The sequence below is a fragment of the Oncorhynchus masou genome, chromosome 33, assembly GCF_036934945.1.
Source record: "Oncorhynchus masou masou isolate Uvic2021 chromosome 33, UVic_Omas_1.1, whole genome shotgun sequence".
In the NCBI taxonomy this organism is placed as follows: Eukaryota; Metazoa; Chordata; class Actinopteri; order Salmoniformes; family Salmonidae; genus Oncorhynchus; species Oncorhynchus masou.
Genome location: NC_088244.1, coordinates 11,370,057 through 11,441,394, shown reverse-complemented (window position 1 = coordinate 11,441,394; position 71,338 = coordinate 11,370,057). Strand labels below are relative to the sequence as shown.

At 43.7% G+C, this 71,338-nt stretch overlaps 4 protein-coding genes and 1 non-coding gene across 9 annotated transcripts; 3 read left to right on the top strand and 2 right to left on the bottom strand.

Annotated features, from left to right (window-relative positions):
• The first annotated feature begins 892 nt into the window (after window positions 1–892).
• On the top strand, window positions 893–12,131 carry srpk3 (SRSF protein kinase 3). 3 transcript variants are annotated; one of them, XM_064956440.1, is made up of 16 exons: window positions 893–967; window positions 1,678–1,786; window positions 2,463–2,959; window positions 3,225–3,333; window positions 3,532–3,619; window positions 3,896–3,983; window positions 4,597–4,703; window positions 4,945–5,110; window positions 5,799–5,824; window positions 7,518–7,716; window positions 7,848–8,135; window positions 8,280–8,377; window positions 8,527–8,634; window positions 8,783–8,852; window positions 11,031–11,123; window positions 11,705–12,131. In XM_064956440.1, the coding sequence occupies exons 1-16, from the start codon at window positions 952–954 to the stop codon at window positions 11,887–11,889; spliced, it is 2,247 nt and encodes a 748-aa protein (XP_064812512.1). In that variant the 5' UTR covers window positions 893–951; the 3' UTR covers window positions 11,890–12,131. The 3 variants fall into 3 exon arrangements, with proteins under 3 accessions (XP_064812512.1, XP_064812511.1, XP_064812513.1); XM_064956439.1 differs by having other exon boundaries at window positions 1,675–1,786; XM_064956441.1 differs by lacking the exon at window positions 1,678–1,786.
• Window positions 12,132–12,336: 205 nt separating this feature from the next.
• On the bottom strand, window positions 12,337–14,271 carry tsr2 (TSR2 ribosome maturation factor). Its single transcript, XM_064956442.1, has 5 exons — window positions 14,173–14,271; window positions 13,796–13,886; window positions 13,500–13,591; window positions 13,205–13,360; window positions 12,337–13,091 (listed from the first exon to the last, which is right to left on the bottom strand). The coding sequence occupies exons 1-5, from the start codon at window positions 14,248–14,250 to the stop codon at window positions 12,969–12,971; spliced, it is 540 nt and encodes a 179-aa protein (XP_064812514.1). The 5' UTR covers window positions 14,251–14,271; the 3' UTR covers window positions 12,337–12,968.
• A 6,202-nt stretch (window positions 14,272–20,473) lies between these two features.
• cdk16 (cyclin dependent kinase 16) lies at window positions 20,474–53,741 on the bottom strand. 3 transcript variants are annotated; one of them, XM_064956436.1, is made up of 18 exons: window positions 53,573–53,741; window positions 53,287–53,434; window positions 48,217–48,439; window positions 44,229–44,405; window positions 41,918–42,051; window positions 41,660–41,785; window positions 40,284–40,340; window positions 39,973–40,087; window positions 39,627–39,721; window positions 39,395–39,457; window positions 37,402–37,525; window positions 37,015–37,135; window positions 36,802–36,899; window positions 36,522–36,627; window positions 36,379–36,421; window positions 36,148–36,238; window positions 35,962–36,039; window positions 20,474–27,095 (listed from the first exon to the last, which is right to left on the bottom strand). In XM_064956436.1, the coding sequence occupies exons 3-18, from the start codon at window positions 48,335–48,337 to the stop codon at window positions 27,058–27,060; spliced, it is 1,587 nt and encodes a 528-aa protein (XP_064812508.1). In that variant the 5' UTR covers window positions 48,338–48,439; window positions 53,287–53,434; window positions 53,573–53,741; the 3' UTR covers window positions 20,474–27,057. The 3 variants fall into 3 exon arrangements, with proteins under 3 accessions (XP_064812508.1, XP_064812510.1, XP_064812509.1); XM_064956438.1 differs by lacking the exon at window positions 53,573–53,741 and adding an exon at window positions 35,810–35,848 and having other exon boundaries at window positions 53,287–53,542; XM_064956437.1 differs by lacking the exons at window positions 44,229–44,405; window positions 53,573–53,741 and having other exon boundaries at window positions 53,287–53,542.
• trnaa-ugc (transfer RNA alanine (anticodon UGC)) lies at window positions 45,898–45,973 on the top strand. The gene has a single exon. It is a non-coding gene; the product is annotated as a tRNA-Ala (tRNA).
• Window positions 53,742–59,467: 5,726 nt separating the features above from the next.
• On the top strand, window positions 59,468–69,366 carry comta (catechol-O-methyltransferase a). The gene is made up of 6 exons (XM_064956435.1): window positions 59,468–59,871; window positions 65,382–65,553; window positions 65,760–65,877; window positions 66,286–66,479; window positions 66,644–66,775; window positions 66,887–69,366. The coding sequence occupies exons 2-6, from the start codon at window positions 65,383–65,385 to the stop codon at window positions 67,064–67,066; spliced, it is 795 nt and encodes a 264-aa protein (XP_064812507.1). The 5' UTR covers window positions 59,468–59,871; window position 65,382; the 3' UTR covers window positions 67,067–69,366.
• Window positions 69,367–71,338: the final 1,972 nt, after the last annotated feature.

Sequence of the window (71,338 nt, the reverse complement as noted above, 5' to 3'; positions counted from 1 at the left end):
ATTTCCCCCAAATGTATCACATTCAACGTTCTTATGCTAAACCTCTGTCCAGCCAAACATCACCATTACTCAGTACAATCCTACATCGAAAAACAAACAACGTTGGGCCAAGCTATTATTTCAGCATAACCATGATAAACAAGCCATGAGTTGGCACAAGCAACCAGGAAGCCTCAATCTATTGGTAACTATACTGGTCTTCCACACCACAGCCCATCCACTTGGTTTGGTATAGCCAAAGCTGAGGGGTAGGGCTGGGGAAATGTAACCACCATCATTGCATATTAAATTCATTGATGGAGCTATGAATGCAAGGATTTACAGTCACTATACTATACATTGCTTTGTTACCAACAAAAACAATGGAATAGGCCACAGATGTTATACTAAATCTCATTTTGGATTATTTATATTTAAATTATATTCTTCAATAACATTCTTTCAGTTAAGAACAAATTATTATTTACAATGAAGGCCTACAACGGCCAAACATGGCCCAATTACAGCCAGGTTGTGATTTTAAATTGAACCTTTATTTAACTAGGTACGTCAGTTAAGAACAAATTCGTGTTTGCATTAACGGCCTACCAAGGAACAGTGGGTTAACTGCTTGTTCAGGGACAACATGTTTTTAATTTGATCCAGCAACCTTTCGGTTACTGGACCAACGCTCAAACCACTCGGCTACCTGCTGCACTGTGATACAGCCTGGATGGTAGATACATGCCAGGTTAATCGAAATGACAATTGACCAGGGTAGATTTTACAGATTATGTTTAATTAAATGACTTGCCATACTCATATCCCCCTGGCCAGTGACCACTGTTCCATGGCCCTACCACCGCTCAGCTGACCCCACCACTGTTCCCAAAGCTCTTGTGCTCATAACTACAGCGCAGGCGCGAACCTAAATGCAGCCTGCCAGTAGTGTGCGCGGTGACAGCTGCACTGATGATATCGATGAACGGTGAGAGTTTTAAAACATGACAAATATTATGTTTGTATCTACCGTTTAACACAATGTAAATGATAAAGATGGTCGCATGACTACTAATTTATCTCATCGTTGAGTTAGAATTGATTTGTATGTTTCTGTCATTGTATAATAAAAAAAAGCCTAGCTAACGTTAGCCAGCCAGCTGTCTGGCGCACGCAAGCTAACCAGCTAGCACAGGCACTCCTTGCTAGCTAAACTAGCCAGCTAACGAGCTAGCTAATATGTTAAAAATATTTCCAGTGGCAATGTGTTTTCTTTCCAATATTTGTCCGTCTTGTTACTAAGTTTTACACGTCAACGATATGTATTCAGATTTCACACAAAAATAAATCCGCAGCTGGCAAGTAACGTTAGTCCAATTTGCAAATGGAAATGTAATATTTCCAGTTAGCGCTAGCTGATTGCTCCTTGCAACTCTGGATCCCTTGGACGTACCTAAGTCACCCCATTGAAGTTGACATTTTAAAAATGGTGAAATCAAGGGTTTAGGTTAGGGTTATGTAAGGGTTGTGGCAGGGGGTTACGGTTAGGGACGTCCCAAGGATCCGTTTTTGCACTAACCCTAGCGGATTGTCCATGCGATTGAGTACTGCAGATACTACAAGGCAGCTCTATGATAGCCGTAACGTTAGCCTTGTGGATATATGGTAGTTAATGATATATTCCCTGATCGCCAGCAGTGTCCAGCGGTAATAACAACCCGCATAGCACCCACAGTAAGAAGCATAAGAAGAAAGGAAAGAAACATCGAAAAGGATCCGGTGACAACCTCCCCAGTTTGGATATTGGGTGAGCAACGTTGGCTACTCTAACGTTATTCCCATTCCCTGCCTATGCGTCGGCTACCAGCATGTATCAGTTCTTGCAGCTGGTTCTGTCTAGCTAGTAGTTATGTCTGTGCTATAAATACATGGGGGCGGTGGAGCGACTCACCTCTCCAGATAAGCACATTGACTCATGCCTCCCCCTTTCCTGCTCTGAGCCTATTTCAGTTTAACCCTGGCAAACCTTAACAATACCCATTTCACTGCTGTTACAAATACGTGTGGGGACCGTGCAAATGTAGATATGAGGGGTGCACTACTTGGACAATCATTATCCCTTGGTAATTGCATAATCCCCCCAATGAATTTTGGAGACAGGCCACAGTCAGCACTCCACTTTAATTTAATGTGACGCACGTCTCACTCATAATAAAACACAAACCCCTCATTGCCTGTGTTGAAGCGCACGCATGCTTCTGTTTACAAGAGAATCACAGTATTTACATTGCTGAATGTCAAGTCAGTCTTTTAGATGACTAATTAAATATAACTGATGTAATTAGTCTATTTTTTTTCAGATAAAGGGATATTTTGCTGGTTGTTATTGTTTAGGCAAAGGCATCGTCACCACCTTCCTAAAGGCAAACAGAAACCATATTGAGATGGTTGTTTCATCAGGCTGTTCTGTGTTTTTGTTTCAGGTCCCAGATTCCCACTGCAGATGAGTTGTGTCGCATCCTCACAATACACAGGCCTGCAACTCCACCAAAAACCTCTCCCACCCCTCTCCTCAACCTGTCCCAGAGGCCCCCGGACCTCCAACCCCCGGACCTCCAACCCCCTGCCCTCCAACCCCCTGCCCTACTCAACATCTCCCAGAGCCCTCCCCATCTCTTGCGTCCTTCCGCTTTAACCACCAGGCCACTTCCTATACCACTAACTCCCTCCTCTGACACTCCGTCCACCCCCGTACTGTCCACCCCCGTACTGTCCACCCCTGTACTGTCCTCTCCCATAGCACCCTCACTAGGGATCCCTCCAATTCTGTTCTCTACTCCACCTAAACCACTGACCTCCTCATCTCAGACCACCTCTCCGCAGGCTCTCAGCCCACCCCCACCTGACTTCACCCCTCCACCAACAGAGCTGCTCGGATCAGATGATGAGGAGCAGGAGGACCCATCAGATTACTGCAAAGGTAGGCTGTATAATTGTCTAATGGATCGATGCAATAGTGTGGCAGATTAGGAAAGTGAGGGTCAAGGTCATTCTATTTGAAAAATCAGCACGGAGTGGAATTACTTGTGTTGGTGGTTATGTAATGAATGTAGTCGCCACATGGATTTTGTAATAATACTTATGATATTGTAGATGCAGTATGTCAACCTGACAATATAATTTATCAACGAGGATGATGCAATAATGCTAATAAGCCTGTGCGAGTTAACGTCTGTATATTTCAGGTGGGTACTACCCAGTGAAGATTGGAGACTTGTTCAATGGCCGATATCACGTAGTCAGAAAGCTTGGTTGGGGTCACTTCTCTACTGTATGGCTATGCTGGGACCTGCAGTAAGTGACTGATTTTCGAGTGCATCTGTTAAACTATACCAGTAATACACAAACGAGAAGCCTAATGATATTTATCCTGTTTTAATGTTTTTCATTCCTATCTTGTTTAATTCAGTGCTGAATGGTTAAGTTTTCATTATTGGCTATGTTTTGTTTTTCCTCTCCAGTTTGAGTCATGACATGATTGTTTGTGTGTAGGAGGAAGCGCTTTGTGGCACTGAAAGTGGTGAAGAGTGCTCTGCATTACACAGAGACGGCGCTGGATGAGATTAAACTGCTCAGATGTGTGAGTGCATTCCTATTTATTTCACCCTCAGACAGACAGCACAGACATCATTCATTAATGGCTACAAGCCCAAGGGCATCCTCCAAAGCAAATGGCATAGTTGTTTGTTGAAATTGATTGATGTCATAATCATTGTACTGTGTAGATGGCTCAGCTCGCCCAACACTCCGGGGAGTCGTAGTCTAGTACATTCTAACAAACATCTCTGGCATATACGGATAGATCACACTGTTTCTGAATTGAAGTAACTTTTCTGCGCTTATTTTGTGGCTTAAGGTGCGAGACAGTGACCCTACAGACCCCAAACGTGAGACCATTGTACAGCTTATTGATGACTTTAAGATATCCGGGGTCAATGGCGTGCGTATCCTTTCTGCTGCTTACCGGCTGCAACTGGGTTTGGTGGACCCTGTAATCGACTGGGTTTGGTGGACCTTGCACATCTTGTTCCTCTCCTCCTACTTGCCTGTACTACTATTTTCCCTGTTTTCCTTCACCCATTTGACAGAAGATGTGGTATGTTACCAGTAAAAAATAATATAAGGCATGTTTATATGACCCCCTTTCAAACAGCCCCTAATTTACTTCTTATTTTGCAGGTAGACCCCTTTTATACTAATCCGTAGGGAACTGGCCAATTGGGAGGGGCGGGGGGGAGTTTAAACCATGGGGGCTGTTTGCAGTTCAAATTAAGGAGGTGTTAAACAATGGAAGTGTTGAATTTATGAATTTACCTGCAAAAAAGCAGAACCATTCACACGGACACTATCTGTGTTTTGGTCACAGGGTCTGTGAAAATGCAGGAATCATGACTCGGTCATTAGGTGGCTTTTAATTTGTCCATGTTTTTTTACACACTACTGTCGGATATATAAAAATGCAGGCATGGTAAATGAATATGATTTTGGTCTGTGTATTAAAGGGATCTTTCATGTGTAAGTTTGAGTGAATCCGCTTCTCCTTAACTGGTGTGTCAGATGTGTGTATGGTGCTGGAGGTTCTGGGTCACCAGCTGCTGAAGTGGATCATCAAGTCCAACTATATGGGCCTTCCTCTAGTCTGTGTGAAGAGCATTCTCCGACAGGTACAGTGGTATACCACAGCACATTCTCCTGTGTTTTATAGCATATCAAGCCAGTTTCACAGGTGCAGCGTTAAGAAAATAGCCAGTTAACCCGGAAAATATGATCTACATAGTAGATATTATCATTGATAGCAGTTATGTTAATAATCCTGTAGTCAGTAACGCTTTACTAGAAACCCGGCCAGTTCCAAGTATCCATTTCAACCACCCGTATACATACTCCATGTCTTGCCCTCCACAGGTTCTGCAGGGCCTGGACTACCTGCACACCAAATGTAAGATCATCCACACCGACATCAAGCCGGAGAACATCCTGCTGGATGTAGATGAGGTGTACGTCAGACGGCTGGCTGCAGAGGCCACTGTGTGGCAGCAGTCAGGAGCCCCTCCTCCCTCGGGCTCCTCAGGTGAGCTGGTTGGTTCATTATGATGATAAACATCTAGACTTTCAACTTAAACGTACGTTTTGTTATTAGTCAAACTTGTTCTGAGGGGGGTTGTAGCATAGGGTCATCTTGTGAGTGCTTCATGTGTGTCTGTATGTGTGCTGTAATTGTTAAAATTTTAATTGGACTTGACAAATTACTGACTTCACAGTAATGTGAACGTTATACTGTACACCAGGGGTGTGGATGATCATTTTACTGGTTAAAACCAAATAGAAACTGTAGAAATGATAATGGGTCTACATATAGTCTCTCCATAATGCACAGAGGAATTTTGATGGCAAGGAAATTTAGAAAATGCCAGTGTGGTCTTCTGGACCTCGCTGAAAACACTGTTTGAAACCCCTGCTGTACACATACAGACAACTATCTATATTCACTTTGACTCCATCAAAAGCCTTTGCTCTCAAATGTAGCCAAAACTGTCGATGTAAATCTGTGGTGATTTGTTACTTGCATGTTTAGATGTTTCCTATGCGTCTGTCTCTTCTCTCTTTCGCATACTTTCTGCTATCAAATCTGCTCATCGTCATTTCTTCTGTCTCTATTTGGTTTCTAACTTTGTCCTGTTTTTCTTGTGTGTTTGTTTTTGTGGTCATTACGGTTTACTGTCCCTCCCTTCCTTTTTTACCTCGTTTTCTGATGGCAGTTAGCACCGCCCCAAGGGAGAACCAGGTATGTTCAGACTGAAGTCCTGCCTGCCTGCCACAGAAGGGATAGTCTTGCAAAAAAAAAACAACACTTTTGGTGAACAGTGCTTTAACATTGATCATAACTCACCTCAGCTTTTGTGTGATGTGATCATGTTGCCTAACGATGATTTTCTGGCGTTGTGATTGTTGGTGTGTGTGTGTGTGTGTCTTTAGTGGTTCGTCTCCTACTCAGGTAGTGTATCATCTGTCTCTGCATGTCAAAACAGTAGTTGGCTTTCTAAACGACATGTAAAAAATCAAGGAGAGGGAATGGGGTCTTGGTGACTGAATCGTCACAGTCAGACACTTCACAGTAATACCTTATCACCGGACAATGCTTTGCCCCATGGCTGACTTGTGGGTTCTATGTAAGCATCGTTTCAGCCTCCTGTTGCTGTTCAACAAAGAACATAATCATTTACCCAGTTTCTTTATTGGGTTTGTAGGGTTTTCACACCAATTGTTTTGATGTGAGGAAGTGTCAGCACTTTGAATTGATACAGTTTTAGCCGATAGGCTCTCTTTACAGCTGCCCTCCTGTCATATGGATCTAATTTGAGTACTTTTTTAAAATTGGTATTTGAAATAGGAAATGTTCATCACGGCAGGTGAAAACAACCTATCCCGTTTCTCTGTAATATACCTCCAGTACCAAGAAGGCTTCTTCTAGCCCACTGTATGCAGTTCTTAGAATGTTTGTTTTGAACAATGCAAACAGGCCTCATGAATGATCACATAATTGGCATTTGGTACTTAAAGAGCACCATACTTTAATGTATTACTGTAGCGTAGACAGCATTTCATACCAAATCCATTAACAAGTAGACTACAGTATATGCAGTGGTATAAACAACCTCCAGGACTTTTGCACTGGAGCGTGTGCTGTTGCGGGCCATGGCTGGGGGAAGTTTAAAGCCGTAGCACTGTGATTCAGTTGGAAAACAGAATGCCATCTGATCCCTTGTGGTACAGTTGGCCCTTCCTCAAATTCCAGGCGTGGCTCACGTTAGCTGCCTCAGCAGGTCACCGCAAAGCTAGCTAACCCACTGAGCCAAAGCCTGTTCAGACAGCCGTGGGCGCGTGAGTTCACCAGGTCAGCTTTGAGGGATACTGTCAAATGGGATGGACTTTCTGTAAGAGACCTACTGGAGAACTGTCAACGGTAACATGCTGGAGCTCAGAATAGCGTGGTCATCTAGCTAGCAGGATATAGAGAGGTTGCGGTGGGATCATGTTTAGTCTGCTTCCTAAGTGCCCACAAGTTTTACTGTTTGTTGTAGGGCAGTGATTCTGCCATGGAAATGAGGATTAGAATCAAAAGTAATCATGTGAAATGTAATTGAGCCCCATTGTAGGTAGATACAGTTATTAACGCCATCTGAACTCCATAATATTACTACAACGTATTAAAGCTCACCTGTCTGAGGAAGACTTGTTGTGTGAGAGAGACTGAAGATGGGCTAACACTGAATATTTCTCAGTTTGCTACTTCCTTTCTGCACACTCTGCTATTTTTCTGCTGGGCATGTACTCTCTGTGTTGGACCCTCTGGTCCTGTGCCCTGGAGTCATCCATGTCAGGGAGCATCACATGGTCAGTCAGGCTGGCATCATGATTGGGAAAGCTCCAGACATCCTGGCCTAACGCTGTATCCATGTGTCCATCTGTGTGTCTAGAATGGCAAGGTGACCAAGAACAAGAAGAAGAAGCTGAAGAGGAAGGCCAAGCGGCAGCAGCGTCTGCTGGAGGAGAGACTGGTGGACCTTCAGAAGATGGAGGATCTGGACGGGACTTCTCCACCAGACCCTTCCAACCCTCTACGCACCCCCTGCGGACAGGACGACAACGCTGGGGACCCAGAGAGGAACTCCAACGGTGAGTGGTTCACCTCTACTAGTGACACTGCAATGCCAATCCTTTCATAACTGTGATTTGGTAGCAGCTGTATTTCCTGGTTGAGTTTCTGTATTAAGTCCATATGTTGTTGATACCATTTCTTCTGCCAGACTCCTCTGTGGTGAAGGGGAATGAAAACGGGAACTGCTACACCCACGTCTCGTCCACGGCTAACACCAAGGCCAACCCGGAGTCTGGCTCGTTGTGGATCGAGGAGGGTTGGAACGGCCACAACCCCATGCGTTTCTGCAGCCCTGGCTCTGGGATGTCGGCTGGCTCTGGGATGTCAGGGATGTCGGCTGGCTCCATACTGTCAGCCACGTCTGAGTCAGCACTGTCTACCCTGTCAGGCTACTCCACCGGGAGAGACAGCCAACGCTCCGGACTGTCCCCCAGCAGTCAGTATCTCACTCGGCATCTCTCGTCTGTGATCCTGTCTGTCACTTCTGTTGCCCTGTGTATATCTGGCTTTACTGTACTCTGTATTTAGATGGTGAGGTTGTTGTGATTATGAGCTCAATTGTATGTCTGTGTCACTCTAGTGTTCAGCGCAGCAGATTTCCTGGTCAATCCCCTGGAACCACAGAATGCTGACAAAATACGCATCAAGATAGCAGACCTGGGCAATGCCTGTTGGGTGGTAAGTGACTGTTTTCAGCGGGAAGACCAAGCTCTGTATGTTCGGTTCTCATGATAACCTGGACTTGGAGCTGTTCTCTTGTGATGTGTGGAGATGGTACAGAACAGCATGGTGTTAATCAGCCCCCCCCTCCCCCTCTACTTCCCCAGCACAAACACTTCACAGAAGACATCCAGACACGTCAGTACCGTGCCCTGGAGGTGTTGATAGGGGCAGAATATGGCACTCCAGCAGACATCTGGAGCGTAGCCTGCATGGTAAGCTAGGAAACCGTGACAGGACCACTCAAACCACCACCACCTTCACATCATCCTATGTATGTGTCCTGTTTCGTCTCAGATCTCCCACTGTAACGTTGCCCTTCTGTGGATTGTATTTTTGATCAACGTGACACTTTTGTTGCAGGCGTTTGAGTTGGCTACAGGGGACTACCTGTTCGAGCCCCACTCAGGAGAGGACTACACTAGAGATGAAGGTCTGTACCAGGGGTATTCAAATAATAATAAAAGGGTGGATCCGCTTTAAAATTGCAGATTGTTGCTTCCATCAATGTAATTGTCTACATCATTTCCAATACCCCATGTATTTTTTTAAAGTTTGGGGTCACTAAATGTCCTTTTTTATTTTTAAGAAAAAATATTTTTGTCCATTTCAAAATAACATCAAATTGAACAGAAATACAATGTAGATGTTAATTTTTTAATGTTTTATTTTTTATTTATTTCACCTTTATTTAACCAGGTAGGCTAATTGAGAACAAGTTCTCATTTGCAACTGTGACCTGGCCAAGATAAAGCATAGCAGTGTGAAGACAGTTACACATGGAGTAAACAATTAACAAGTCAATAACACAGTAGAAAAAGTCTATATACATTGTGTGCAAAAGGCATGAGGAGGTAGGCGAATAATTACAATTTTGCAGATTAACACTGGAGTGATAAATGATCAGATGGTCATGTATAGGTAGAGATATTGGTGTGCAAAAGAGCAGAAAAGTAAATAAATAAAAACAGTATGGGGATGAGGTAGGTCAAATTGGGTGGGCTATTTACCGATGGACTATGTACAGCTGCAGCGATCGGTTAGCTACTCAGATAGCAGATGTTTGAAGTTGGTGAGGGAGATAAGTCTCCAACTTCAGCGATTTTTTTACAATTCGTTCCAGTCACAGGCAGCAGAGAACTGGAACGAAAGGCGGCCAAATGAGGTGTTGGCAATAGGGGTGATCAGTGAGATACACCTGCTGGAACGCGTGCTACGGGTGGGTGTTGCCATCGTGACCAGTGAACTGAGATAAGGCGGAGCTTTACCTAGCATGGACTTGTAGATGACCTGGAGCCAGTGGGTCTGGCGACGAATATGTAGCGAGGGCCAGTCGACTAGAGCGTACAGGTCGCAGTGGTGGGTGGTATAAGGTGCTTTAGTGACAAAACGGATGGCACTGTGTTGGTAATGGTTTTGTCTGTTGTAAATGGCGGATTTTTTAAATGGAATATCTACATTTATCAGCAACCATCACTCGTGTTCCAATGGCACGTTATGTTAGCTAATCCAAGTTTATCATTTTTAAAAGGCTAATTGATCATTAGAAAACCCTTTTGCATTTATTAGCACAGCTGAAAACTGTTCTGATTAAAGAAGCAATAAAACAGGCCTTTAGACGAGTTGAGTATCTGAAACTCTTCAGCCTATTCGTGTACTGAATTAAGGCTATTCTAGAAATGGCCAAGAAACTGTTTCTAACCAGAATAGAAAGAGGAATGGGAGGCCCCGGTGCACAACTGAGCAAGAGGACCAGTACATTAGTTTCTAGTTTGAGAAACAGACGTCTCACATGTCCTCAACTGACAGCTTCATTAAATAGTACCCTCAAAACACCAGTCTCAACATCAACAGTGAAGAGGCGACTCCGGGATGCTGGCCTTCTAGGCAGACTTAGTCTGTCCAGTGTCTGTTCTTTCGTCCATCTTTTTTCTTTTTATTGGCCAGTCTGAGAGATGACTTTCTTTGCAACTCTGCCTAGAAGGCCAGCATCCAGGAGTCGCCTCTTCACTGTTGACGTTGAGACTGGTGTTTTGATGGTACTATTTAATTAAACTTTCTGATGTTATTTTAATGGACAAAGGGACTTTTTTTCTTTCGAAACAAGAATTTCTAAGTGAGCATCTCTATCTCTGATAACTAGTTGCACCCACCTGGTGTCCCAGGTCTAAATCAATCCCTGATTTTAGACGGGAACAATGCAGTGGAACTGGCTTCGAGGTCCACAGTTGAGTTTGAGGGATCTGTACTCTCCTTGTATCGTCTAGGCCTGTGGTTCTCAAACCTCTTAACCGGGGATGCCAGCCATTCCAGGTATTTGATCTATTCCAGGGCTAGCACACCTGATTCCAATAGGCAACTTATCAAAAAGCCTTTACTAGGTGAATCAGGTGAGCTTGTTCAGGACTACAACAAAATTGTGAAATACCTGATCTGGAGGTCCACGAGGAGAGGTTTTGTATGTTTCATGCTTGTATGTAAATACGCTGTTCAAGCTGGACAATTTCTGATTCCACACAGAAGAGGAAGCCATTCATTTGTAAATGGTTACATAGTGAGTTATTTTAATGAGAATTTAACAGGGACGTAATGCTCTCTTTTGTTCTCTCAGATCACATTGCACACATCATTGAGTTAATGGGAGCCATTCCGCCCCCTTTTGCTCTGTCTGGGAGATATTCACGAGAATACTTTGACAGGCGAGGTAAGTCTGACAGTAAAATAGGTGCAAAAAAAAGTCAAATGTATCCGTAATGGTTTTGTACTGTATGTTAAAGCTATGTCACAGAATAGTCTGTGGTTCAAGAGAAAAATGCCTCGTTGAGCAATGTGTCAACAAGAAATATCAGACTGATTTAGATGTGAATTGTAGCACTGTAACATGTCCTGTCTCGTATTACTCATCTGCTTAGAATAAGCCACAATATATTTTCCTTCAGTGTTCCTAGAACAGATGTCGACAGAAATATCCTCAATGACTAGCACAAGCTGACATACCTGTATGGTGCCTAATAGGATGTATTATTTAACTCGGCAAGTTACAGGCTGTTAAAGAATTTTTATTTTATTTACAATGAAGTTAAACCCTAACCCAATTGTGCGCCACCCTATGAGACTCCCAATCACATCTGGCTGTGATACAGCCTGGTCTGTATTGACACCTCCAGCACTGAGATGCAGTGCCTTAGAGTGCTACGTCACTCGGCAGCCCCCAAAATGATGATCTGAGAGACTGTCCCTATTTTTGTGGCTCACTGGAACAATGTATTGTTTTCCCTCCTGAAGGTGAGCTGAGGCACATAGCCAACCTGAAGCCATGGGGTCTGTTTGAGGTGCTGTTGGAGAAGTATGAGTGGCCACTGGAGCAGGCGGCCCAGTTCAGTGACTTCCTCCTCACCATGCTGGACGTCACACCAGAAAAGAGAGCCACTGCCGCTCAGTGTTTGCAGCACCCCTGGCTCAACTTGTAGACTACTGTCCACCATCACCACAACACAACTACCATGCGTCTAACCTTTACTGTATACCACTGAGTCCATACTGTACCACTAAGTCAGTGTGGTTATTCTCAGCCTAGATGGAGATCTTTTCTAAAGTTAATATAAACTGACGTTACCATTACTCTGAGCACATAAGTAGCAGTAACTTAAATCTACAGATTCTTTGTATTTATTAAAGCAGCATTACAGGTTCTATAAATGGTTGGGATGAATATATCTGTAGTTTGTTTTAAAATGGATGATCTACTTCTCATTGTGCTGAGTCACATTTGTTAAAATAGTGCCTTGATATGCCAGGTGTACAAAAAGTCTACAAAAAAAATCCTTCACTTTGTTTTATACATGTCGCCAAACTGTATGTGGAATGCTTATTTTGTGAACATAAAATGTGTTTAAACATGACAAAGAAAGACCAGATATCTTACAACCTGTATTCAGAATAAATCTTTAAACCAGATTCATTGTACTGTATGCCACTGTCATGCAGCGGTGAATTAAATAAATTCACCATTCTTAAGTTGGCTGTTTTAAGTTTTATATTTAGCACTGCTGACTACTGTAAATAGACATGTTGGAGCAGGTAGACCTCTTATCAATTTGATATGAAAATAGAACATGGATCAGTGCAAATGAACATTTCTATCCCTTACTCAGTAATACATACTATTGGAAAGGGGATACCTAGTCAGTTGTTCAACTGATATCTTCCGCATTTAACCCAACCCCTCAGAAGGGTGGGGGCCTGCCTTGGCATTGTAGGTGAGTGATGTATATATACACACACTATAGATGGTTATTTAATTGCTACTGAACTGGATTTCCATGTACCAAAAACAATGAAATTCCTTTGAACAGTGACAGTTCCTCAGATGCCCTGATACCTGCATAAATGTGAACTCGAGGTATAGGTTACGTGTCCAGGTTTTCATCAGAACATATGTCCATCCTCCCAATATGACAGAACCATCGGAGAGACACGTATAAAACAAAACGGCGACAGTGTTAGGAGGCAGTAAAATCCCAATTCACTCAGCACTTCCACAGTAATGTCACTTCCTGCGCACCACTGTCGTCCAACCATCGTTTTCCTCTTGAGACTGGGGTTGATCTGTCTGTTTGGGTGCCGAACTACGCGGGGGGTTTGTTGACATTGCTGCTTCACACTCCATGAACTAGATTACAATGACAAGATTTACAATGCCACAATCACAACCTTTTCAGAATTGACATGACTGACTAGCATTCAAATAGTCAATTTGACATCTTATACCAATAAAATCCGTACCTCTGTTTCATCACCATTACACTCTTCAGCAGCGTTTGGTTGAGGTGTGACCTTGGCTCGTTCTGCACTCTTGTTAAGTTTGACTATCTGATCTTTGACCTCTGCAAGCTTTCCTTGTTGACACTGTGTAAAGATCTGGCTAACCTTCTGTGCCACCTGATCAATAAAGAAAGCATTGATTTAGAGACATTTTGACATTATGAATGTGCTTAGTTGAAAATGAAACAGACCTTCAAGTTGCCCCAATATTGTGTGTTGACATTCTAAATGTCTGAATTGAGAACTGAATGTGCACCTGAGGTAAACTGCCATCATCCACCACTGTATCAAACTCATTGTTCATAAGGTCTGCTATGTAGTCCTCCACTTCATCTGGCTGCAGGTTTGCTGTAAAATAAGTTTCAATTAGATTGAACTGAAAGTCTGCCTGGGACTGTTCAGCATGTCAACAAGTAACCTGAACAGAGCAGACACGGGTGCTTCATACTAGCAGTTGTGTGGTAACGCAAAGAGGAAGATGCGACGTTTATAATAATATAACAGATATTTGGGTAACGTTAGACTATGTATGGAAATCATGGGTCAGGTTACCGTTGTCATGAAAATATTGTTGGACCACATCCACCATCCAATCTGCCTTCTGTTGGCCGTACACGCCTCCAAATCCATTATCAACTGCGATCTGCAAAACAACGTTTGTACACTATTTGTTACACACGTAACTACAAACATCGGTATACTGCTTAATTAGATCTCTAGGAAGCTGACATGCTTATAACGTTGTCGCTATAGAGCTAGCTAACCAAACAGCACAGTCCAACAACTACAGCTAGCTAACGCAGTGACATTTAGTAGCCAGCTATCAGCACGGCCCATGAATGTCCTTATTGCTATCTACGACGGAATAATTACACCATTAAAGCCTGTGCTCGAATATACAGTGTTTGATATATGAAATATTCACCTACCTGTAAAACAGGCCAAGTTTCCAGGACTGCTCTCACTGCTTCAGTGAAAAGTTCACGTGCAGTCTTCTGCGTTTCCATTTTGAAAATAATCAGGCATTACATGACGAGTGACCAGTGAGTGATTCGAATTTGCTCAAGCAAGGTAACGAAGTTGATCCCAGATGTCATCGACCATCATTCCCCACCATCAGAATAGATGAGGCAAATTTGGTTTTGGGACAAATGATGCATATAAACCCTGGACAAAATTATATATATTTACATAGTTTTTTGTTGTAGTGGGGAAAATAACATTCATCATCTCAAAATAGTATATTTTAAGGTTAAAGGTTTGTATATATTTTTTTGCTCACATAAAAATATAATTTAAATGTATGAATTAAGAGACCTGTAATATAATAAACCTGGACAAAAAAAGCTTGTAGAGATTAATAAATGCATTTCTATATAACTTCCAAAATATGTTTTACAATAGAGCCAAGATGGAGGCACGGTGGCTTCAACACAGCGCCCTCTGTCAGTCATCTAGTGTATACTGTATATAAATTGAGCAAAAATATAAACGCAACCTGCAACAATTTCAAAGATTTTACTGAGTTACAGTTCATATAAAGCTACAGTTCGTAATACATTAATTAGGTCCTAATATATGGATTTCACATGACTGGGAATACAAATATGCATCTATTGGTCACAAATCCCCCCCTCCCCCCAGTCAGTATCTGGTGTGCAGCATAACACATCTCCTTCACATACAGCTGACCAGACTGTTGATTGTGGCCTGTGGAATGTTGTCCCTCTCCTCTTCAATGACCATGTGGAGTTGCTGGATATTGACGGGAACTGGAACACTCTGTCATACTCGTCGATCCAGATCATCCCAAACACGCTCAATGAGTGACATGTCTGCTGATTATAAAAAACAAAAGTCTGCTGAGTATGTATGCAGGTCATTGGATAACTGGGCCATTTTCAGCTTCTATGAAATGTGTACAGAGTGCACATTGGCATTATCATGCTGAAACATGAGGTGATGGATTCAAATTGCCATCGATAAAATGCAATTGTTTTTGTTGTCCGTAGCTTAATGCCTGCCCATACCATAACCCCACCGTCACCATAGTGGCATCAGTTTTTTGGTATGTTTGGTATTTTATTAGGATCCCCATTAGCTGTTGCAAAAGCAGCAGCTACTCTTCCTGGGGTCCACACAAAACATGAAACATAATACAGAATGACATAATACAGAACATCAATAGACAAGAACAGGTCAAGGACAGAACTACATGCATTTTTAAAAAGGCACATGTAGCCTACATATCAATGCATACACACAAACTATCTAGGTCAAATAGTTGACTTCAGCAAACCGCTTGCCCACACAACACCATACACACTGTCTGCCATCTGCCCAATACAGTAGAAACCGTGATTCATCCGTGAAGAGCACACTTCGCCGACGTGCCAGTGGCCATCGAAGGTGAGCATGTGCCCATTTGCCCACTGCAGTCAGGTCAAGACCCTGGTGAGGATGACGAACACGCAGATGAGCTTCACTGAGACGGTTTCTGACAAAATGATTTGGTTGTGCAATACCATAGTTTCATCAGCTGTCCGGGTGGTTGGCCTCAGACGATAACGCAGTTGAAGAAGCCGGATGTGGAGGTCCTGGGCTGGCGTGGTTACACGTGGTCTGCGGTTGAGAGGCCTGTTGGACTTACTGCCAAATTCTCTAAAATGAAGTTGGAGGTGGCTTATGTTAGACAAATTAACATTACATTCTCTGGCAACAGCTCTGGTGGACATTCCTGCAGTCAGTATGCCAATTGCACACTCCCTCAAAACTTGAGTCACCTGTAGCATTGTGTTGTCTGACAAAAACTGCACATTTTAGAGTGGCCTTTTATTGTCCCCCGCACATTTGTGTAATGATCATGCTGTTTAATCAGCTTCTTAATTTGTCACACCTGTCAGGTGGATTAATTTGTCAAAGGAGAAATGCTCACAAACAGGGATGTAAACAAATTTGTGCACAAAATTTGGGAGAAATATATATTTTTTTTTCTTTACATGTTGCGTTTATATTTTTGTTCACTATAAATCATTGATTTGGACATATTATTATAAGATACAATCTCTTCATCTTGAATATATCAACTGTATCTGTAAAATGGTTTTATTGTATCTAAAAAGAAGTTCAGCAGGTGAACCGGTCTGTGAAGATTCCCAGCCAACTCATGATTGATCAGATATACCAAAAACAATTTAACAACTTTTTATTGAGTTTAAAACATTTTTCCGGAGGGTTACATGTACAAAAAAAACAATGAAAGAAATGCACACAAATATACCCCCCCCCCCCCCACACACACACACACACACACTTCCCCGACCCGAAGAAAGCATGCCTCCCACCCCACCCAGCAACTGAAGTTGCGTATCAGTCCCGCGCCCACCAATCTATCCCATGTCTCCCCTTACATTCCCCCCCCCTCCCCCACAACAATCAGTACCACCCCATTCCCGTGGGCCTGAAAGCAAAGAAAATAACAAAAGTCTAAAGTTTGTGTGTTGGGTTTTAGCTGAGATTGTTCTTTACAGAGTCAAGTATATTTGTCCAGGGCTCAATTGTTCCTTCATAGCACCTTGACCTGACTGCAGTGGTGTTGATAATTCTGTTATAACTTCTAATAGTAACTGTATCCACTGGTTACATTTTTTATTTTACCTTTATTTAACCAGGCAAGTCAGTTAAGAACAAATTCTTATTTTCAATGACGGCCTGAACTTGCAACCTTCCGGTTACTAGTCCAACGCTCTAACCACTAGGCTACACTGCCGCCCCAAATGGGAGAAAGTGAGGTGGTGCCAGCAGTACTCTGCTCTGACTGATTGAGAGATTCAATGAGTTATCATCGTAAAGTAACTATAGATGAAAAGCATTGAATATTTAAATGTATGTACTTCAAACTGAACTAACTTTGCCCCAGAAGCATTTAACTGCAGGGCACTCCCACATCATATGAAGGAATGTGTCTGATTTAGGGGACACTGGGAACTGTTGGGAGTTGGGGCCAATTTCATCGTAAAAAAAGTTTCCTTGGTGTTAAATACAGTCTGTTAAGAAAATAAACATGTTTAAATTGATGGTTCGGATTACAGGATTACAAGGTCATATTTTCAAATATTCTGTTTCTGTCACGATCGTCGTAAGAAGCGGACCAAAGGGCAACGTGATTTAATGAAGACGGGAAAAAAAACTTGAAATACACTAAAACAAACAAACTACCTAACCAGACGAACTTGACCGCTATAGAAACAGAGTGCTAACATGCAACATCACATAGACAATAACCCACGAACCACAATACAACACAGGCTACCTAAATATGGTTCCCAATCAGAGACAACGACAAACATCTGCCTCTGATTGAGAATCATATCAGGCCAAAACACATAGAAACAGGCTAACTAGACATGCAACATAGAATGCCCACTCATTTCACACCCTGAACAACCAAAACATAGAAACAAAGAACGCAAATAATGGTCAGTGTGACAGTACCCCACCCCCCCACCCCCCCTAAGGTGTGGACTCCGGCCACAAAGCATAAACCTATAGGGGAGGGTCTGGGTGGGCATCTGGCCGCAGTGGCGGCTCTGGCGCGGGACGTGGACCCCACTCCACCATAATCATTGCCCTCTTCAAAGGCCTCTTTAGAGTGACGACCCTCGTGCGGCTCAGGACAGACGGCTCTGGTGGGAGACTCTGGCGGCTCAGGACAGACGGGAGACTCTGGCGGCTCAGGACAGACGGGAGACTCTGGCGGCTCAGGACAGACGGGAGACTCTGGCGGCTCAGGACAGACGGGAGACTCTGGCGGCTCAGGACAGACGGGAGACTCTGGCGGCTCAGGACAGACGGGAGACTCTGGCGGCTCAGGACAGACGGGAGACTCTGGCGGCTCAGGACAGACGGGAGACTCTGGCGGCGCTGGGCAGGAGGAAGACTCTGGCGGCGCTGGACAGACGGGAGCACCTGTAGGGATGAGACGGAGAGACAGCCTGGTGCGGGGGGCTGCCACTGGATAGACAGGACCGTGCAGGCGCACTGGAGCTCTTGAGCACCGAGCCTGCCCAACCTTACCTGGTTGAATGCTCCCGGTAGCCAGGCCAGTGCGGCAAGGTGGAATAGCCCGCACTGGGCTGTGCTGGCGAACCGGGGACACCATGCGTAAGGCTGGTGCCATGTACGCCGGCCCGAGGAGACGCACTGGAGACCAGATGTGTAAAGCCGGCTTCATGGCACCTGGCTCGATGCCCACTCTAGCCCGGCCGATACGCGGAGCTAGAATGTACCGTACCGGGCTATGCACAGCACCGGGGACACAGTACGCTCCACCGCATAACACGGTGCCTGCCCGATCTCTCTCTCTCCGGTAAGCACGGGAGGTTGGCGCAGGTCTCCTACCTGGCTTCACCACACTCCCCGTATGCCCCCCCCCCCCAATAAATGTTTGGGGCTGCCTCTCGGGCTTCCAGCCACACTGCCGTGCTGCCTCCTCATACCGGCGCCTCTCTGCTTTCGCTGCCTCCAGCTCTGCTTTGGGGCAGCGATATTCCCCTGGCTGTGCCCAGGATCCTTCGCCGTCTAGGATCTCCTCCCAAGTCCATGAGTCCTGCGTTCTTTGCCGCTGCTGCTGCTGGCTGTTACCATGCTGCTTGGTCCATTGTAGGTGGGTTATTCTGTCATGATCGTCGTAAGAAGCGGACCAAAGCGCAGCGTGGTGTGAAGCATGATTTAATGAAGATGGGGAAAAAAAACACGAAATACACTAAAACAAACAAACTAATTAACCAGACGAACGTGACCGCTATAGAAACAGAGTGCTAAACATGCAACATCACATAGACAATAACCCACGAACCACAATACAGCACAGGCTACTACGACAAACACCTGCCTCTGATTGAGAACCATATCAGGCCAAAACACATAGAAACAGACTAACTAGACATGCAACATAGAATGCCCACTCATATCACACCCTGACCAACCAAAACATAGAAACAAACAACGCAAATAATGGTCAGAGTGACAGTTTCAGTTGAAGAGTTGTTCAGACTCAATTATCGGTGGACTTTTTTAATGGCTAGCTCAGAATATGAGCTTTCCAAAAGTTGTTTATATATTAGATGAGTTCAGTCATTTCGGGAGCCCAGAATTTATTTAAATGTGATACACAATATTGAATAACACCACAAACCAGATAACAATCTTGAGAAATGTACAACTTTATTGAGCTATATATTTTTGAATACATAGAATTAACATCTTACAACATTTATATATTCAAGATACTTTTCCATACTTAAATCGTAACAAGTACAGTGCAGTGAAAAGTATTAGCCCCTTTTCTGATTTCTTTACATTTTTGCATATTTTTGATATTGAATGTTATCAGATCTTCAACCAAAACCTGTGTACACAAATAACAATTGGATACTTATTTAATAAAGTTATGAAACACTCAATGCCTCTGTGTAAAAAAAGTAATTGCCACCGTACACAACAACTGGTTGTGACACCTTGAGCTGCAACGATTGTAACAAAACGCTTCATGCAGTTGTTGATCAGTCTCTCACATCGCTGTGGAGCAATTTTGGCCCACTCTTCCATGCAGAACTGCTTTAACTCAGCGACATGTGGGTTTTCAAGCATGAACTGCTCGTTTCAAGTCCTGCCACAACAACTCAATCAGATTTAGGTCTGGACTTTGACTAGGCCATTCCAAAACATAAAATGTGTTGCTTTTCAGACATTTTCATGTAGACTTGATTGTGTGTTATGGATCATTGTCTTGCTGCATGATCCAGCTGCACTTCAGCTTACAGATGGATGGCCTGACATTCTCCTGTAGAATTCTAGAATTATCTGATACAGAGCATTGTTCCTCTAATGATGACAAGTCGTCCAGGTCTTGAGGCAGCAAAGCATCCCCAAACCATCACACTACCACCACCACGCTTGACCGTTGGTAAGAGGTTCTTACTGTGGAATGCAGTGTTTGGTTTTCGCCAGACATAATGGGACCCATGTCCTCCAAAAAAGTTGACTCAAGTTTGCCAAATAAGTACCTGGATGATCATCAAGATGCTCTATGGACAGAGGACTCAAAAGTAGAACTTTTTGGACCACATGGGTCCCGTTATGTCTGCCGAAAACCAAACACTGCATTCCACAGTAAGAACCTCATACCAATGGTCAAGCATGATGGTGGTAGTGTGATGGTTTGGGGATGCTTTGCTGCCTCAGGACCTGGATGACTTGCCATCATTGAAGGAACCATAAATTCTGCTCTGTATCAGGAGAATGTCAGGCCAGACGCCCGTGAATTGAAGCTGAAGCACAGCTGGGTTATGCAGCAAGACAATGATCCAAAAAACACAAAACAAGTCTAGATCCGAATAGTTGAAAAGCAACAAATTTGAAGTTTTAGAATGTTCTAGTCAAAGTTCAGACCTGATCCTGATTGAAATGTTGTGGCAGGACCTGTAATGAGCAGTTCATATTTGAAAATCAACAAATGCCACTAAGTTAGAGCATTTCTCAACGGAAGAGGGGGACAACATTCCTCCACAGCGATGTGAGAGACTGATCAACAACTATATGAAGCGTTTGGTTGCAGTCAATGTAGCTAAAGGAGGCACACCCAGTTATTGAGTGTAAGAGGGCAATTACTTTTTTACACAGGGCATTGGGTGTTGCATAACTTTGTTTATTAAATAAACAATATATGTAATTTTTGCTTTATTTCTTCACTCAAATTTTGGTTGAAGATCTGGTAACATTCAATGTCAAAAATAGAGAAAATCAGAAAGGGGCAAAGACTTTCACAGCACTGTATGTGGACTCAACAAAGCAATTTATAGTTTGCAGTTACTTGGAAGGAAATGGCTGACTTAAAGACACACAGAGCAATTTGACAGCTTCTGAGCAAAGTTCGGAAGAATCATATCATGCAATATTGCAGATAACTTTGGTATTGGACTGAGGCAAAAGCTGATGGCAACCAAAAGCAAAGCTCTTTTACAATACACATTGAGGCGTGCATTTATAGCTGTGTTGTACACATTTGTTTGTTGATTAACTGTATATCAACCGATAGACTATGAAATATCTTAATAAATCCAGTCAAAAGGTAATAACATTTTAAATGTACAGACGCGGACAATATAGCATAGCGTTATATCACCAAAATATATTTTATAAAAGGAGAATTACACAACCAATGCTGTAATCATCTGTTCAAAATTGTGGTTTGTAAATGTTTTGCCTTTAAAATGAATTCTTCTTTAATGGGGAATATACTAACAGCTCATATAACCAAGTTCCTCGGGTTGTGTTAAATGAATCAAAATAATCTCTCTATAGTATTATGGTCTTAATCCTCCCAATTCACTGGGGTGAGCTAGAATCGTGACGTGCTGAAGACCATTAATACACGGCTATTTAATTGAAGTGAAACTTTGGCTAAATCAAACCCCAGGAGGACAATTACATTCATAAAATACTATTCCGAATGGCATTATTTGTAGATAAGTGTTTGTAGTACAGTTACATTAAAAGATTCAGACACTCAAAAGAGTGGATAAATACAGGAGCAAACATTACATTGGCCAGTGACTGTCATGACTGTAAATATTTTCTTATATTGTCTGACTAAATGTATGTAGTTGTGAAGAAATAAAGCATTTGCGTGAATTATTTTGCTTCCATAAAGCAAATGTGCCAAGCTCTGTTTTTCGCTGTATCTAGTCCATCTGACAAGTCCAGGAAGATTGTGTATCACTACCCAGAAGGGAGCACTCTCAGCCATATATCTGTGGTATTTCAGTGTGTCACCGATGTAATAACCACGGGTTCATGATGGCGTGGTATTTCAGTGTGTCACCGATATAATAACCACGGGTTCATGATGGCGTGGTATTTCAGTGTGTCACCGATATAATAACCACGGGTTCATGATGGCGTGGTATTTCAGTGTGTCACCGATATAATAACCACGGGTTCATGATGGCGTGGTATTTCAGTGTGTCACCGATATAATAACCACGGGTTCATGATGGTGTGGTATTTCAGTGTGTCACCGATATAATAACCACGGGTTCATGATGGCGTGGTATTTCAGTGTGTCACTGATATAATAACCACGGGTTCATGATGGCGTGGTATTTCAGTGTGTCACCGATATAATAACCACGGGTTCATGATGGCGTGGTATTTCAGTTTGTCACCGATATAATAACCACGGGTTCGTGATGGCGTGGTATTTCAGTGTGTCACCGATATAATAACCACGGGTTCATGATGGCGTGGTATTTCACTTGACAATTTACACTGTAGTCCTTTCCAAACCGCTGCTCAGATGGGGAAAATAATAACTATTGCCGCAATCCAAAGAGCTTTTGAATATCCAAATCCAGTTTTTACACACAGTGGACGGAGCCTATCAAACAAAACATTCTCTTCACAAAACATCTTGAGCATTTACATATTCATACAATATACACACAGATCTAAAACATATTCAGATGTGCAGCCATGAAGAACGTGTCAGAGAAAAATGCCAGTCTAATGTGTTGGTTGCTCCATAGGCTACATTCCATTTATATCTGCAGCTTCCTGTAGTGTTATACCTACTGAATATGACCCCGTTTTCCCAACCAACTATAGGAAAAACGTCACAATGCTGTGTACTGTAGCCTCCGCATAACATGCCATTCCTAAATGCCATCAGAGCACCAACTTGTTTGGCAGGCTTCTGCATCAGACATTTGCCAAATGTATTGCTTGTGTTTGTTTAAATTCCTTTTCAATTGGTATGTTTTACAGTACAGTACCTACATAGGTATACACACACACACACCAGTTTACAGTACATGTTCATACCTTTTCAACCTCATCAACACATCACATGCCCATTAGATATGCTGGGCTGTATGGTAAAGCTGCTTCAAAACCAAGTCTCATTGCATTGTCCTAATTGCATTGTCCAATCTGTAATCCAACTCTCCTTGACAACTGAAGAACATCGTCTTAACCTCGGCACATACACTACACCTTAGAATTGAACTTGTTTTGCTTTATAAAGAAATGTCAAACAGTTTTATCAATACTGAAAACTACAAGAAGTTTCTTGTTTCTTGGCTCAATAAAAAAAAACGAAGCGCTTTGTCAACAGTGATATCAAAATCTCACTTTTTGAATCCAAATGTAAAAGTGACAATGGGCAATAAAACAGTCTCCAGTATTTTTTTTGTTCTACTTAAAGTTGTGACTTCATTGTTTTTGTGTTAGATATAAAGTATTCAATCCACTGGTAAATTTGGACAGGGATCACGTACTGTACAACTTGTTATTGCGTAGTACAACAGTTATTGCGAAATATAAAAAGGGACAAGAGGCGACCAACCTATTAGCCCTTCCATGGCAACATATCCATGCTTCTTCTGACAATGTATATGGAAGAGCCCCTTTCACCATCAGAGAAAACTAATTAGAAACATCAAATCCAAATATCTACACCGATTATGTATTCTATGAACAAATAAACCTTTTCTCATTAAAAGAACAAGAACACAATAACAATATAATCAATGATCATCGTAAGAAAACTATATTCTTATCTTCAAAATGACAATGAGAAGAGTATCCTCATCTCATTGCACAGTCCTCTGCTCGGTTCCGTAAAATAGTCTAAGGTTATTTACAACATACCATATTCTTTTTCCACAATATAACATTGCCGTGCTTCACGACACATATCCTCTGCTCTGACTCTCTCACTCTGGCTCTCTCATACACACACACACACACTCTCTCATTCACACTTACTAAGTTCACAACATCTCGCTGCTAGGATCACACCCCAACCCACCAAACTAACCCAATGGTTGAGATGGTGAGAATTCATAACCAACTGCATTTCTCTCCAAGTTACCGCCTCAATCCAAAAATGTATACTTTGGTTATTTGAGGTTTGAAACACATCATCTATCCCCATTCAAAACGACGAGCCAGAAATTTCAGATGACAGTTTTATGCATGTTCACTTTGGTTTTCACAGAATCCACATACTGAAGTGCTTTAGAGCAGTGGTTCCCAACCAGGGGAACTTGGCCTATCCACAGGGGGTACTTGAGAAGACTCATGAGACCACAGGCCTACTGGTAAAATGCACATGGGTAAAAGGTTGGGAACCACTGCTTTAGAACAACAGCCGTGGTTAATAGGTGGGCTAACTACATCAGCAGGCGGTGTAAAAGTAGTGACACTGTGTCTGGTGCACTCTCTCACTCTCCTCAGAATGATGACCACACATCAACCTGTACATAGTGGGGACATTTGCAGACTGTCTCTTTCACTCCAAACAGGTAGATGTGTAAACACAATTACATTACACCCAACAATACTGTACCCTGTGCCCTAAAGAGTCATTAAACCTATCAGGGTTGTGATGTTTCACTGTGGAAGCTCAATTTGTATTGGATGCATGTCTATATAATCAATAAAGAGAACGCCATCTCCAGGTTTTTGGTACAACGGTTCCCCAAATTCCAGAATTCCTGCAAGAATGAGGAGAATTCCTGTAAGTGCTATGGATTCCTCAGAGAACTGCAAAACGTTGTGTGAAAATAGAACAGAAGTGCTTTTCTTTCAAACCATTGTACCATATCAGCCAAGCACAGCATTATGAAAATAAATAAATAAATACAACATGAGGATTTCCCCCAAATGCCACCATGACACTGTTGGGATTAATCTACCTGGTACTAAACTAATATCCCCCTTCAATGATTACGGATATGGGAGGGATAGACTAATACCTTGGATTGATGGAGATGGGAGGGATAGACTGTAATACCTTGGATTGATGGAGATGGGAGGGATAGACTGTAATACCTTGCTGTGGTGGAAATGGGAGGGACAGACTGTAATACCTTGCTGTGGTGGAAATGGGAGGGATAGACTGTAATACCTTGCTGTGGTGGAAATGGGAGGGACAGACTGTAATACCTTGCTGTGGTGGAAATGGGAGGGACAGACTGTAATACCTTGCTGTGGTGGAAATGGGAGGGATAGACTGTAATACCTTGCTGTGGTGGAAATGGGAGGGATAGACTGTAATACCTTGCTGTGGTGGAAATGGGAGGGATAGACTGTAATACCTTGCTGTGGTGGAAATGGGAGGGATAGACTGTAATACCTTGCTGTGGTGGAAATGGGAGGGATAGACTGTAATACCTTGCTGTGGTGGAAATGGGAGGGACAGACTGTAATACCTTGCTGTGGTGGAAATGGGAGGGATAGACTGTAATACCTTGGATTGATGGAGATGGGAGGGCTAGACTGTAATACCTTGCTGTGGTGGAAATGGGAGGGATAGACTGTAATACCTTGCTGTGGTGGAAATGGGAGGGCTAGACTAATACCTTGGATTGATGGAGATGGGAGGGCTAGACTGTAATACCTTGGATTGATGGAGATGGGAGGGCTAGACTGTAATACCTTGCTGTGGTGGAAATGGGAGGGCTAGACTGTAATACCTTGCTGTGGTGGAAATGGGAGGGCTAGACTGTAATACCTTGCTGTGGTGGAAATGGGAGGGATAGACTGTAATACCTTGCTGTGGTGGAAATGGGAGGGACAGACTGTAATACCTTGCTGTGGTGGAAATGGGAGGGACAGACTGTAATACCTTGCTGTGGTGGAAATGGGAGGGATAGACTGTAATACCTTGCTGTGGTGGAAATGGGAGGGACAGACTGTAATACCTTGCTGTGGTGGAAATGGGAGGGATAGACTGTAATACCTTGCTGTGGTGGAAATGGGAGGGATAGACTGTAATACCTTGCTGTGGTGGAAATGGGAGGGATAGACTGTAATACCTTGCTGTGGTGGAAATGGGAGGGATAGACTGTAATACCTTGCTGTGGTGGAAATGGGAGGGATAGACTGTAATACCTTGCTGTGGTGGAAATGGGAGGGATAGACTGTAATACCTTGCTGTGGTGGAAATGGGAGGGACAGACTGTAATACCTTGCTGTGGTGGAAATGGGAGGGACAGACTGTAATACCTTGCTGTGGTGGAAATGGGAGGGATAGACTAATACCTTGCTGTGGTGGAAATGGGAGGGATAGACTGTAATACCTTGCTGTGGTGGAAATGGGGGTGTGGAAGACCAAGGTGAGACACTACAGCCTCACCATATTATTCCCCCCTCAATTAGAAGACAACTCTAATCAACTTATCACTTATTCAAGCTTTGTCATTTTTCTAATTATTCCTTCATTGTGGTATTATACAATAAACAATAGAAAGGTTCTAGCTAGGGGGATTACATTAGCATTGTGCATAATTTAAGTGAGTCGAAAACTTTGGTCCAAATCCATTAAAATGTACGGGTGATGATTATTGCATTCAAAGAATGTCCTGACATGTCTAAATTTAATTATACAGGGCTGCAATTATGTCAGCCTGTAAACTAAAGATCACAGTAGTTAGCTATACAAGGAAAAATGGTAAGGCTTTCTTTGCCTGTCAGCATTTACAGTATACTTGATGGTAAAAGTGTGTCTGTGACAGTAAACTTTTCTATATAGAGGAGAGAGTGCATATTGAGAGCAAACACAGAAGAAAAACAGGTATCCTCCTCAGCCTCATCTTACATGTAAACAGCTAGTGAACCTCTCTCAACACTAAATGGACCAACAATGACAATTCAAAAGGTATAAAGACGATGAATATGTATCCCTTCATCGCACACGGAAATGTCTCAGCTTCCCGTCCTCTCGTTCGTCCATCTCTCTCTCACTCCACTCAGAAAAGCAGGCTCTGACGTCGAGATATGCTGTTCACTGTGAGGAGAGAGAGAGAGAGAGAGAGACAGTGAGAGGAGTGACAGACAGATCCCAGGAGGAACACTCATCATCACAGGTACTTGAACAGAGACCAGAGGGAGAAGGTTCCATCAGGGTAAGAGAGCTGCTGACAAAGGAGATACCGTATGAAGACAAACAGCACACACAGTGATACGTTGACAACGGAAATAAGTAGCACTTGTGTCAAAATTCAACACAAATGTGTGTTTTGTATCCGCATCATTACATTCCAAACCATCATTAATTACCGCTGCCCTCCATTGGATGTCAAAAAATATTTTAAATAAATTCAAGTACAGTAAATAAATTCAAGTACAGTAAATAAATTCAAGTACAGTAAATAAATTCAAGTACAGACATCAGGAGCATTATGGCATTATTTGACACGAGTGCCGTATTTTCACTTGACATTGTCAAAACAGGGCCCACAATACTAATTCAGTGTGGAAACAGATGAATGTGTTTGGTAACCATGCTGAATGATCTATCAGGGCGTTGGCCAAAAGAGAGAGTGAGCGAGAGAGAGAGAGCGAGAGCAAGAGAGAGAGCGAGAGAGGAGCAGGAACAAACATAGGGTTTTCATACAGGACAACTCAGTGGGTAAGGTCCCTACAGGCGATATGTCACATCAGCATTCCCCTTTGGTGTGTCAGGAAGGGGAGAAATGTAAATGACTCTGAACTCAAATACACCAAGTCCTGGGAGGCCGAAAGGGGGTACATTTTTTGCATGTAAAAAAAACAACTATAAAAACTATACAGAGTATTGCACAGTATTAACGTCAAACATAGTTGAAGTGAACTGTACTTTTCCCTTCCGCATTGTTGATAAGCTTCAAGTAGATAGAATAGCAGCAGTGTTGTAAATGAGGATGAGTCAGAGATCCACCCTCTCATTATCACCCCACTCCTGACTCCTCAGGCTAAATCAGGAGTTATCTACAGGACGGTTAACCCTTCCTCTGTCATATAACAGGAACGAGTTTAGGGTGAGAGAGCAGAACACCCCTCAGAAAGACATATGAATAATTAATGCAGGAAATTATGTAATCATGAATTTCTCATTATAACTGTGTTACAAAACAACACACATTTTATCCATGGCTGATATTTGGATTATGTAAGCAACAGGCCAATTGATTTCTCTTCACATTTTTTACTGCATGTGTGTGTTGGGCATAATTTGGATATTGATTTTCCTTGTTGAGCAGCGGTTTATTAGTCTGTGTTTTATTACATTTGGTAAAAAGGAATCGTTTTCCTCAGTAAAAGACAGCATTGCCTCCCGAGTGGCTCAGCGGTCTAAGGCACTGCATTGCAGTGCTTGAGGCGTCACTACAGACCCGGGTTCAATCCCAGGCTGTGTCACAGCCAGAACACAATTGGCCCAGTGTCGTCCGGGTTAGGGAAGGGTTTTGCTGGCCGGGATTTCCTTGTCCCATCGCACTCTAGCGACTCCTTGTGGCGAGCCAGGTGCCTGCAAGCTGATTTCAGGTTGCCATCTGGACAGTGTTTCCTCCGACACATTGGTGAGGCTGGCTTCCGGAGTAAGAGAGCAGTGTGTCAAGAAGCAGTGCGGTTTGGCAGGGTCGTGTTTCGGAGGACGCACGGTTCTCGACCTTCGTCTCTCCCGAGTCCATAGTGGAGTTGCAGCGATGGGGGAAGACTAACTACCAATTGGATATCATGAAATAGGGGAGAAAAAGGGGTAAAAGTCCAGGGGGAAAAACAGCTCATAAACAATGCAGCCAAGAGAACCCAAATAATAATTCTCTGATTGGCTGGGTCCAGTGAGAGCTTCTCAGGCGGGAGGTTAAGTGAAGCAGACTCTTATGAGAAGCTCATTCTCCATCACTACACAGATCAGTGATCTGACCAGGTCTGAGGTGGGCTGACTACAACGCACCAGGTCTGAGGTGGGCTGACTACAACGTATAATGACCAGGTCTGAGCTGGGCTGACTACAACGTATAATGACCAGGTCTGAGCTGGGCTGACTACAACATATAATGACCAGGTCTGAGTTGGGCTGACTACAACATATAATGACCAGGTCTGAGCTGGGCTGACTACAACGCATAATGACCAGGTCTGAGCTGGGCTGACTACAACGTATAATGACCAGGTCTGAGCTGGGCTGACTACAACATATAATGACCAGGTCTGAGTTGGGCTGACTACAACATATAATGACCAGGTCTGAGCTGGGCTGACTACAACGCATAATGACCAGGTCTGAGCTGGGCTGACTACAACGTATAATGACCAGGTCTGAGCTGGGCTGACTACAACGTATAATGACCAGGTCTGAGCTGGGCTGACTACAACGTATAATGACCAGGTCTGAGCTGGGCTGACTACAACATATAATGACCAGGTCTGAGCTGGGCTGACTACAACGCACCAGGTCTGAGCTGGGCTGACTACAACGCATAATGACCAGGTCTGAGCTGGGCTGACTACAACGCACCAGGTCTGAGCTGGGCTGACTACAACGCACCAGGTCTGAGCTGGGCTGACTACAACATATAATGACCAGGTCTGAGCTGGGCTGACTACAACGCACCAGGCCTGAGCTGGGCTGACTACAACGCACCAGGTCTGAGCTGGGCTGACTACAACGCACCAGGTCTGAGCTGGGCTGACTACAACGTATAATGACCAGGTCTGAGCTGGGCTGACTACAACATATAATGACCAGGTCTGAGCTGGGCTGACTACAACGCACCAGGTCTGAGCTGGGCTGACTACAACGCACCAGGTCTGAGCTGGGCTGACTACAACGCACCAGGTCTGAGCTGGGCTGACTACAACGTATAATGACCAGGTCTGAGCTGGGCTGACTACAACGCATAATGACCAGGTCTGAGCTGGGCTGACTACAACATATAATGACCAGGTCTGAGCTGGGCTGACTACAACGCACCAGGTCTGAGCTGGGCTGACTACAACGCACCAGGTCTGAGCTGGGCTGACTACAACGCATAATGACCAGGTCTGAGCTGGGCTGACTACAACGCATAATGACCAGGTCTGAGCTGGGCTGACTACAACGTATAATGACCAGGTCTGAGCTGGGCTGACTACAACGTATAATGACCAGGTCTGAGCTGGGCTGACTACAACGCATAATGACCAGGTCTGAGCTGGGCTGACTACAACGTATAATGACCAGGTCTGAGCTGGGCTGACTACAACGCACCAGGTCTGAGCTGGGCTGACTACAACGCACCAGGTCTGAGCTGGGCTGACTACAACGCACCAGGTCTGAGCTGGGCTGACTACAACGTATAATGACCAGGTCTGAGCTGGGCTGACTACAACGCACCAGGTCTGAGCTGGGCTGACTACAACGCATAATGACCAGGTCTGAGCTGGGCTGACTACAACGCATAATGACCAGGTCTGAGCTGGGCTGACTACAACATATAATGACCAGGTCTGAGCTGGGCTGACTACAACGTATAATGACCAGGTCTGAGCTGGGCTGACTACAACGTATAATGACCAGGTCTGAGCTGGGCTGACTACAACGTATAATGACCAGGTCTGAGCTGGGCTGACTACAACGTATAATGACCAGGTCTGAGCTGGGCTGACTACAACGCATAATGACCAGGTCTGAGGTGGGCTGACTACAACGCACCAGGTCTGAGGTGGGCTGACTACAACGCACCAGGTCTGAGCTGGGCTGACTACAACGCACCAGGTCTGAGCTGGGCTGACTACAACGTATAATGACCAGGTCTGAGCTGGGCTGACTACAACGTATAATGACCAGGTCTGAGCTGGGCTGACTACAACATATAATGACCAGGTCTGAGCTGGGCTGACTACAACGCATAATGACCAGGTCTGAGCTGGGCTGACTACAACATATAATGACCAGGTCTGAGCTGGGCTGACTACAACGCACCAGGTCTGAGCTGGGCTGACTACAACGCACCAGGTCTGAGCTGGGCTGACTACAACATATAATGACCAGGTCTGAGCTGGGCTGACTACAACGCATAATGACCAGGTCTGAGCTGGGCTGACTACAACGCATAATGACCAGGTCTGAGCTGGGCTGACTACAACGTATAATGACCAGGTCTGAGCTGGGCTGACTACAACGTATAATGACCAGGTCTGAGCTGGGCTGACTACAACGTATAATGACCAGGTCTGAGCTGGGCTGACTACAACGCATAATGACCAGGTCTGAGCTGGGCTGACTACAACGTATAATGACCAGGTCTGAGCTGGGCTGACTACAACGCACCAGGTCTGAGCTGGGCTGACTACAACGCACCAGGTCTGAGCTGGGCTGACTACAACGTATAATGACCAGGTCTGAGCTGGGCTGACTACAACGCACCAGGTCTGAGCTGGGCTGACTACAACGCATAATGACCAGGTGTGAGCTGGGCTGACTACAACGCACCAGGTCTGAGCTGGGCTGACTACAACGCACCAGGTCTGAGCTGGGCTGACTACAACGTATAATGACCAGGTCTGAGCTGGGCTGACTACAACGTATAATGACCAGGTCTGAGCTGGGCTGACTACAACGCATAATGACCAGGTCTGAGCTGGGCTGACTACAACGTATAATGACCAGGTCTGAGCTGGGCTGACTACAACGCACCAGGTCTGAGCTGGGCTGACTACAACGCACCAGGTCTGAGCTGGGCTGACTACAACGTATAATGACCAGGTCTGAGCTGGGCTGACTACAACGCACCAGGTCTGAGCTGGGCTGACTACAACGCATAATGACCAGGTCTGAGCTGGGCTGACTACAACGCATAATGACCAGGTCTGAGCTGGGCTGACTACAACATATAATGACCAGGTCTGAGCTGGGCTGACTACAACGTATAATGACCAGGTCTGAGCTGGGCTGACTACAACGTATAATGACCAGGTCTGAGCTGGGCTGACTACAACGTATAATGACCAGGTCTGAGCTGGGCTGACTACAACGTATAATGACCAGGTCTGAGCTGGGCTGACTACAACGCACCAGGTCCGAGGTGGGCTGACTACAACGCACCAGGTCTGAGCTGGGCTGACTACAACGCACCAGGTCTGAGCTGGGCTGACTACAACGCACCAGGTCTGAGCTGGGCTGACTACAACGCATAATGACCAGGTCTGAGCTGGGCTGACTACAACGCATAATGACCAGGTCTGAGCTGGGCTGACTACAACATATAATGACCAGGTCTGAGCTGGGCTGACTACAACGTATAATGACCAGGTCTGAGCTGGGCTGACTACAACGTATAATGACCAGGTCTGAGCTGGGCTGACTACAACGTATAATGACCAGGTCTGAGCTGGGCTGACTACAACGTATAATGACCAGGTCTGAGCTGGGCTGACTACAACATATAATGACCAGGTCTGAGCTGGGCTGACTACAACGCATAATGACCAGGTCTGAGCTGGGCTGACTACAACATATAATGACCAGGTCTGAGCTGGGCTGACTACAACATATAATGACCAGGTCTGAGCTGGGCTGACTACAACATATAATGACCAGGTCTGAGCTGGGCTGACTACAACGTATAATGACCAGGACTGAGCTGGGCTGACTACAACGTATAATGACCAGGTCTGAGCTGGGCTGACTACAACGTATAATGACCAGGTCTGAGCTGGGCTGACTACAACGCATAATGACCAGGTCTGAGCTGGGCTGACTACAACGCACCAGGTCTGAGGTGGGCTGACTACAACGCACCAGGTCTGAGCTGGGCTGACTACAACGCACCAGGTCTGAGCTGGGCTGACTACAACGTATAATGACCAGGTCTGAGCTGGGCTGACTACAACGTATAATGACCAGGTCTGAGCTGGGCTGACTACAACATATAATGACCAGGTCTGAGCTGGGCTGACTACAACGCATAATGACCAGGTCTGAGCTGGGCTGACTACAACATATAATGACCAGGTCTGAGCTGGGCTGACTACAACGCACCAGGTCTGAGCTGGGCTGACTACAAAGCACCAGGTCTGAGCTGGGCTGACTACAACGTATAATGACCAGGTCTGAGCTGGGCTGACTACAACGCATAATGACCAGGTCTGAGCTGGGCTGACTACAACGCATAATGACCAGGTCTGAGCTGGGCTGACTACAACGTATAATGACCAGGTCTGAGCTGGGCTGACTACAACGTATAATGACCAGGTCTGAGCTGGGCTGACTACAACGCATAATGACCAGGTCTGAGCTGGGCTGACTACAACGCATAATGACCAGGTCTGAGCTGGGCTGACTACAACGTATAATGACCAGGTCTGAGCTGGGCTGACTACAACGCACCAGGTCTGAGCTGGGCTGACTACAACGCACCAGGTCTGAGCTGGGCTGACTACAACGCACCAGGTCTGAGCTGGGCTGACTACAACGTATAATGACCAGGTCTGAGCTGGGCTGACTACAACGCACCAGGTCTGAGCTGGGCTGACTACAACGCATAATGACCAGGTCTGAGCTGGGCTGACTACAACGCATAATGACCAGGTCTGAGCTGGGCTGACTACAACATATAATGACCAGGTCTGAGCTGGGCTGACTACAACGCACCAGGTCTGAGCTGGGCTGACTACAAAGCACCAGGTCTGAGCTGGGCTGACTACAACGTATAATGACCAGGTCTGAGCTGGGCTGACTACAACGCATAATGACCAGGTCTGAGCTGGGCTGACTACAACGCATAATGACCAGGTCTGAGCTGGGCTGACTACAACGTATAATGACCAGGTCTGAGCTGGGCTGACTACAACGTATAATGACCAGGTCTGAGCTGGGCTGACTACAACGCATAATGACCAGGTCTGAGCTGGGCTGACTACAACGCATAATGACCAGGTCTGAGCTGGGCTGACTACAACGTATAATGACCAGGTCTGAGCTGGGCTGACTACAACGCACCAGGTCTGAGCTGGGCTGACTACAACGCACCAGGTCTGAGCTGGGCTGACTACAACGCACCAGGTCTGAGCTGGGCTGACTACAACGCATAATGACCAGGTCTGAGCTGGGCTGACTACAACGCATAATGACCAGGTCTGAGCTGGGCTGACTACAACATATAATGACCAGGTCTGAGCTGGGCTGACTACAACGTATAATGACCAGGTCTGAGCTGGGCTGACTACAACGTATAATGACCAGGTCTGAGCTGGGCTGACTACAACGTATAATGACCAGGTCTGAGCTGGGCTGACTACAACGTATAATGACCAGGTCTGAGCTGGGCTGACTACAACATATAATGACCAGGTCTGAGCTGGGCTGACTACAACGCATAATGACCAGGTCTGAGCTGGGCTGACTACAACATATAATGACCAGGTCTGAGCTGGGCTGACTACAACATATAATGACCAGGTCTGAGCTGGGCTGACTACAACATATAATGACCAGGTCTGAGCTGGGCTGACTACAACGTATAATGACCAGGTCTGAGCTGGGCTGACTACAACATATAATGACCAGGTCTGAGCTGGGCTGACTCCAACGCACCAGGTCTGAGCTGGGCTGACTACAACGCACCAGGTCTGAGCTGGGCTGACTACAACATATAATGACCAGGTCTGAGCTGGGCTGACTACAACATATAATGACCAGGTCTGAGCTGGGCTGACTACAACATATAATGACCAGGTCTGAGCTGGGCTGACTACAACATATAATGACCAGGTCTGAGCTGGGCTGACTACAACATATAATGACCAGGTCTGAGCTGGGCTGACTACAACGCACCAGGTCTGAGCTGGGCTGACTACAACGCACCAGGTCTGAGCTGGGCTGACTACAACGTATAATGACCAGGGGACTGAATGCCCCTGAGTCAGAGCTGAGGGCAAGCATGTTTTCAACAAATCAAACACAACCAGGAAGAACAGGGGAACAACCAGAAACAGCTATTTTAGCAAATAAAACCTATAACCATTCAGAGGTGGAGTACTGTGCACTAGCCCTGTTGGTGTGATGTGACTTGGTGTTTGTTCGAGGATAGTCTTGTAGTCAAGGTGCTGTTTAGTGATGCATGCTGTTTGTGTTCATTTCTAACAAACGTCTGAGGCTATGTTCATGAGCCCCAAAATAAATTGGCATAAAAAAAGCTTGCCTAGCATACTTAAATATCTGAGAGCACTGCTCTTACTACTCCTTTCTTTACATTATTGTGTATGAGTGTGTATTACAATGAACAGTGGGAATTTCCATTGAAAGTGAAGACCACCTAACGTGCTCTGTACGGATGTACACATGTAAATAAATGTCAAGTATTGTGTAAAGTAGTCTTGACATAATGTAAAGTAGTCTTGACATAATGTAAAGTAGTCTTGACATAATGTAAAGTAGTCTTGACATAATGTAAAGCAGTCTTGACATAATGTAAAGCAGTCTTGACATAATGTAAAGTAGTCTTGACATAATGTAAAGTAGTCTTGACATAATGTAAAGTAGTCTTGACATAATGTAAAGTTCTCAATATAATGTAATGTACTCTTGACATACAATATTCTTCTAGCCTCAAAATCTAAGGAGGTGTTTTGAGAATGGTTACATATTCCTTGTTAAAAGCCATGGGATGATGGACTGACACATTGAAGTGCATCAGAGGGGAAAGGGGGGGGTGGTTCGCGGCCTCCTCATGAGAGAAGGAAGCGAACTGAATATACCTAAGGTGTGCCGGAACCTTAGGCATCCCTGTACGAGCTCTGGAACACAGTGATGTAGCCATTAAGTTTACATTTTGTACAAGGAAGTTGGGACATTAAAATAAGACATTTCATTTATGGGATGAAATACAACTGTAAAGAGAGGAACTTACCTGAGTCAGACAAGGAGCTGCTTCTACAGCCGGGCTCCTTCTCCAGCTGAATGTCTTGAAGTGAAAATATTGATGTAGCTAGGAGAGGATAAGTTCATATTATACAATTATTTACCAATGACATGACACTACACTGCTGTTAATGATGTGTGTGAGTCATGTGTGGAGGAGTGAAGGCCAACTCACTGTCAGGCAGTGTGATGACTCGGTCTCCCAGACTGTGGAAGTATAGATGCCTCATGGCGGCCTCTGCTGAGATGCGCTTCTTTCCCTCAAACTGAAACACAGACGGACACACAGCTTCACTCTACTGTCGCTCATGGCAACGAACACCTCCAGGACGATCAGAAAGATTATCTAAAAAGGTGAGATGGGAGTTTGTCAATGACGATGATGTTGCCACAGGGGTGGTCTCACCTGCAGCAGTTTGGACAGCAGTTCCACTCCTTCATTGTCCAGTCTAGGAATAAACAACAAATATACAATAAATTAAAGTAACTCTCATTGAACGAGCAGGTCTAACGTGTCATAAACAGTCACAGTGCCGAGCACTGCATCACCTTGGTGTGTGATTCCGTAGACAGTCGGCTCTGTACCGGGGGTAGTTGTATGAGATGAATTCCTCATTGGAGGTGATTCCAGGCCAGGATGTCTCATTGGGTGTACCTGGAGCAGACACAAACAAGTGCTTCAACTCTCAAGACATTGAAAAGGAAGGGATGTTTTATATCCTTAGCCATCTCAATGGTGCCAAAAGCCATTTCTCCCCGTCTCCTCTCCTTCAAAAGGGCAGGGCCACACCATGGACCAAGTTGGGCAGTGACGGGGGTACAGTCTCACCTAGCAGTTTAAAGATGAAGTGCAGCTCCTCCTCCACTGTGGAACCAGGAAACAGGGGGCGGCCTGTAGACATCTCATAGAAGATACAACCCACTCCCCTACAGAGTCATAATATAGCGTTACTATAACAACTTCACTGACATTTTAGAACAGAATGTTCTAACGAAACATCAATATCAACCCGATTGGCTAAGACCAATAGTTTATTCTTACCACATATCTATCTGCGTTGAGTAGTCAGTGCTTCCTAGGAGGATGTCTGGGGGACGGTACCATAGCGTCACCACCTCGTTGGAGTATGTCTTGGTGGGAATGGACTTAGCCCGGGCCAGGCCTGAGACAAAACATTTGAAAGTAGCTTAACATTTTTACATGACAGTTTGTGGGAGAGGCTCTTGGGGCATATTGGCTTATTACACCGGCAAAACTCTGTCATAATACCAACAAAAAAATGGATGTCCTTTTTTTCTGAACACATTGTTTCGTCGTTACTCTCAATTATTGAGAACGTTAAACTGAAGCACTACAGATAACACTCTGGTTCCACAGAGACTTCTGAGGTGTGGTGATAAGACTGTCTGTACAGTTGGAGGTACTGACCAAAGTCAGCCAGTTTGAGCTCTCCGCGGTCGTTGATGAGCAGGTTCTGGGGTTTGAGGTCTCTGTGGAGGACTTTGCGGCGGTGGCAGTAGTTGAGGCCGCGCAGCAGCTGGAACAGGAAGAGCTGAGGAGGAGAGGCACAGTAACAGACATGAGATAAGAAGTCTGCAAAGACATGACAATACCACAGACCACCCAGAGACACAGGGACACCCAGAGACACAGGGACACAGGGACACACTGAGACACAGGGACACACTGAGACACAGGGACAACCTGAGACACAGGGACAACCTGAGACACAGGGACAACCTGAGACACAGGGACAACCTGAGACACAGGGACACAGGGACAACCTGAGACACAGGGACAACCTGAGACACAGGGACACACTGAGACACAGGGACACACAGACACACTGAGACACACTGAGACACAGGGACACACTGAGACACAGGAACACACTGAGACACAGGGACACACAGGGACACCCAGAGACACAGGGACACCCAGAGACACAGGGACACCCAGAGACACAGGGACACACTGAGACTCAGGGACACACTGAGACACACTGAGACACACTGAGACACACTGAGACACACTGAGACACACTGAGACATGAGAGGTATACTGTAGCTGAGAGGTATACTGTAGATGAGAGGTATACTGTAGGTGAGAGGTATACTGTAGGTGAGAGGTATACTGTAGGTGAGAGGTATACTGTAGGTGAGAGGTATACTGTAGGTGAGAGAGCCATAGGGACACACTGAGACATGAGAGGTATACTGTAGGTGAGAGGTATACTGTAGGTGAGAGGTATACTGTAGGTGAGAGAGCCATAGGGACACACTGAGACATGAGAGGTATACTGTAGGTGAGAGGTATACTGTAGGTGAGAGGTATACTGTAGGTGAGAGGTATACTGTAGGTGAGAGAGACACAGGGACACACTGAGACACAGGGACACACTCAGACATGAGAGGTATACTGTAGGTGAGAGGTATACTGTAGGTGAGAGGTATACTGTAGGTGAGAGGTATACTGTAGGTGAGAGAGCCATAGGGAGACACTGAGACATGAGAGGTATACTGTAGGTGAGAGGTATACTGTAGGTGAGAGGTATACTGTAGGTGAGAGGTATACTGTAGGTGAGAGGTATACTGTAGGTGAGAGAGACACAGGGACACACTGAGACACAGGGACACACTCAGACATGAGAGGTATACTGTAGGTGAGAGGTATACTGTAGGTGAGAGGTATACTGTAGGTGAGAGGTATACTGTAGGTGAGAGAGCCATAGGGACACACTCAGACATGAGGTATACTGTAGGTGAGAGGTATACTGTAGGTGAGAGGTATACTGTAGGTGAGAGGTATACTGTAGGTGAGAGAGCCATAGGGAGACACTGAGACATGAGAGGTATACTGTAGGTGAGAGGTATACTGTAGGTGAGAGGTATACTGTAGGTGAGAGGTATACTGTAGGTGAGAGGTATACTGTCGGTGAGAGACCCATAGGGAGACACTCAGACATGAGAGGTATACTGTAGGTGAGAGGTATACTGTAGGTGAGAGGTATACTGTAGGTGAGAGAGCCATAGGGACACACTCAGACATGAGGTATACTGTAGGTGAGAGGTATACTGTAGGTGAGAGGTATACTGTAGGTGAGAGGTATACTGTAGGTGAGAGAGCCATAGGGACACACTCAGACATGAGGTATACTGTAGGTGAGAGGTATACTGTAGGTGAGAGGTATACTGTAGGTGAGAGAGACACTGGGAAACAATGTGCAAAGACAAAAGACACCAGTGAAGACCCTACTAATCACTAACTACACATTTAAAAACTATTGGCACCGTGCCATTTCATCTACTGTTGAGTAGATGTACACATCGGACTGGAATGATAGAATTCCGTTTTATGATACATGCTCAAGAATGTAAGGGAAATCATGTATCAAGGTACTGTAGGCTGATGAGTGCCTCACCTTCACATTGTGCATGTGGATAGAGTTGCCACAGTCCTCCAGATACTGCTTAAGGTCTTTATCCTGCGTGACAAATCACAAATCATTTACACAACTTTGACACTGGCACAAACAAATTCATTTTGGATTTGTTTTCATTCAAAATGTAAGGAGTCGACAGATGAACAGCGTGTGTGACGCGCTGTCAGATGCTCTTGTGCTTCTCCTCCTTCCTGTGTGGACGATGACTCACCAGGTACTCAAAGACCAGTGTGAGAGACTTCTGCGTGTGGATGATGTCATGGAGGGTCACTATGTTCGCGTGTTTCAGATCCTTCAGCAGAGACACTGGGGGAGAGAGATAACCAACGCATGATTTAAAAAAAATACTTATACAGCATGCCTCAACTCTTTCCATATCAGAGGTCAGCAGTAGCAACTGTGGTTGACTGAGGTCAATCCTGGAAATAGCCAGTGCTCCCTTGGCTTGCTCTGGTTTCCACTTTCCAACCTGTTGGGTTTTATTTTTAGCTGGAGGCCCAGGCTCAGGCCCACCCGACTATGCCCAGTGCCCACCCTGTGGTGGTGTGGCGTCCCACCTTCTCTGATGGCAGTGCAGGGAGCCCCCTCCTCATGCTCCAATCGGATCTCTTTCAGAGCCACCAGGTTGTCAGTCAGCTTGCTGCGCCCTTTGTATACCGTGGCATAGGTTCCCTGGGAGAGAGATAATACTTACATACAGACTACAGTAGGAGCACATCATAAAAGCAGTGCATACAGTACATGTGAACAGTAGCAGAAGCAAACCTCAACACTGCCAGGACAAATGTTTGGCAGCAGAGGTTAAGAGCAAATAAACAATGACTAAGGGGTAGGGTAATGTCAATGTATATGTTTGTAAACAGCATACCTCTCCTAGCTTATCCAGCTTCACATAGGTCTCCAGCTTCCCAAAGCCAATCTCGGACTGAGAGAAAAAACACATTGTATCTTTAGTGGATTCTAGAAGTCTTACCACATGTAAAATCACAGAATGAGAACATGCTTTGTTATTCACAAATATGACAGACAGACAGACTCCAGAACATTGTTACAAACTACGAGACTGGCTTTATCCAGGAAGATGAACTACGAGACTGGCTTTATCCAGGAAGATGAACTACAAGACTGGCTTTATCCAGGAAGATGAACTACAAGACTGGCTTTATCCAGGAAGATGAACTACAAGACTGGCTTTATCCAGGAAGATGAACTACGAGACTGGCTTTATCCAGGAAGATGATACAAAGAAGGTCAATCTCATCAGGACACATGCAACCACTTCTGTTGAGATGTTTGGCAGTGAATGTGTAAGCTCTGACCTTGAATAAATATAATGAAAGAAAATGGTGGAGGAACAGTATAGCAAGGCATAACCGCAAGGGAGAACAAAATTGTAGTGCACATGAAAATACAATAACTAAAATGCAAGAGGGAGAGTCTTAAGAGCTCAACACACAGGGACAAGACAGCTCATGAAAAAAGCATGGGCCAGACAGAGTGAGCATGAGGACATAGAGGACGAGGAGGACAGAGAGGGCAGTAACCTACCAGGGAGACATAGAGGAGGACAGAGAGGGCAGTAACCTACCAGGGAGACATAGAGGAGGACAGAGAGGGCAGTAACCTACCAGGGAGACATAGAGGAGGACAGAGAGGGCAGTAACCTACCAGGGAGACATAGAGGAGGACAGAGAGGGCAGTAACCTACCAGGGAGACATAGAGGAGGACAGAGAGGGCAGTAACCTACCAGGGAGACATAGAGGAGGACAGAGAGGGAAGTAACCTACCAGGGAGACATAGAGGAGGACAGAGAGGGAGGGGGCAGTAACCTACCAGGGAGACATAGAGGAGGACAGAGAGGGAGGGGGCAGTAACCTACCAGGGAGACATAGAGGAGGACAGAGAGGGAGGGGGCAGTAACCTACCAGGGAGACATAGAGGAGGACAGAGAGGGAGGGGGCAGTAACCTACCAGGGAGACATAGAGGAGGACAGAGAGGGAGGGGGCAGTAACCTACCAGGGAGACATAGAGGAGGACAGAGAGGGAGGGGGCAGTAACCTACCAGGGAGACATAGAGGAGGACAGAGAGGGAGGGGGCAGTAACCTACCAGGGAGACATAGAGGAGGACAGAGAGGGAGGGGGCATTAACCTACCAGGGAGACAGAGGAGGACAGAGAGGGAGGGGGCAGTAACCTACCAGGGAGACAGAGGAGGACAGAGAGGGAGGGGGCAGTAACCTACCAGGGAGACTCTCCTTAGCCTCCGGCTCAGAGGTTTGTCAAAAAGAGGACTGTTCAGACAGAACTTCTCCAGGTAGCCATCTGGGAGACGGATGTCCGCAGGCAAGGACAACCGCTTGTTGATATCCTAACAGAAAAGATAAAAGGTTAGAGGTTGAAGATTAGAAGTTAAAGGTTAGAAGTTAGGATAAAACACCTCATGTGTTACTAGTGTTATAAGAGAGAGTGTGTGAGTCTGTGTGTGTGAGAGTGTGTGTACCTCGGTGGATATCTTGCGTACAGAGTTGTTCCTGAGGCGGACCCTGACAGGACTGTGACCTTCATCAGAAGAGGTGGCCGAGACCTGGTCACTCTCCCCATCAGAGCCGATCTTCACATCTTCATGAACTATCTCTGTACAAACACACAGCAACACTCAACTCCTGGTCCACATGGAAGAGTGCTAGGGTTACCAGCTCTCAATGTCCTATCGCAATCTAACGATCATAATCTTACTACCTTTGACAATAATGTTTTACTCGCCCTGTGTCTGTTAACTTTCATTATACGTTTGCTTTCTGGGAAACGTTTTGGTTCAAAGGCACCAGGAGGGGAGCATGCGGTAACATCACAGTAAGATTTGAGAGGTAAAGCACTTCTTCGCTGATGTCTTATCATTTTGTTTTCTCGCTGTTGTCTCCCACTACAACTATTAGAGGTTTCGCTCACTGTTGTTAACTTGTTATACAGCACTGGTGTGATGTGCTTATCAGCTTTTAAATCTACTCTCCAAATAGTATTCAAATTATGTAATTAACTTAATCGCATACTAGGACAAAAAAACAGGCATATATAGTGTCTTCAGAAAGTATTCATACCCCTTGACTTATTGCACATTTTGTTGCGTTACAGCCTGATTTCAACATGGATTAAATATGAAATGTTTTGCCCATCTACACACAATACCACATAATGACAAAGTGAAATGTTTGCAAATATATTGAAAAATGAAATACAGTATGTAAATTAAATATTTCTGTAAGTAGCCACGCCCCTTTGCTATGACAATCCAAATGGAGCTCAGGTGCATCCTGTTTCTATTGATCATCCTTGAGTTTATTCAACATGATTGGAGTCCACCTGAGGTAAATTTAATTGATTGGACATGATTTGGAAAGTAACACACCTGTCTATATAAGGTCCCACAGTTGACAGTGCATGTCAGAGCAGAAACTATACCATGAAGTCCAAGGAATGGCCCATAGATCTCCAAGATAGTATTGTGATGAGGCATATATTGGGGTAGCGGGGTAGCCTAGTGGTTAGAGCGTTGGTTGCAAGTTCGAATCCCCGAGCTGACAAGGTACAAATCTGTCGTTCTGCCCCTGTACAGGCAGTTAACCCACTGTTCCTAGGCAGTCATTGAAAATAAGAATTTGTTCTTAACTGACTTGTCTAGTTAAATAAAAATATCTGGAGAAGGGTATAAAACAACTTGTAGAGTGTTGAAAGTTTCCAAGAGCACAGTGGTCTCCATCATTGGGAAATAATGTAACTACCTAGACCTAGAGCTGGCTGTCTGACCACACTGAGACATTGGGCAAGAAGGGCCTGGGTCAGGGAGATGACCAAGAACCCAATGACCACTCGGACAGAACTACAGAGTTCTTTGGCTGAGACGGGAGAACCTGCCAGAAGGACAAGTCTCTACAGCACTTTAGCAATCTGGGCTTCATGGGAGAGTGACCAGACAGCAGTCACTCCTGAGAAAAGGCACATGACAGCACGCCTGGAGTTTGGAAAAAGGCACATGACAGCACGCCTGGAGTTTGGAAAAAGGCACATGACAGCACGCCTGGAGTTTGCAAAAAGGCACGTGAAAGACAGATCATACGGCAAAAGATGCTGTGATCTGATGAAACAAAAATGTAACTCAACTGAATGCAAAGTGCTATCTAACACCATCCCTACCGTGATGCATGCTGGTGGCAGCGTCATGCTATGGGGATGCTTTTCAGCAGCAGGGACTAGGAGACTGGTATGGATAGAAGAAGCCAAATACAGCCAAATCCTTGATGAGAACCTGCTTCAGAGTATAAACGACCTTAGACAGGGGGTGAAGATTTTACCCAGCCAAAGCCCAGACCTGAATCCCATTGAAAATCTGGAGAAAGACTTGAAGATTGCTGTTCACTGCAGCTCCCCACATAACTTAACAGAACTTGAGAAAATCTGCAAGGAAGAACGGGAGAAAATCCCAGAATCCAGATGTGCGAAACGGATACAGAGTGATATTTCCTTTTCAACACATTTTAAAACATGTTTTCACTATGTCATTATGGGGTATTGTGCGTAGAAAAAATATATACATTTAGACAATTTTGAAATCAGGCTGAAACAAGAAAATGCGGAATAAGTCAAAGGGGTGTGAATACTTTCTGAAGGCTCTGTAAAGTCTATAACATGACCAGTCATAACGACACACCCTTAACATACACACTCACACACTTGTAGCCAGAGGTCACAAACACACTCCCAGAGCAGACACACACACACATTCCCCTTCCCTGTGTGGGCCAAGTGTTTTGTACCCAGGCGTGTGGTGTGGTTGAGATAGGAGCTGAGGCTGCGGCCCAGGCTGTGTGGTCGGCGCAGGGCGGAGCCGTACGACTGGAGCAGGGAGTGCATGCTGAACGAGCCTCCACCACCACTGCCTCGCACTGAACCCCGCAAACTGCCAGTGCCACTGCCCCGCACTGACATGGTCTCTGGGAGAGAGAAGGGTGGGGAGGCAGAGACACAGGGGAGACACACACAGGAGGGAGGAATGGGGTACGGGTGGGAGTCACGAAGGACAATGCAGGTGGAGGTGGTTGTGAGGTGGACGGGGGACACAGGGCACGGCAGGGCATGGTATGATCGGGGACAGGGGTTCAAAGCAAATGAAAGAGGAAACAGATCATGATTGGGATGAAGACAGGACAACAAAAAGGGGGAAGGGGTGTAGAAAGAAAGAAGAGAAAAATAAAACAGAAAAACAAATTAAAGTCATGGATGAAGATGTAGTATTGGGGAGAAAAGTGGAAATGTTACAGAAGTAGGCAGTAACATTTGGTAGAGAAGAACAGAGTAATGGTGGTTAAGATGAGAAGAAACAGGGAAGGAAAGAAGAGAGCCGCTAACTTGAAATTAAAGGATTAACCAAATGAACCGGGGAAACACGTACAAATGTCCATCTTTCAGAGCATGCGATTCACTTTCCAAAAGAGGTTAATACACACTGGAAGACAAAAAAAAAATATGGGGTCAATTGACAAGGAAAACCTTCAGTATTAGTAACAGGGTTACTGAGAAGTTTCTGAGCTGCATGAACTGGTTTCATTGCATTGTACAAGCCAGATGTGGCCCATGCTTACTGCCTCTAATAATCTCTTATGGACACAGTTGATGGTAAATTATATTATGCAACAGCACTTTATTCATTACTTCACAAATTAATTTTTCATTCTAAACAGTTTTTCAATGTATTTTTTTAATTCAAAATGTTGACTGGTTTTATTGCACAAATTCTTAAGTTTTTTTCCCACCAGGGAGTCAAGTTGAGGAGAATAGACTGAAGTTGTTTCATTGAAACCTCCTGAGACAGCATCAATACAGCCAGTATTAGAACACAGAGAGCCATGCTGGAAGAGACATGCGTCGGATTAAATTAAGAATAGCAAGCAGGAACCAGAAGCACCGTTATCACACAAACACCCACCCCATCATCACCAGATCCTTCAGGGTGGAGCCATATAGGATTTGGAAAGGTGTAGCTATGGCCTATTTTGTGTGTGAATCTGTGGGTGCGTTCGCAAATTCACTCTGGCTATAGCTACTCCAATTTCAGAGCACTCTCGTCTGAGTGTGCCAGAGCGCAGAATAACTGATGCATTTACGAGCGCACTAAGCACTCCAGATTGAATTTAGGAACACCCACTGTGGAGTGATGGTAAGGTAAGACCTACCACTACCCTAAACCATGTATCCCAAGTAGCAGAGAAGCCATAAAAGGGTGTAATGTTTGCACTGCAGAGCTTTGCACAAGAGTGACACTACTCTGTTGCATGTACAGTACTCCCACAAATGATACTGAGTCATCATTGGTTTCAGGTCACCCAGTCATGTGTGGCATGCTTGTATAAGAAAGAAAGAAAATGTAACCTTTTCCAGCAGACCTAATTGAAATATGTATGAGTACATATTTCAGGGGTCCTGTGGGGTCCTGTGTGGCTCAGTCGGTAGAGCATGGCGCTTGCAACGCCAAGTGTCGTGGGTTCGATTCCCGCTGGGACCACCCATATGTAAAAGTAGTGGCCCCAGCCGACTTGTAAGTCGCTTTGGACAAAAGCGTCTGCTAAATGGGATATATATGATATATATAGTACAGCTGTAAACATTTGGAGATGACACAATATGTCTCTGGTAAGAAAACAGTTGAATCAGTAAATTTGAAAGCTTTTCATCGCACCATTTTGGTTTTTCATATCACCATTATAAGAAGGATAAAATAACTCCGCCTTGAGCATAAAGATGGTCCAAACTAAACTAAATATTCTGCACATTGAACTACAAAGCTGTCTGCAGTTTCACTTGTTATTACTTCTTTGACAATGAGGCCTAATTGGTCAAAGATACTGCCATATTAGTTGTTGCAGTATAATAATTCAGGGGTGAAGTATCCTACAGTTGTATTGTATAGGTAACTTGGTAGGGGTCAGCCTATACTGGAGTCATTGTATAGGTAACTTGGTAGGGGTCAGTCTATACTGGAGTCATTGTATTGTATAGGTAACTTGGTAGAGGTCAGCCTATACTGGAGTCATTGTATTGTATAGGTAACTTGGTAGGGGTCAGCCTATACTGGAGTCATTGTATAGGTAACTTGGTAGGGGTCAGTCTATACTGGAGTCATTGTATTGGATAGGTAACTTGGTAGAGGTCAGCCTATACTGGAGTCATTGTATAGGTAACTTGGTAGGGGTCAGCCTATACTGGAGTCATTGTATAGGTAACTTGGTAGGGGTCAGTCTATACTGGAGTCATTGTATTGTATAGGTAACTTGGTAGAGGTCAGCCTATACTGGAGTCATTGTATTGTATAGGTGCAGTGGGGCAAAAAAGTATTTAGTCAGCCACCAATTGTGCAAGTTCTCCCACTTAAAAAGATGAGGCCTGTAATTTTCATCATAGGTACACTTCAACTATGACAGACAAAATGAGAGAAAAGAATCCAGAAAATCACATTGTAGGATTTTTAGTGAATTTATTTGCAAATTATGGTGGAAAATAAGTATTTGGTCAATAACAACAGTATTTGGTCAATACCCTTTGTTGGCAATGACAGAGGTCAAACGTTTTCTGTAAGTCTTCACAAGGTTTTCACACACTGTTGCTGGTATTTTGGCCCATTCCTCCATGCATATCTCCTCTAGAGCAGTGATGTTTTGGGGCTGTTGCTGGGCAACACGGACTTTCAACTATGGGGTTGAAATCTGGAGACTGGCTCGGCCACTCCAGGACCTTGAAATGCTTCTTACGAAGCCACTCCTTCATTGCCCGGGCGGTGTGTTTGGGATCATTGTGTCATGCTGAAAGATCCAGTCACGTTTCATCTTCAATGCCCTAGCTGATGGTAGGCCTTGTTACTTTGGTCCCAGCTCTCTGCAGGTCATTCACTAGGTCCCCGCGTGTGGTTCTGGGATTTTTGCTCACCATTCTTGTGATCATTTTGACCCCACGGGGTGAGATCTTGCGTGGAGCCCCAGATCAAGGGAGATTATCAGTGGTCTTGTATGTCTTCCATTTCCTAACAATTATACTGATATCAAGTTAAAACAGGTGCCATTAATACAGGTAACGAGTGGAGGACAGAGGAGCCTCTTAAAGAAGAAGATACAGGTCTGTGAGAGCCAGAAATCTTGCTTGTTTGTAGGTGACCAAATGCTTATTTTCCACCATGATTTGCAAATAAAGTCATGAAAAATCCTACAATGTGATTTTCTGGATTTTTTTTCTCATTTTGTCTGTCATAGTTGAAGTGTACCTATGACGAAAATTACAGGCCTCTCTCGTCTTTTTAAGTGGGAGAACTTGCACAATTGGTGGCTGACTAAATACTTTTTTGCCCCACTGTAACTTGGTAGGGGTCAGCCTCTACTGGAGTCATTGTATAGGTAACTTGGTAGGGCTCAGCCTCTATTGGAGTCATTGTATTGTATAGGTAACTTGGTAGGGGTCAGCCTGTACTGGAGTAATTGTATTGTATAGGTAACTTGGTAGGGGTCAGCCTATACTGGAGTCATTTTATAGGTAACTTGGTAGGGGTCAGCCTATACTGGAGTCATTTTATAGGTAACTTGGTATGGGTCAGCCTCTACTGGAGTCATTGTATAGGTAACTTGGTATGGGTCAGCCTCTACTGGAGTCATTGTATAGGTAACTTGGTATGGGTCAGCCTCTACTGGAGTCATTGTGTTGGTTTGTATCAGCCACTGTACCAGAGTTATTGTGTGTGTTGGTTTGTATCAGCCACTGTACCGGAGTCACTGTGACTGTGCGCTGTGTCCTGAGGGCTGATGGTCTCACTGGTCTTATCCCCACTGTTGCCCCCCCTCAGGGTGAGGGACAGCTGCCGCTTGATCTTCCTCATGCGGTCCATCAGAGGGGGCAGCGGGGGGCGGGATGCGGAGGGTGGGGGGCGAGACGCGGAGGGCGGGGGCCGAGACGCAGAGGGCGGAGGGGTAGCCACAGTTCAAGCTCTCTGAGGGCATAGACAGACACAAGCAAACAAACACATTGTTAAACAGTTGTTAACCTGTCCTGTAGGGGGAACTACTAACAAAGATTGACACATCATATTCATTATCCTCTACAACAGTCAAAGGATGACAGGTCATTCACTCCTCAGTAGTCAAATAAGATAAATGTTTAGGCCTCGAGAAGAGAAGCTGCTTCATTTGGATTAAAAACTGATGAGAACTCAGTGGTTGGATTTGACACTAATGATAGTATTTTGCTATTAAGGGAGCTCTCATCATTCAGACTTTGCCTATACTGGGCAACACACAAAGACTGTATATATGAATGGACAATGCCATTGATCACGTGACACCATTCTTTCCTATGTGAAGATTCATTAGCGCATTGAAGCCATATAAAATCGGTTAAGATAACGATTCATTGAGACATAACATGCACAGTTTGAGCTACTCCTGGAAATGACATTGAGGTTAGCTCAGTGCTGACCCCTCTCATTAAGTAACTCAAGTTGAAGGCTGACCAGGGTACTGCAGGCTTCCATTAGCAACTGAATGATCCTTGTAACTTCTTCTGTGTGTGACAGAAGGAGGACATACATCTAGTGTTTCAGAAGCAATTACTGGTACCATGATGGTCTTAAAAATATATATACAGTACCAGTCAAAAGTTTGGGCACGTGGGCCTCCCGGGTGGCGCAGTGGTTTAAGGGCGCTGTACCGGGAGGTCTGACAATTGGCCCAGCGTCGTCCGGGTTAGGGTGGGCTTGGCCGGTAGGGATATCCTTGACTCATCGCGCACCAGTGACTCCTGTGGCGGGCCGGGCGCAGTGCACGCTGGGTTGGGTTGTGTATCGGAGGACGCATGACTTTCAACCTTTGTCTCTCCCGAGCCCGTATGGGAGTTGTAGCGATGAGACAAGATAGTAGCTACTAAAAACAATTGGATACCATGAAATTGGGAAGAAAAAGGTGTATAATTTTTTATTTAAAAAAAAAATGTTTTAAAAAGTTTGGGCACCTACTCATTCAAGGGTTTTTCGTAATTTTTACTATTTTCTACATTGTAAATAGTGAAAACATACAAACTATGAAATAACACTTGGAATCATGTAACCCAAAAAAAGTGTTAGACTTTGAAATTCTTCAAAGTAGCCACCCTTTGCCTTGAAGGCATTCTCTCCACCAGCTTCACCTGGAATGCTTTTCCAACAGCCTTGAAGGATTTCCCACATATACTGAGCACTTGTTTGCAGCTTTTCCTTTCCTCTGCGATCCCACTCATCCCAATTTGGTTGAGATTGGGTGATTGTGGAGGCCAGGTGATTGTGGAGGCCAGGTGATTGTGGAGGCCAGGTGATTGTGGAGGCCAGGTGATTGTGAAGGGCAGGTGATCTGATGCAGCACCATCACTCTTCTTCTTGGTCAAATAACCCTTACACAGCCTGGAGGTGTGTTTTGGGTCATTGTCCTGTTGAAAATCAAATGATAGTCCCACTAAGCACAAACCAGAAGGGATGGTATCGCTGCAGAATGCTGTGGTAGCCATGCTGGTTAAGTGTGCCTTGAATTATAAATACATCACAGACAGTATCACCAGCAAGCACCCCCACACCTCCTCCTTCATGCTTCACGGTGGGAACCACGTATGCGGAGATCATCCGTTAACCTACTCATCACCTCACAAAGACACGGCGGTTGGAACCAAAAATATAACATTTGGAATCATCAGATGAAAGGACAGATTTCCACAGGTCTAATGTACATTGCTTGTCTTTCTTGGCCCAAGCAAGTCTCTTCTTATTGGTGTCCTTTAGTAATGGTTTTTTTGCAGCAATTCGACCGACACAGGAAAGGAAGACCTGATTCACATAGTCTCAATGAACAGTTGATATTGAGGTGTGTCTGTTAGTATTTATTTGGGCTGCAATCTGAGGTGCAGTTAAACTCTAACTTATCCTCTGAAGCAGATAATTCTGGGTCTTCCTTTCCTGTGACGGTCCTCATGAGAGCCAGTTTCATCATAGCGCTTAATGGTTTTTGCGACTGCACTTGAAGAAACTTTCAAAGTTCTGATGGACGGTTGTTTCTCTTTGCTTATTTGAGCTGTTCTTGCCATAATATGGACTTGGTCTTTTACCAGATAGGGCTGTCTTCTATATACCACCTTTACCTTGTCACAACACAACTGATTGGCTCAAACGCATTAAGAAAGAAATTCCACAAACTAACAAGGTACACCTGTTAATTGAAATGCATTCCAGGTGACTACCTCATGAAGCTGGTTGAGAGAATGCCAAGAGTGTGCAAAGCTGTCAGCAAGGCAAAGGGTGGCTACTTTGAAGAATCTCAAATATAAAATAAATGTTGATTTGTTTAACACTTATTTGGTTACTACATGATTTCATATGTGTTCTTTCATAGATGTGATGTGTTCACTATTATTCTACAATGTAGAAAATAGTAAAAATAAAGAAAGACCCTTGAATGAGAAGGTGTCCAAACTTTTGCCTGGTACTGTATATTTAAACAAAGACTGACATTTTTTCATTCACTATAATGGAGAATCTTGTTTTCTGCTAACAATGCCTGCAGAACCGCGGTCGGACTTAAACTTCCCTGGCTTCAATAAGAAGGGGCAGTCGTTCTCCCCTGGCATCACAGCACATGTATTGATTTTACTCTGCATTGCAATACAAAGCAAACCACTAGAAAACAGACATGTTCAATGACCTTGAAAACTACATCTCAACTTATCTTTCAAATAGTACTGAAAAAGCAAATACTAAATACCAATGGGAAAAAAATAGCAGTTAGTCTCTTGAGCATCTGGGAGATATTCAGGACTGGGCCGACTACTAAAGTTGTGCCAAACCTCCAGAAGCCCATGTTTTTGCCTTGTGACTAATGACTCAATTTGGCACGACGATGCCCAACAGTTTCAGCTCCAAAGCTTCTCTTCTGAAGGCTAGACGCTTGGTGACCCATTAAATTGCATATTGGCCTAAAAAGGGACTTCTTCTGTATGCACTCTGAACGCTGTCCATCCGAAGAAAATGGGCACTTCTAGGCTATCTTGTGACAGTTGTATTAGTGCTGTAGACTTTGGAGGCATGGGGTGAGCATGAGGGCGGACAGGGTAATCTTATGGGGCTTAGATAGCCCTGGTGTAAGAATTTCTTTGTTTATACTAAGACCCTGAGGTATGTTGAGAATGTCATCATTATCTCAACAATCTAAAGTGGTTCTACTGTTGTTGGAAAGGCTATTGGGTATGTCGCTGACTGACCATTAGCTAAACTAAGTCATATTTTTCACAAAGGATTCACAGAGAAAACATTTGAAATAGTTGGAATACTTTGGATGGTGAGAGTGGAGTAAGGTTCCCCTCCTCTGGCATCCATTGCAGGGAAATCTAGAAGTGAAATCATAGATGAAGACACTCCAAAGAGGTATTTGATTTTAAGAGGCTATTTACTTTGTGTTTGAAACATTAAACTTAACTTGTCCTGTGCAGTTAGGCTAAATGTAAAATAAAACCAAGTGCCTGTCTGAATAATTCTCAGAAATCATTTTTAGGCAAGCCTGGCCTTAATAATAATGATGATAAGAATAAAATGGGATCTAGCGCTATTCAAGGACCCAAAGTCGCTTTACAATTGTAGAAATAAAACAAAAAAACAAAAACACAGCACGAGCACAGAAACTGGCCAGGTGCACTGGCATCCTCTCAGATAGGTCTAGTTGTCCCTATGTGTCTGTGTTCACATTCTTTTAAAACGGGTGCATCATGAACCTTGTTGACATGGAGCAGTGTGACCATGAGAATCTGACAGTGCTGCCTGCCCGCCTATGCGAATCCGACAGGGCTGCCTGCCTGCCTGGTACTGATGGGACAGCTCAACATCAAGATGACGTTTTGAAGGCAATGCCCAGGTTGTCAACAGCAGGTGACGAGCACCCTGGAGGTTTGTGGCTGCAGTTAATCAACAACATAGCAGCTAGTCGTGCATCCTTAGCTCATATGTAACCGGGGTAATCATGACAAAAACAAGCAAGACATTAGAAATTGCATGCAAGCAGGCAAATTAGCTATTCACACAGTGTAGAGGGTCTCCCCAATGGCATCCCAAAAGACCCTTAAGTTTGCTGGGTTCCCAACTGACAAAAACTAAACAAACTGACTATAGCTAGCTGACCAGGATAGGAACATACCCGGTAGCGTTACGTCCATCACATTATGTACGCACGATTCATTTTGAAGGGATATCCTAAATAAGGATTTGTGACCTAGCTTTAGCTGGTTAAGCTGTTTAGCTTTATGAGGTTTCGTAGCTATAATGCAAGAATCATTCAGCTAATGTGTGCAATAGAAACCAATGGTACACGACAGAAAAGTAATCGCCGTTAACAAGTTAATAAATGATCTAGTTAGTTAGCGATAGCTATCAAGCTAGCGTCAGTGGCTGCGCACAGCTCGGCCCTTCCTAGCTAAACTCCAGCTAGCTCGCAACATGTTTCATTTACGCATGATTATGCATTGGAATGAAAGCGATTCAAAGTCTACGAATGATTAGAAAGCAGTGATCACGGACATGCCATTTGGACATGTTTTATTCTTCAACAAAGACAATGTTGAATTATTGTAATACGTGTGATTGAGGAGCTTTAAAAGTGGGAGGTACAGTAAACCGATCTTTTGACATCAACAGTGGTTGCTGCAACAAGCTATCAAGTATTTTCGGCGGAACGTAGCTACTGACAAAAACATTTTTTTTAAATCGTATTCTAGCTAACCAACCCGGTGTAAATACCGTTTTGCGCAACAAGGACAGACTGCTTTGTCGCTTACCCGAGGACGCGAGATCCCGTATGCCCTTGTAATCTTAGCAAAAATATCCCAAAGCCAGTGTGCTCTCCCAATAGTCCTCAGCCATTATTCTGCTGGTTGAGATACAGCACCGGTTCGCCCCTGTCTGACAGCATGCCCTGTTCGCATTCTGAAAAATTGTTCAAACGTTTTAGCAGCTGTTCAGTTCCAAATGCGGAGGGTAGTAGAGCAGCTGCGAATAGATTCTGGAGTCACTCACTCCGGCTGATTGGAGAGGTGGAGATCCGTTAATTACGCATTCGCTTACCAGCCCCAAGTCCGGTCGTGTGACATTCCACAGTGTTTTTATTATGTCCGTTATGTCTGGGTATTTTTAACTAAGTCTCTATCAATGGAAGCTATTCAAAATGTATATAAATTCCTCATATTACCCTAATAGAATAGGAAAAGCTTACAGTGGAATGACCCAAATTCCATTCAACAAGCTAAGACTGTGGACTGTACCATTGCCTTGGCCCATTCAGGGGATATTGAGTGCAGGGGCGCGTTCATCGGGACACAGCGTTTTGGAACATTCAGATCGACATGTGATATATAGAAGAAACATGCTTCTATGGCTTGTAAAAACAAGGACTCATGTCGGCTCTATTAATTTAATTTATGTCTGCAACGTCCGAAAACGTTTGGCAACTGAATGTGGCCCCGGTAAGAACGAGCAAAAACCGTTCTTTGTGAATAGGGGATTGACGTAAATGTTTACATCTGCTGAACTTCTATGTTTTGACCTGTAAAAACGCTAAAAGACGCAGGAAATGGCGTTTCAAATGAGTGTTAAACCTCTGAAGACCTTTTAAATGGTAGTTATAGGTATATATATAGCAGATACAACTGCATTGGATTGTAGCATGCACAATTTCAATGTTGTAAATAAACAAACACTGGAGATAACTGATCAATTCATTATAATGATGTCAATATGGAAGAACTTGTGTGATTGATTGCAAAAATTCCCGGTCAGTGCTATCCGGGAACCTTGGCATGCCTGCCCTAAACACAAACCTTAACCCTTTCCTCATGTGTTTTACGGACATATTCTATCAATCCTTATCCCAGTTTGCTGTTTCCACATGCTTCAAGAGGGTCACCATTATTCCTGTTCCCAAGAAAGCTAAAGTAACTGAGCTAAACGACTACCGCCCCGTAGCACTCACTTCTGTCATCTTGAAGTGCTTTGAGAGACTAGTCTAGGACCATATCACCTCCACCCTACCTGACACCCGAGACCCACTCCAATTTGCTTACCGCCCCAATAGGTCCACAGACGACGCAATCGCAACCACACTGCACACTGCCCTAACCCATCTGGACAAGAGGAATACCTATGTGAGAATGCTGTTCATCGACTACAGCTCAGCATTTAACACCATAGTACCCTCCAAACTCGTCATCAAGCTCGAGATCCTGGGTCTCGACCCCGCCCTGTGCAACTGGGTACTGGACTTCCTGACGGGCCGCCCCCAGGTGGTGAGGGTAGGTAACAACATCTCCACCCCGCTGATCCTCAACACTGGGGCCCCACAAGGGTGCATTCTGAGCCCTCTCCTGTACTCCCTGTTCACCCACGACTGCGCGGCAACGCACGCCTACAACTCAATCATCAAGTTTGCGGACGACACTACAGTGGTAGGCTTGATTACCAACAACGACGAGACGGCCAACAGGAAGGAAGTGAGGGCCCTCAGAGTGTGATGTCAGGAAAATAACCTCACACTCAACGTCAACAAAACAAAGGAGATGATTGTGGACTTCAGGAAACAGCAGAGGGAGCACCCCCCCTATCCACATCAACTGGACAGTAGTGGAGAGGGTAATAAGTTAAGTTCCTCGGCGTACACATCACAGACAAACTGAATTGGTCCACGCACACAGACAGCGTTGTGAAGAAGGCGCAGCAGCGGTAACACAATGAGTGCACGAGTAGTGCAGCGCTCTAAGGCACTGCATCTCAGTGCAAGAGGCATCACTACAGTCCCTGGTTTGAATCCAGGCTGTATCCTAACTGGCTGTGATTGGGAGTCCCATAGGGCGGCACACAATTGGCCCAGCATTGTCCGTGTTTGGCCGGGATAGGCTGTCATTTTAAATAAGAATTTGTTCTTAACTGACTTGCCTGTTTAAATAAAATAAAAATAACATTTTTAAAACAATAAGGAGACTGTATACAAGGGGTACTGGTTCCAGAGTCAATGTGCAGGAGTACAAGGTAATTGAGGTAACATGTGCATGTCGGTATGGGTAAAGTGACTTGGCATAGATAATAAACAGAGAATAGCAGCAGGGTGTGTGTGTTGGAGTGTCAGTGTGTTATGTGTGTGGGTAGAGTCCATTGAGTATACATTGAGCCTGTGCAAGAGAGTCAGTTCAAAAAAGTATTATAATAAAATAAGGGTTCAATGCAAATAGTCCTGGTAGCCATTTGATGAACTGTTCAGCAGTCTTATGGCTTGGGAGTAGAAGCTGTTCAGGAGCCTTTTGGACCTAGACTTGGTGATTCGGTACCGCTTGCCATGCAATAGCAGAGAGAACAGTCTATGACTTCGGTGGCTGGAGTCTTTGACAATTTTTAGGGCCTTCCTCTAACACCGCCTGGTATAGAGGTCTACCCTCTATAGCGCCTTGCGGTTGGATGCCGAGCAGTTGCCATACCAAGCGTTGATGCAACTAGTCAGGATGCTCTCGATGGTGCAGGTTTAGAACTTTTGAGGATCTGAGGTCCATTGCTAAATCCTTTCAGCCTCCAGAGGGGGAATAGCCGTTGTCGTTCTCTCTTCACAACTGTATTGGTGTTTTTGGACCATGATAGGTTCTTAGTGATGTGGACACCAAGGAACTTGAAGTTCTCGAGCTGCTCCACTACAGCCCTGTCGATCTGAATGGGGGTGTGATTGGCCCTCCATTTCCTGAAGTCCACGATTAGCTCCTTGGTCTTGCTCACGTTGAGGGAGAGGTTGTCCTGGCACCACGCTGTCAGGTATCTGACCTCGGTGATCAGGCCTGCCATCGTTGCATTGTTGGCAAACTTAATGATAGGGTTGGAGTCTTGTGTGGTGGATGTGTTGTTTCCTACCATCAGCACATGGGGCGGCCCATCAGGAAGTCCAGGATCCAGTTGCAGAGGGAGGTGTTCAGTCCCAGGGTCCTTAGCTTAGTGATAAGCTTGGAGGGCACTGGTGTGTTGAACGCTGAGCTGTAGTCAAGCATTCTCACGTAGGTGTTCCTTTTGTCCAGGTGGGAAATTGCAGTGTGAAGTGCAATAGAGATTGCTTCATCTGTGTGTAACCGATGTGAAATGGCTAGCTAGTTAGCAGTGGTGCTCGCTAATAGCGTTTCAATCGGTGACGTCACTCGCTTTGAGACCTTGAAGTAGTGGTTCCCCTTGCTCTGCAAGTGCCGCGGCTTTTGTGGAGCGATGGGTAACGATACTCGTGGGTGACTGTTGTTGATGTGTGCAGAGGGTCCCTGGTTCGAGCCCAGGTTGGGGCGAGGAGAGGGACTGAAGCTATACTGTTACATGTGGATCTGTTGGGGTGGAATGTGAATTGGAGTGGGTCCATGTTGTCTGGGATGAGGGTGTTGATGTAAGCCTTTCATGGCAACAGTTGTGAGTGCTACAGGGCGATAGTTACAGGGCGACAGGTTCCCTTGGCGTTCTTGGGCACACGGACTATGGTGGTCTGCTTTAAACATGTAGGTATTAAAGACTGGGTCAGGGAGATGTTGAAAATGTCAGTGAAGAAACTTACCTGCTGGTCAGCTCATGCTCTGAGTATGCATCCTGGTAATCCATCTCCCCCTGCAGCCTTGTGAATGTTAACCTGTTTAAAGGTCTTACTCGCATCGGCTCTGGATGGCATGATCACACAGTTGTCCAGAACAGCTGGTGCACATATGCATGGTTCAGTGTTGCTTGCCTCAAAGCGAGCATTTAGCTCGCTCGTCCGGAACAGCTGGTGCACCTATGCATGGTTCAGTGTTGCTTGCCTCGAAGCGAAGCGACCATTTAGCTGGTCTGGTAGGCTCGCGTCACTGGGCAGCTCATGGCTGGGTTTCCCTTTGTAATCCGTTATAGTTTGCAAGCCTTGCCACATCCGACGATCTTCAGAGCCAGTGTAGTAGGATTCGATCTTAGTCCTGTATTGACACGTTTCCTGTTTGATGGTTCATCGGAGGGCGTTGCAGGATTTTTTATAAGCATCCGGATTAGTTTCCCACTCCTTGATAGCGGCAGCTCTGACCTTTAGCTCAGTGCGGATGTTGCCTGTAATCCATGGCTCTTGGTTGGAATATGTATGTACGATCACTGTGGGGATCATCAAGTCATCAATACACTTATCAATGAAGCCGGGGATTGATGTGGTATATTTCTCAATGCTGTCAGATGAATACCAGACCATATTCCAGTCTGTGCTAGCGAAACATTCCTGTAGCTTAGCATCCGCTTCATTGGACCACTTCTGTATTGGTACTTCCTCTTTTGGTTTTTGCTTGTAAACAGGAATTAGAAGGATAGAGTGATGGTCAAATTTGCCAATTGGAGGGCAAGGGAGAGGGTTGTCTGCATCACTGTGTGTGGAGTAAAGGTGATCTAGAGGTTTTTCCCTCCAGTTGCACATATGACATGCTGGTAGAAATGAGGTAAAACGGATTTCAGTTTTCTTGCATTTAAGTCCCCGGTCACTAGATTAGCATTTTCTTGTTTGCTCATGGCCGTATAATTTCAACTTCAATGGGGTAGGTATGTCCCAAGGATCCCGGATAGCACAGACCAAAAATTCTCTGGGCCAGTTTCAAACAAGTTAATACAGAAAATAAACTCCCTGACTATACTCATTCAATCTGAAATAACCTATGATTTGAAAACAGACCTAAAAGTTAGCTTAATAACCATGGTGACGTCCAGTCAGTCACTCCTGTGTTCCTGTCCAGGCAGAGACATCCCTGCAGCACTTCTCTCTAAACATGCCACAGAGACTTGACAGAAAACCGTAAACGTGGAAAACCCTTGACCCCGGAAGACTAGAGCTAACATACCAACCATGACTGTTGAGCTCAGCAGCCCAGTATTACTTATAATGCTGGCAAGTCCTGTACTCTGCAATGGGCTGTAGTTATATAGAGCACATAGCTTTATAGTTTATGTTTATTTTTTGTTGTTGCTGAGAACTCATCCCAACTGATATATTCAGTGGACTGAACAGCAAAATACAGTGCTATAGATGGTTTATTAATCAGAATAATGGAATAAGGAAAAACACTGGGAGGAGTAGCTAAGTAAACATGCAAATGTCAACCTGGAGTGCAGTATCATAGGATAATACATCCACTGGCCACAAGAGGTCACTGTTTAGCCTGGACTAGGCTCAGAATAACATATCAATAGCGTGTGTGTGTGTGTGTGTGTGTGTGTGTGTATCAATATCACACAAGCAATAAGGCTACCTCTCTTCCTACCGATATGTGTCATGCGGCATCTTTATGAAAAACCTGGATTTATCTCTCTATGCTGCAGATAATGACAGTATTATTATTTATTACAGGTGAAAATGCACTACAATGCAGTATATTAGTTAAATAGAGATTATTATCAAGTGTAGAATGTGTTGTGCTCTCATGTTTTAGAGGCAATCTCACAAAATAACAGAGTGTGTTTTTCCAGTGTGCGGGGATGTGCTAGCTGGGAGGGAGCATCTGTGTTCAAGTGTGATGGAGATTGCGGATGGCAGGTACAGAGAGAGAATGAGGCTGTACCTCTCCACCCTCTGGCCTCCTGGTAGAGGCCCATAAGGTCAGGCAGGGTACTGTGGTCTGCAAAACAGAATCCAGGGACATTTACATGTAACTGACATTATTGATTCTATTTTAACCATGTTTTCATATTTTATGTTTCGAGACTGTTTTTCTTTTCTTCTAATTTTGTTGTAATAATGAAGTGTTATTCAAGCTCTTTCCATTCTGGCATATCCTGAGTATGACAAAATGCAGTCCGTACAGGGTGTAGTTCTCTTGCTGCTATCTCTTGGTCTATTTTACAGAATGTGTGAATTACTGTAGAAGGGGAGGGTGGAGAGGGGGAGGGGCAGAAAGCGAGAGATAGGATAGGAAGAGAGAGACAAGAGCATGGCAAGAGGAAGAAAAAGAGAGATAGGATGACAGAGAGAAGAGCATGGCAAGAGGAAGAAAGAGAGATAGGATTATTGCATGATTGGCTAAAGAGGGATTTAAAACTCTGCCCAGTTGGCTGTTGATTAGCCTTTCTCTCTTTGTGTGGGTGTGTTTTGGGGCTTATGCTATGTCACTGTGTGTGTGCAACTGAGCCAAGCTCTGCAGTTTGACCTAAAGCTGCACATTCCTTTCAGCTCACGTCAAATCTGCCTGGGAGAGTAATAGCGAGAGAGTACAGAGCGAGAGAAAGAGAGAAAGAGAGAGTGAAAGAGAGTGAGAGAGGAGCGTGCCCCGTAGTGTGGTGAGGGACTTAAAGGAGAAATAGGCAACAAAGGATAAGAGGTTGTGGAGAAGCAGTTCTTAGCGTGGAGACATCAGCAGGAAGTAAGATATGGCTCTATTGGAAATTATGTTTGAGAATTATGTTCAACAGTTTGTCTGTCCTTTCTTTGTTGTGTTAAATTCCATGAAAAGCCATGGTGAGATTGCTTTCTCTGTGTGTGTGTGTTGCTGTTTTGAAAATGTGAAAAATGTTAACTTGAAACTCTCCCCACCACAATAACAGTATTGTTTGTGGTGCTTTGCCATGACCTGAAATAAGAGGGCTTACTGACATCTGAGAACATGTATAATATCTTAGTGTAGAATTACTCAATTCATATGTATATATTAAATATAGATGTATTTTATATTGCATGAAATATATATATTTTCTTGGTAATTTGCAGAGCTAAATATATTTACTTGGCCATGTAATGAAGCTTGAACATGCCTTCAATCTCCCCCAAAGAGATTAGAATAAAATCATCACATGCTTTATTATCCCTGTGTAAACTAATATTGTCTCAGCTGACACATTCACCGCCTGTCTGCTACTGCTTATGGTATTGCTGCTATCTCATCTACCTGCTCAGTTCGTCTATTTTCCATTAATATTTGTTTGAGTTGTGAACTAACGTGAATTCAAGGTGAAACCAACAACAAATGTCCCCATGTCATTTGATTTAGGTTAAAAGTTGGGTAGAAAAAAACCCCGAAATGTCCTTATGTTGATAGATTTCTTTGTTGTTGAAATTACATGAAAACAACATTGATTCAACCCGTTTTTTGCCCATTGGATGATAGCGTCTTTAATTCACCGTGTGAACATTTCTCAGGCACCTCTATTGTTCTTTTGAAGTTGTGGGTTCTTAAGTCCTCAACGACAACTGAAAGGAAACTCCGGTCCAAAGTGTATTGCTGCCTACTAATTAGGGAGGGTTGTAAATGGGACTAATTTGTCAACATGTTGCGTTGTTGTTCTATATTGGCCAAACCCTGATATTGTAATAGGAGCACAATTTGATTTTCTTACTAGTTCGATTTACATCGGTTAAATTTTGGAGTAATAACACAAATGATTGCAACACCTTTAACACATTTTAGGAAAATTAGGATGTTCTGAAACGGATGCCACAAATGCTCAAGTCTAAGGTCATCAATCCTTTAAAAATAATTTACTAAAGTGATATGATTAATCATTTTGATCACAATGTAATTTCCCTTCATTTAAATTGACTAACACCAAGAGACACTAGACTCACCAAATGACCAATGGAATCCTCACATTTATGACATACTAAAAGGGTGTGATTAGCTAATCCTTTTCTTTGTAGACCCCTCCTCAGATAATAGTTTGCCACCCGAGAGAGAATGCTCAAGGTCCTTACATATCTTTGTATTCAGTGATTTTTAAGGTGGTAACACTAATGACAAAACCATACTAGTAAAAAAAGTATTTTAATAGCCTTTTGTTTTTATTGATATATACAATATATTAAATATGTTTCCTCACTGTCTAGCCTTCAAAAAAAAAAAATATATATATATATATATATATATATATATATATATAAATCCCCAAAATATGTCACCACACCTCTTCACATCACCAGTGGGACAAGCCAACCTGCTAGCCCCCAGTAGTTTTTACAGTGTATACAAATAGATGTGTTGCAGTAAAAAGGACATACACATGTTTTAAATAACAGTTCAATAAAACGGAGAATGTATTATTTGTAATGTTTTTGTCATTTTAACGTGTTTCTATATGGTGTCAAAGTCAAGCATTTACCACCGCAGTTCAAGAATGACCCTATTGTCACTTTACTGTGACACGGATCTTAACCCTGGGCTTGAAGCCAGTTTTCACATAATATGTGCAGAAACAGCACATCTAGAACCAAGCAAAACAATTGCACCATTTCCTTCACATGCAAAGAAAGTGCCGACTGTGGTGCATTACACATTTTTCTTACTTTCCAGCAGCTCTTCCCACTGCAGTTTCATTTGAAATGGATATTTTAGTTCTATTTCATATTTAACTAGGCAAATCAGTTAAGAACACATTTTTATTTACAATGACGGCCTAGGAACAGTGGGTTAACTGCCTTGTCCAGGGGCAGAACGACAGATTTTTACCTTGAGGATTCGATCTAGCAACCTTTCGGTTACTGGCCCAACACTCTAACCACTAGGCTACCTGCCACCCCAATTTAATTGGGTCTACAGAGGGTTATTAGAAATGATTTATGATTTTATATGCGTCGGGATTCATAGGAGGAGTTGAAAAATATTAACCAAACACCAGTGAAGTGCCATTCAATGCCAATAGGGTTTTAGTTATGATATTCATAATTGATGAGGCTGTCTATCTTCATAAGACTGTCTATTATCTTCATGCACAGTACTGTAGTAATCTTTACTAGCATGTTCTTCATCTTAACTATACATGTTGGACCACCATGAAGTTAGATTCACTCTGCTTCAAAGGCCAGTGCCCTTTTCAAAAAGTAATGACTTTACTCTTTTTTTGTTTGTCTTCCACCCATTTTGAGGTTGATCAGTTACACTGTAAAAAAAAAAAATCCAACTTAACCAATTGCTTAATCTTTAACGGTTGTCGTATGAAGGAGAAGAGGAGGACCAAGGTGCAGCGTGGTATGTGTTCATATTTATTCAAATGAACACGGAAATAACAAAGAGAAACAACCGAAAACAGTTCTGGCTGGTGCAGACACACAACAGAAAACAATTACCCACTAAACACAATAGAAAAATGGCTACCTAAATATGGTTCTCAATCAGGGACAACGATAGACAGCTGCCTCTGATTGAGAACCATACCAGGCCAAACATAGAAATAGCAAATCATAGAAAAACTAACATAGACAACCCACCCAAGTCACGCCCTGACCATACTAAAACAAAGACATAATAAAAGAACTAAGGTCAGAACGTGACATAATCAGTGTTATTCTGTGAGTTGAGTGTACTTCAAATGGACAAGAATTTGAGCTAATGTGTTGTTTACTCAACAAACTATGCTCAAAGTGAGCTGAATTTGAAAAAGCTTGTTGCGTAAAATTACAAATTCATGTTTGCCTTTGGAAGGTTAGGCAACACGGTATGTGGTTCAGCTATATGGCCAAATGCTGAGCAAACTCACAATCCTATTGAAGCTGGGTGACTTACAATTGTACGTTAAATCAACAAACTCTGCTTGTTGAGTAAAATTGAAAATGTATGTTTGCTCAAAACCACACCCAACATTTTCATATTTCCCAGAGCATGCTCTATTGCAGGTTGATTTTCATAATTGTTTGTTTCAATACCTGTGTTTTTGCATGTTTTTGCATTGGTTGATTAATCTTATGGAACATAAATAACATACATTTTTCTAAACTAATCCAATCTGTTAGTAGTTTGACTTTTTCCATGTGTTACTGAGATGGCTGTTCCAGTTTATATGATTTAGGTAATCTCAATAATCATAATCAATCATCCCTACCCTGGCAGTCATTCTCAATGCGGGTTATGGGTGATTAAAATTTTCAATTGTTGTATATCTTCCCCGTTGGATTCCATTAGGAGTTACACATCACTTTGCAAGCCAGCATAATGTGACTTACAGACTTGATGTGGCCTGTAAACCAGGAGTTTCAGACCACTGCGTTAAGGTGGAACTAGGCCTTCAAAGAAAGGCCTTATGATATACACTACCTGTCAAACATTTTAGAACACCTACTCATACAAGGGTTTTTCTTTATTTTGACTATTTTCTACATTGTAGAATAATAGTGAATACATCAAAACTCTGAAATAACATATATGAAATCATGAAGTAACCAAAAAAGTGTTAAACAAATCTAAATCTATTTTATATTTGAGATTCTTCAAATAGCCACCCTTTGCCTTGATGACAGGTTTGCACACACTTGGCATTCTCTCAACCAGCTTCACCTGGTATGCTTTTCCAACAGTCTTGAAGGAGTTCCCACATATGCTGAGCACTTGTTGACTGCTTTTCCTTCACTCTGTGGTCCTACTCATCCCAAACCATCTAAATTTGGTTGAGTTCAGGGGATTGTGGAGGCCAGATCATCTGATGCAGCACTTCATCACTTTCCTTCTTGGTAGAATAGCTCTTACACAGCCTGGGGGTGTGTTGGGTCATTGTCCTGTTGAAAAACAAATGATAGTCCCACTAAGCGCAAACCAAATGGGATGGCGTATCACTACAGAATGCTGTGGTAGCCGTGCTGGTGCGTTGAATTCTAAATCAATCACAGACAGTGTCACAAGCAAAGCACCATCACACTGCATGCTTTACAGTGGGAAATACACATGCAGAGATCATCCATTCACCCACACCTCATCTCACAAAGACACGGTGGTTGGAACCAGGAATCTCAAATTTCGACTCCAGACCAAAGGACAAATTTCCACCAGTCTAATGTCCATTGCTCGTTTCTTGGCCCAAGCAAGTCTCTTCTTATTGGTGTTCTTTAGTAGTGGTTTCTTTGCAGCAATTCAACCATGAAGGCCTGATTCACAGTCTTCTCTGAACAGTTGATGTTGAGATGTGTCTGTTACTTAAACTATGTGAAGCATTTACTTGGGCTGTAATTTCTGAGGCTGGTAACTAATGAACTTATCCTCTGCAGCAGAGGTAACGTCTTCCTTTCCTGTGGCGGTCCTCATGAGAGCCAGTTTCATTGTAGCGCTTGATGGTTTTTGCGACTGCACTTGAAGAAACTTTCAAAGTTCTTGACATTTTCCACATTGACGGACCTTCATGTCTTAAAGTAATCATGGACTGTCGTTTCTCTTTGCTTATTTTGGCTATTCTTGCCATAATGTGGACTTGGTCTTTTACCAAATAGGGCTATCTTCTGCATACCCCCCTGCCTTGTCACAACACAACTGATTGGCTCAAACGCAAAGAAATTCCAAAAAATTATAATTTAAGAAGGCACACCTGTTAATTTAAATGTATTCCAGGTGACTACCTCATGAAGCTAGTTGAGAGAATGCCAAGAGTAAAGCTGTCATCAAGGCAAAGGGTGGTTGTTTGAAGAATCTCAAATATAAAATATATTTTGATTTGTTTAACACTTTTTTGGTTACTACATGATTCCATGTGTTATTTCATGGTTTTGATGTCTTACTTATTATTCTACAATGTAGAAAGTAGTCAAAATAAAGAAAACCCTTGAATGAATAGGTATTCTAAAACTTTTGACCGGTAGTGTATGTAATGTAAAGAGTTGAATTTTACAATAGGAAATATCCAAATAAGGTTGAACAAATTCTCAAGTTGAATTGTATGTTCACTCAACTCAAAATTCAAAGTTGACTGAACATTTCAAATTGAGAATGCATGTTGGTTCAGCAAAATTCTCAAATGTTGAGCAAACTCAGAATCCTAATGCAGCTAGTTGCCTTACAATTGTAGGTTGAATCAACATATTATTATTGTGTTGTCGCTACAGAGGCCTGCTGAGGACAAACATAGGGAAACAGTACCCTAGTGTGCTCTCCTATAACAGTGTGTCTGGTCTTTTCCTCCCCAGCATGTTGCTGTCTTTCCTGGCTTTGTGCTGTGGCGGAGCAGCTGTTCTGTATGTCCTGTACTCCTGGCTGATCCCTGCAGCTGTGCAGTACAATGCATGGTGGGCCCTGCTCTGGCACGACACCATTGTAGAGAGGGCACTCAATATCCTCACCCGATCCACCCGACCCCAGGTGACCTCTCAGGCCTTTCACCCTTTGGAACTCATGTTTACTCAGTTACATTCACTCGTTTTTTAGTGCATAAAAGTGATAGAAGATGAAGATATCATAGCTTCTTTTAAAAAAACATCTTTCCCCTTTATTAATATCAGAAGTTTCTTCTGGTCTGGTTCTTTGTTTCTTCTCACTCAAACCCTCATTCTCCCTCTGATGCCCAGCGTCTTCTGAGAGCAGTTCAGAAGAAGGCAATCAAAGGAGACCCTCAGAGTGTCATCTCTACTATCGATTACTTCTGCAGGCATTCTGAATGGGCCATGAATGTGGGAGACGAGAAAGGTATTGTACACCTTGTACTCCTTGTGTTCTGCTTTCACAAGCATTTCCTGGTTGCCTCCTCTCTCAGTGTTCTTACACACTCTCTTGAATGTTGACCTGTGGATTCTTCCCTCCCTCTACAAGTCTATCTTGTTTTGTGAGAGAATAGCCTTAAGACTTATCACAGCTCAGTCATGAATGTACTGTTTCTCTGGGTCAATAAGACATCTGCATGACTGCACATGCATAGAGGGGTACTTGACACACACACATGTGCCAGAAGCACATGCCACAAGCACAGGCAGTCAAATAACTGGTTACTTTTGAATATATACTGGTATGTGGTAATATTCCATATGTTACCTAGGAAACTACACAAAGAACTGTGTAGTTATGTTAGTCACATTATTGTCCTGTCTGTGTATTTAGGGGCCATCTTGGACTCTGTGGTGTGTGAGGTTAGTCCATCCACTGCCCTGGAGCTGGGTACGTACTGTGGTTATTCCACTGTTCGTATTGCCCGCCTGCTGCCCCCTGGCACCAAGCTCATTACCCTGGAGTTCAACCCAGACTATGCCGCTGTGGCTCGTCAGATCATTGAGTATTCTGGGCTCCAGGACAAGGTGAGGGTGCAATGGACAGACAGGATGAATTCAATAGAACATACATTGTGGTCTTTATGTATGCTTAAACATTGCTCTGGTGTGTTGACTGAATTCCAAACAGGTATACAGTAGACAGAGTCAATCATATTTATGTTATTAAAACTCCCATGATGTTTTGGCAGATTTGTCTGGTGGAAGGAGCCTCAGGAGATCTAATCCCCAAGATGCAGGAGCTATTTGGAATTAAAACATTTGATTTTGTCTTCTTGGACCACTGGAAAGACCGCTACCTGCCTGATATCAAACTTCTAGAGGTAAAAAAACAGCTGTATATGTCTGCAATTACCCTGTACATGTACTGTATTACTTTGCATGAAAATGAACAGCAGCCAATTCTTCCCTTCTTCCTTTGCATCTTTCATCAGGAGTGTCAGCTGCTGAGGAAAGGATCCATACTGCTAGCAGACAATGTCATCTGTCCTGGAACCCCTGACTACTTGGAGTATGTCAGAAACAGCCCCCGGTACGAGAGCAAATATTTCAAATCCCACCTGGAGTACACTAAAGTGGAGGATGGCCTGGAGAAATCTGTGTTCTTGGGATAAAGATGTGACAGGCCTTGGCTCATATTCAATAACACCTACCGCACCTATGTTTATCCAGTATCTTTGTTTACTTACCTACTGCCCATGTACACACTAAGGAGTGGCACTGTGAAAACAAAACATCTATCTGAAAGGCTCTGTGCAATTGGGATCCTTGGGACATCCCTGGTCCATTGAAGTTGACATTTAAAATGGTTATGGTTAAGGTAAGTGTTAAGGTTAAGGTTGGGTAAGGGTTACATTTTGTGGTAGGGACATCCCAAGGATCCCGGATAGCACTGACCTGTCTGTAAGGAAGGCCTACCTACTACTTTTAGAGGACCCAGCACCATTTTGACACTACTGCATAAATACTGCAATGTGGGTTTAATTGAATTGAGCTCTCTGTATCCTTCCATCTGTCAAGGTGGAGCACAAAAAGGAAGGGCGGGGGCATTGTCCCTATTCACAAAGCCTTTATTTGATGGTTTAAAACTACTTAGTGTTGTGTAATAGGAGTCAAACCAAGATGAATAAAATCAGGAAGTCATTTTATTACCATATTTCTGATGTGATTACAGTAAAATGCAGTGCTTTACATTATATTCTTTATGCTTCACATTTTGTAAAATTGTTGTATATTACATGTTAGTAATTTAGTAGACACTTATACAGAGCAACTTACAGAAAAAATTAGGGTTAAGTGCTTTGCTCAAGGGCACGTCGGTCGATTTTTCACCAAGTTGGTTCCGGGATTCATACCAGCAACCGTTTGGTTACTGGCCCAACGCTCTTAACCGCTACACTACCTGCTGCCCTATAAATTAATTTATCAATTGTAAACCTTGCTTGTCAGGCATCAATTGTTTAATACTTGCAAGATTTGCTGAACATTCGTATTTTTAATGATGGATTTTACTCATTATTTTGAACCCATCTTTGTAATGAAGGGTTTGGAGTTGTGATGATAATGAAGATATTGAGAACAACGGACAAATGCTTAAATCCAATTAATGTCTTTATTAACATCGCAAAGGATGGGTCGTGCTTAGACAAATACCTTGCCAAACCTACATTTGACATCTCTCTAACTTAAACAACATGTACATACTAAGATCATTACTGAATTTATCATTACAAAAACATTGGGTCAGTTACAGTGCCTTCATAAAGTATTCATACAGCTTGACTTATTTCCACATGTTGTTGTGTTACAGCCTGAATTCAAAATCAATAAAATTGATTGTTTTTCTCACCCATCTACACACAAAAGTCCATAATAACAAAGTGAAAACATGTTTTTAGAAATGCTTGCAAATGTAATGAAAATGAAATACAGAAATATCTCATTTATATAAGTATTCACACCCCTGAGTAAATACTTTGTAGAAGCACCTTTGGCAGCGATTACAGCTGTGAGTCTTTCTGGGTACGTCTCTAAGAGCGTTCCACACCTGGACATTTTCCTAGTATTCTTTACAGAATTCTTCAAGCTCTGTTCATCACTGCTAGACAACTATTTTCAGGTCTTGCCAGAGATTTTCAAGTAGATTTAAGTCAAAACTGTAAAACTGCCATTCAAAACTGCCATTCAGGAACATTCATTGTCTTCTTGGTAAGCAACCCCAGTGTGGATCTGGTTTTGTGTTTTAGGTTATTGTCCTGCTGGAAGGTGAATTCATCTTCCGGTATCTGGTGGAAAGCAGACTGAACTAGTGTAAAAACTAATCTGAGTTGTGTTGGTAAAAGGACTGCATCTTGCTGTAACTGTCGGTTTGAGTTAGGGCGTGGTGCAGTTCCCATTAGAGATTGTGGTTTATTATTTCAGTTAAACTGGTGAAGATAATGATGACAGATGATAACATGGTTGAGGATGTAAGGATGGGATGGTTACTTGGTCATAAGCATCCAAATACACAAAGGAAATGGTTACAAGAGAAAGGGTGTCTTGTAGCAAACCACTTACAAACAGAAATGGTAAGATCTGCCACAATGATTAGTGACAGGTGTGGGTATTTAAAGGTTGTGAAGGAGCTGGAGTCCCTCCTCTGCTGGAGGGGGATTGGACAGGGGGATGGTGGTTGGTGATAGGGTGAGGGGACTGTCGGTCAGGGTAGGGGCAATTAGACCACATCTAGGGTTTTGCCTGTACTTAGCTCCATTCCATTTCTTTTTTATCCTGAAAAACTCACCGGTCCTTAATGATTACAAGCATACCCATAACATGATGCAGCCACCACTGTGTTGAGAATATGTAGAGTGATACTCAGTAATGTGTTGTATTTTCCCCAAATTAAAGACTTACTGCCTTGTCTCTTTTATTCTGTACTGGCTTCCTTCTTTTCTACAATGTTGTTGATCCATCCTCAGTTTTCTCCTATCAGAGCCATTAAACTCTGGACCTGTTTTAAAGTCCCCGTTGGACTCATGGTGAAATCCCTAAGCAGTTTCCTTCCTCTCCAGCAACTGAGTTAGGAAGGACACCTGTATCTTTGTAGTGACTGTGTATATTGATATACCATCCAAAGTGTAATTAATAACTTCACCATGCTCAAAGGGATGTTCAATATCTGCTTTTTTAAATTTTTACCCAAATACCAATAGGTGCCCTTTGTGGGGCATTTTAAAACCTCCCTGGTCTTTGTGGTTGAATCTGTGTTTTAAATTCACTGCTCGGCTGAGGGACCTTACAATTATCTGTATGTGTGAGGTGCAGAGATGAGGTAGTCCTTCAGAAATCATGGTAAACACTATTATTGCACACAAAGTAAGTCCATGAAACCTGACTTGTTAAGCAAATTTGTACTCATTAACTTATTTAAGCTTACCATAACAAAGGGGTTGAATACGTATTGACGCAAGACATTTCAGCTTTTCATTTTTAATACATTTGTAAAAAAAAAAATCTAAAATCATAATTCCACTTTGACATTATGGGGTATTGAGGATACATTTAATTGATTTTAAATTAAGGCTGTAACACAACAAAATGTAGAACAAGTCAGGGGTACTTTCTGAAGGCACTGTACATGTTCACTTTGGTCACCATAGCTTGAAGGTAATGTATGCATTGGTAAGTCTTCTTTGTGTTCCATGAGTAGTACTGACTTGCCTAGTTAAATAAAGACTCAATAAAATAGCCCACGTTAACATACTGTATGTAGCCTAAGAAACAAGGTTCATGAAATTGATAACTTGCTCGTAACAGAAAACATTCATATACTGACTATCTCTGAACTCACTTAGATAATACAGTGGTACCAATACATGGTTTCAACATCTTCAGATGCCAATGGTGGAGGTGTTGCCGTTTATGTTTAGAATCATATTCCTGTAGGGATTGGAAAGGATCTCATGTCAAATGCTGTTTAAGTCATATGGCTACAGGTTCACCTACCTCACCTAAAGCCCATTCTTGTGGGAAGCTTATATAGACCACCAAGTACCAACAGTTAGTATCTGGATAATATGTGTGAAATGCTTGATAATGTACGGTATGTGATATCAACAGAGATATACCTAAATAGACTGGCTTTCATTAAGCTGCCCACTCAAGAAAAAGCTTCAAACTGTAACCAGTGCCTGCAACCTGGTTCAGGTTATTAGTCAACCTGACAGGGTAGTTACAAACAGCACAGGAATGAAATCATTCACATGTATTGATCACATCTTTACTAATGCTGCAGAAATCTGCTTTAAAGCAGTATCCAAATCCATCTGATGGAGTGATCATAATATAGTAGCCATATCTGGGAAAACCAACGTTTCAGCATGCTTATAGGGAAGGGCATTCATCATGTACGGCACTTACACAAATGACTGATGATTGGCTGAGAGAAATTGATAAAACAGTTGTGGGAGCTGTTTTGTTAGACTTCAGTGCGACTTTTGACATTATCGATCATAATCTGCTGCTGGAAAAACGTGTGTTATGGCTTTACACCCCCTGCTATATTGTGGATTGAGAGTTACTTGCCTCACAGAACACAGAGGGTGTTCTTTAATGGAAGCCTCTCCAACATAAACCAGTTAGAGTCAGGCATTCCCCAGGCCAGCTGTCTATGCCTCTTACTTTTCTCAATCTTTACTAATGGCCTGCCACTGGCAGAATGCATCTGTTTAAACTACTAGCACACAGCTCAGACACCCATGCATACCCCACAAGAACACCAGTGGTCTCTTCACAGTCCCCAAGTCCAGAACAGACTATGCGTGGCACACAGTACTAGATAGAGCCATGACTACTTGGAACTCTATTCCACATCAAGTAACTCATGCAAGCAGTAACATCAG

Coding starts and splice junctions, on each gene's coding strand:
- srpk3 (XM_064956439.1), top strand. Junction 3,984..4,596: donor ATCCGGGGTCAATGGCGTGC/GTATCCTTTCTG, acceptor CTGGTGTGTCAG/ATGTGTGTATGGTGCTGGAG. Junction 8,378..8,526: donor TGGGCAATGCCTGTTGGGTG/GTAAGTGACTGT, acceptor CTACTTCCCCAG/CACAAACACTTCACAGAAGA.
- tsr2 (XM_064956442.1), bottom strand. CDS start 14,250: ATGGAAACGCAGAAGACTGCACGTGAACTTTTCACTGAAGCAGTGAGA. Junction 13,887..14,172: donor AAACTTGGCCTGTTTTACAG/GTAGGTGAATAT, acceptor GTTGTTTTGCAG/ATCGCAGTTGATAATGGATT. Junction 13,592..13,795: donor ACAATATTTTCATGACAACG/GTAACCTGACCC, acceptor CTTATTTTACAG/CAAACCTGCAGCCAGATGAA.
- cdk16 (XM_064956438.1), bottom strand. CDS start 48,337: ATGGACCGCATGAGGAAGATCAAGCGGCAGCTGTCCCTCACCCTGAGG. Junction 41,786..41,917: donor TACGCAAGATATCCACCGAG/GTACACACACTC, acceptor CTTTTCTGTTAG/GATATCAACAAGCGGTTGTC. Junction 36,900..37,014: donor TCAACGCAGATAGATATGTG/GTAAGAATAAAC, acceptor ATGACTCTGTAG/GGGAGTGGGTTGTATCTTCT.
- comta (XM_064956435.1), top strand. CDS start 65,383: ATGTTGCTGTCTTTCCTGGCTTTGTGCTGTGGCGGAGCAGCTGTTCTG. Junction 65,878..66,285: donor GAATGTGGGAGACGAGAAAG/GTATTGTACACC, acceptor CTGTGTATTTAG/GGGCCATCTTGGACTCTGTG. Junction 66,480..66,643: donor ATTCTGGGCTCCAGGACAAG/GTGAGGGTGCAA, acceptor ATGTTTTGGCAG/ATTTGTCTGGTGGAAGGAGC.